This window comes from Camellia sinensis, unplaced genomic scaffold (genome assembly GCF_055761805.1).
Source record: "Camellia sinensis isolate YWXY unplaced genomic scaffold, ASM5576180v1 Unanchor1, whole genome shotgun sequence".
Classification (NCBI taxonomy): Eukaryota; Viridiplantae; Streptophyta; class Magnoliopsida; order Ericales; family Theaceae; genus Camellia; species Camellia sinensis.
In genome coordinates this window covers 5,773,102-5,845,190 of record NW_028128987.1, presented here as the reverse complement: position 1 = coordinate 5,845,190, position 72,089 = coordinate 5,773,102, and the positions used below count along the sequence as shown (strand labels likewise).

The 72,089-nt window shown below is 38.9% G+C and overlaps 1 protein-coding gene across 3 annotated transcripts; it reads left to right on the top strand.

Moving 5' to 3' along the window:
• The first annotated feature begins 32,859 nt into the window (after nt 1-32,859).
• LOC145814336 (uncharacterized) lies at nt 32,860-58,650 on the top strand. 3 transcript variants are annotated; one of them, XM_082911008.1, is made up of 7 exons: nt 32,860-33,195; nt 38,002-38,109; nt 38,212-38,868; nt 43,867-43,946; nt 56,823-57,305; nt 57,840-57,934; nt 58,265-58,650. In XM_082911008.1, exons 1-7 carry the CDS (start codon nt 33,189-33,191, stop codon nt 58,332-58,334), a joined length of 1,500 nt encoding a protein of 499 aa, XP_082767134.1. In that variant the 5' UTR covers nt 32,860-33,188; the 3' UTR covers nt 58,335-58,650. The 3 variants fall into 3 exon arrangements, with proteins under 3 accessions (XP_082767134.1, XP_082767135.1, XP_082767136.1); XM_082911009.1 differs by having other exon boundaries at nt 32,881-33,195; nt 56,832-57,305; XM_082911010.1 differs by having other exon boundaries at nt 32,947-34,808.
• The last annotated feature ends 13,439 nt before the right edge of the window (nt 58,651-72,089 follow it).

Genomic DNA, 72,089 nt, shown 5'->3' with positions numbered 1-72,089 from the left:
TAAAAAGACTAAGATAAGTCCTAAAACCGTTGATTGCATTTTTATTGGTTATGCCATGAATAGTAGTGCATATCGATTTATGATTCATAGGTTAGAATATTTCGAAATGCATGTAAATACTATTATTAAATATCGGAATGCGTCTTTCTTTGAACATGTGTTTCCAAACAAGACTGGACAAGAGACTAGTACTAGTCAGGATCAAGAACATGATCAAGAACAACAGTAAGAGATAGATCAAAATGAGGAAGAGGAACTTAGGCATAGTAAATGTGCTAGAACCTCAAAATCTTTTGGTCCGGATTTTCTAACATATTTGTTAGAAAATGAGCCTTTAACTTTTAAAGAGGCTATGTCCAGTCCTGAAGCTCCTTTATGGAAAGAAACTGTCAATAATGAAGTTGAATCAATCTTACAAAATCACACTTGGGAATTAGTGGACTTACCACCAGATTGTAAACCTCTTGGGTACAAGTGGATTTTTAAAAGAAAATTGAAAGCGGATGGATCAATTGAAAAATACAAGGCAAGACTTACGGTCAAAGGTTTTAGACAAAAAGAAGGTCTTGATTACTTTGACACATACTCACCGGTTAATAAAATAACATCCATTAGAATGCTAATTGCTATTGCATCATTGTACAATCTAGAAATTCATCAAATGGATGTGAAAACTGTTTTCTTAAATGGCAAGTTAGATGAAGAAATTTACATGGAACAACCAAAAGGTTTTTCTATTCCAGGAAAAGAAAAGAAAGTATGTAAATTGGTTAAATCATTATATGGTTTAAAACAAGCGCCAAAGCAATGGCATGAGAAATTTGACGGCAATGATGTCAAATGGATTTAAAATTAATGAGTGTGGCAAATGTGTTTATATTAAAAACACAGGCAAGTGTTATGTTATAGTATGTCTTTATGTGGATGATATGCTCATCATAGGTAGTAATAATGACATGATTAAAACTACCAAGAAATGTTGAATAAATATTTTGACATGAAGGACATGGGTATTGCTGATGTAATTCTTGGTATGAAAATTACCAAAACATCATAAGGATATGCTTTGTCACAATCTCATTACATTGAGAAAATACTTGACAAATTTAGCAAAGATGATGATCATCTTGCTAGAACACCTGTAGATGTTAATTTGTTTCTTTCTAAGAATGTACAGGAAAGTATTTCTCAATTCAAGTATGCCCAAATTATTGAAAGCTTAAGGTACTTGATGAACTGCACTTGCCCAGATATAGCTTATGCAGTAAGTAAATTAAGTAGATATATGAGTAATCTAGGAGTAAAACACTGGAAAGCAATTATAAGGGTTCTAAGATACCTCAGATTTACTCGTAACATTGGGCTTAATTATACTAGATATCCAGTAATACTTGAAGGATACTATGATGCAAATTGGATATCGGATACTAGAGACTCAAAGTCCACCAGTGGGTATGTCTTTACTTTTGGTGGTGCGGTTGTATCTTGGAAATCTTCCAAATAGACTTGCATTGCTAGGTCTACTATGGAATTAGAATTCATAGCGTTAGATCAAGCTGGGGAAGAAGCAAAATGGCTTCGCCACTTCCTTGAAGATATTCCAATATGGCCAAAATCGGTGCCTGCTATATGCATACATTGCAATAGTCAATCAGCAATAGGTAGAGCACATAGTCATATGTATAACGGTAAGTCACGACACATTCGTCGTTAACATTAGGGGTGAGCAGCGGATATACCGATCCGCCAAAACTGACCGAACCAAACCGATCCACCGTATTTTGAATGGATACGTGAAGACGAGCGGACGGTTGTAGATTGATTTTCTCCAATCCGCCAATCTGGCAAACGGATTGTGGATTTGAGATTCCTTTGGCCGCAACCGAACCACCAAACCGCAAGCACCCCTTGTAATTTATAAGACTTTGTGTTTTCAGTTTGTTTAAATATTCTGTTTGTGTTTTCAATTAAAAAAGTGTTTAAATATTCTGTTGAAAAAAAGTTTTCAACTTGAATATCTTTTTTGAATTGAAAAAAATAAACGTATTATTTATCTATATTTTTTGGTTTTTAAATCTATCTCTAAAAATAATAAATAGAAAATATGATATATGCTGGTTGGTTTTTATTTTCAAAAACAGATATAAATGTAACAATACAGAGACATACAATCTCTACTACTGCTCTGTTCATGGTTTTGGTGGTTTAAATTATTTTTATATTTTAAGAATCACAGATTGCAATACTTTATGTGGATGAGGCATGCTGTGATTGTAGTATGTGCATGAGACATGCAGTGATTGTAATATTTTTTTAAGTCATTGACTGTAATACTTTCTTTTTCTTTTCTTTTTGAGGAAGTGCACAAGTTGAATTATGTTGAAAATTTATAAAATTTTAAACCTCCAAACTGATTCGCATCCATCCGCTAAACCACTAACCCGCTCAATCCACATCCGCCGGATTGGCGGACGAATGCGGATTGATTTTCTCCAATCCGTCAATCTGGCGGACGGATGGCAAATTGGAGGTTCCGTGGCCATAACCAACCCGCGCCTACCCCTAGTTGACATAATACTGTGAGACAACTACTCTCTAATGGAATTATTTCCATTGAATATGTGAACTCTAAAGGCAACATAGCGGATCCACTAACCAAAGGGTTAGCAAGAGAGCTAGTTGAGAATTCATCGACGGAAATGGGACTTAAGCCTATAAAATAAGAGTTATCACAACAACAACCCAACTTAGTTGACTGGAGATCCCAAGATCTAGGTGCAAAGGGACAACCGAGTTGCGTATGACTCAGAATGATCACTGGGGAGTCAAACTCCTACCTATTTCTATGATGAAATAGTTATGATTGCAACGTTTTAGGTTAAGTAAAATTTTAATGATTCTTATATCTAGGTAAACTTAGTAGAGTATAGCAATTTACTTTTTATAAGAATCACCTATATGAGTGTGAATTGGGTCGGTTCTATGAGATTTGTGAAAGGCTACAATTCTCTAGAGCACTAATGAAAGACTAGGTTGTTCAGGGTCAAAATAAACACAATAGTGAGAACTAAACTGTGTTTGGGGATATACTGTGTGAGTTCTATTGTCTTGGTTTACACAAACGCCTGAACAGTTCAAGACATCGTGTTCACTGGTTAGCTAGTAAATCCGATAGTGTCTCACAAGGGAAGGTTCAAAGCCAAAAGCTACCGATCCTTTGCTGAATATTTCCAATTTCTATACTCTCTGTAATTAGATCATGTTGTTACATTTTCTTTCTGTCAAATTTCATTCATGTGAGGGATTGTTGGAAAATTGGTTTTTATAGGCTTATTTTGGGCCAACTTTGAGCCCAAAATTGAGTGGGTTCCAAACGTCTTTTGGGGTGGGTCCGAAGAGGTGACGTGTTCCTTGCCACATGACAAGTCATACGGTGAAGACGGTTCGTCAAAACCATTTATGAGTGAATAGAAAGTTAACGTCGTTTTCGGGTTCGTGGAATGGACATTTAAAGAATAAAATGAGGGTTTCCTTGAAATGGGTTGTCCCACATTGAAACTTTAATAGAGCTTTTGTAAGTATATAAGCTCTTGGTGTACTAACTTGGGTTGGGCCCTGTGGACGCGCCCTCGGGGCCTATGCTTTTCCACAGATCGGACTCACTTGTCATGGTTCTTAATTAGATCCCACAATGTGTGATGCGAGATTGATAAATCACCAAAGAGTCCAAATCCGGCAAATCGTTTTGGAAAACAGATTTTTGAGAAAGAAGTGCCAAATATGGACTGCTTTGACAGATACAGAGTCGCCACCTAAATATTTTATTTTGGAAAATTTAGGAAACCTTGACTCGTTGCCGAAGGCCACATGTCCGTCATCACCAAAGTTGCCTCGGCTCAGGAACTTGGGTACGATTAGGGAAGGTCATCTATGAGCACGCCCGCTCGCTCGATCCGAAGATCAGCCTGTACTAAGCATGATATCGAGTTTTAAAAACATATGTGTTCTTATTCCGGTTAATTAGCTAGAATTTACTATGTGATGCGCACAACACACAAGTATAGACTAGATCGCTTAATTTGGAACAAAGCATCGCATATCCGTTTTGTTTGGAAAATGGTTTGAGGTTTGCTACTCTCGAGTAGGCTAAAACACGGATTTCAATGAATTGATCTAATTCAAGTAATCCAACCTTCACCCACAGGCATTTAGACAGTTATATCACATAAGCAAATGGCCTCATGGTAAGCATGCTGTCATGTTAGCACTTACACACATGCAAGTTGCTAAAGCATAAATACTTACAGTATACTCCGAGCCAAAACAAGGAACATGTTAGTAATTAAATGTATGATCCAAGTCCATGTTAAGATGGCTAATGCATCGCATACAAAATGCAACTAGAATAGGCTCGGCTAATTTAAGAATGGCATGTGAAATGCTATAACTTGATACACGTATTCAACTTGGAATTTGAAATACTATGTAGTTAGTATGATGCATCGAGCCCAGTGCATGCAATACAGATGAATGATGCAAACATGCATAGCATAAGGATGCTAATTGAAACGTGTCCTAGAACTAACCATCATAAGCGGTTAAGTAAAAGGGAGAAAGAAATGGTGGTTGGAAGACATGCATCACACACACGCACGCTTATTACAAAATTGCCCTCTCTCGGAGGGTCCGAATGAATAATACAAATTAATTAACTAATAGCTAATTAAATATTACAGACCTTTAATTAATTAAACAAATTAATTAAATTACTGAAAGTAGTAAAATAGCCTCGGGAAGAGGGACGAATGCATGCACGCTCGGCTCTGCTCGGAAATCCACCGCCATGCTCATGCTGCCTCTGTTTGCACTGTTTTCCTCTTCTGAGGACTGCACAAGTTTCCAAATTGCTTCTGAAATACTCCCTGAGGGTTGTGGGAAGCCACCGACCAAGAGGGAGCACCACCGGCCATGGAATTATGGTCATCGACCAAAAATTATATCACCGACTGGGTGTTGATAGTCGGCTGGCACTGAAAGTTACCGACCGGCCATTTCTTCCTGCAGAATACTAGTTTGATGCAACAAAGGACAGACAAGACATGGCAATGCATTTTCAAAGCAATTTATGCACCACCACCCTCCTCAGCATGCTTGAGACTTAGAGGAGCATGGTTCTCGACCCTCGGGCCATCAATCACGCATTTCAATGCATGATGGTCCAAGAAGTCAAGTGTGCAACTTCAATATCAAATGAAATGCACACAAACACATAAAGGTCCTCAACCTCTATCATGGTTGATCAAGAGACAAGGAATGCATGCTTAATGCAATGCAACCTAAGCAAGCAAGCAAGCAAGCAAACATGCAAATAACTCAAGTGTGCAACACATCTAATGCAATATGAGTATGTTAACATGCAAGATGCAACATGGACATTCAAGTATACAAACAAACATGTGACTTCATTCAATCATATAGCAACATATGAGGCAAACATGTAACAACATGTTAAACAACGTAAAACCAAAAGAATGCATGCCAAATGCACTACCACTTAGACATGCAACAACATGTTAATAGGCCGAGCATGTAACAACATGCAAGGTAAACATGCAACAACATGCGAGAATGGTCTTAAACTAATATGGACAACTCTCAAACAAGTCCAAATTAGTGGCCAATATGATGCCACAAAAGCATGGAATAGATATGCAAACATGCATGCACAAGGGCCTATCATCTAAGGCATAAAAGAGGCAACTCTTAAACACATTTAAAAGAGACTAATATGGGCAAATGACAAGCATGCTAATGCTCTGAAAACATGCAAAGGATGATGCCAAATCAATCTAATAATACAAACAAGTCATGCACAAAAAGCTTGAAACTAGCCCAAAGGCTCAAACCATGATTATGTGACACATGAAGCAAATAACCAAATTGGACCAAAACAGTTCCAAATCATGTCAAAGTAAGCCTAAAACATGCAATGGCCAAAGCTAAAACAAGCTAAAACAAAAGGAGCAAGGCATGAGGCATACAAGGCCACCAAAGAGGTGTTACACTACACCTAAGACAACCAAACATTGCATGATTTAGGCGACCAAAATCAGAGATATGACATGCTAAAATGAGCCCAAAAACCCACTTAGATGGCATCCCAAATGCCTAGACATGATGGCATACACAATGACACATCCATGAGACATACAACCCTAACTCTTTAAAGCATTAAAGGAGTTATAAATGCAAGTATACGAGCATAACATATGGACTGAAATGACATGGTAAACGACTCCAAATCACTTAAATAAGCCAAGTAATGCATGCTAGGGGGTTCAAAATTCAAAGCCTTCAAGCTAGATTGCATGGTAGCTATACAAAGCAAGTCAAGCATGGCCAAAACAACCAAAATCAGAGCTTTAGCATGGCAAGACAAGGCCAAAAGCTTCATGGAGTTAGGCCAAAACAAGTAAGCATAGTGGTCTAAATGCTAGGTGTATGTTAAGGCAAAATCAAGGGATTACAAGACAAGTATACATAGCATGTATGACACATCTAAACCAACTTTGGACAGAGGTAAATCATAGCAAAATAACACCAAATATCAACTAAGACATGACCAACATGAACTTAAACAAGGTGCTCACACATGAGGCAAATATGACAAGTATTGAAGACAACAAGGAGAGGGGATGGCCCTCTCCTTCTTAGGACCTCAAAATACCATCTCCAGGGATTTTAGTGGTGAGAAGGCCAATACAAGGTGGTCCCAGAGCTCACAAAAAAGGCACAAAAATGAGGCCAAACAAGGCCTAAGAGGGGGTAAACAACCCCAAACACCAAAGTGATATTAAACAACTATTTTAAGCACTTAAAAACAGAACTTTTATCAGTTATAACTTAAGCTTAAAAACAGATGCAAGATAGGTTAAAACCTTGTGCAAAAATGGGAAAACTAAAGCAAGAACACTCATCCTTGTAGACCTTCTTCAAGAACAATGGTCCAGCAGGTTTTTTGAGTCCAAAGCAACCCAAGAACACCAAAATCAACCTTCAAGGACCTCAGCTCCAAGAGAATGGTGTAATGCTAGGTGTTTGTGTGCAAAAGTATGAACAAAACAACCTTATACACACACAAATATGTAAAGAGAGGGAGATATAGAGATAGATAGATATAACTATTTCTAACCCTAATTTCAGACCTCTAGAACCCCTGAGGAGGGAGGAGGGCCTCTCCTCTTATAGAGGTTCAATTCCTAAGCTTCTAAGAGAAGCTAACCCAAGAGTCAAATCCCTCCATACACGTGTATGGAGGGGGTGAATTGTGCGTGCCAGCTGGCACTAAATATCTGCATAAAGCAGATGAAAAGGGGTCGGCTGGAAAATATGGCCAATTGACCAACAAAAATGGCCGGCCGACCAAAAACAATGCCGACTGGCCAATACCTTTGGCCGGTAGCAAGAAAACAGGGCCGGTGGCCTCAAGCCATGGCCGGTGAGGTGTGGGGATGGCCAACAACCCATTCCCTGCCCTCAGAAGCAAAAACACAAGTGTTTGGTCCATGACAAAGCACAAAACAAACAAGTCGAGAGGTCTTGAGGCAAGGTGCGCGACCGAAACCTCTGAGAACTCAAGACGAACACGAACATAGATGATTACCTAGTGTTCAAACGGTGACGTCCAAGTCTTAAGGACGGTCAAAAATGGGGTGTCTACAGTTGCCCCTCTTTAACAGAACTCGAAAGTCATAACAATGACGGGAGTGAATGTCAAAGCCCAGAGACGACCCATTTTTGACATGGCCGAAGACTTAGACAAGCATGCAAGATAGCAAGATATGTGCCCGAAGGCAGGGGCAAAATGTAAGAACAATGCACAAAGTCGAACATAACTTATGATCATGCAAAGAAAGCTGTAACGAAGCAAATACATACAATAAATGCAACAGTTTTAAGCAAGCCAAAAACCAAACTACATTACAATGCAGAAAGGATGTAAGAGAATTATGTAATTCTCGCTACGTTTGACACGGAGAATACAATACTTGTGCGGTTCGTCTGGTCGTGCCAGCTTCAAATGAACCGTACATACAATATCGTTCCTGTCCGGTTCGTATGGTCATGCCAGCCTCAAATGAACCGTACATACAATATCGTGCCTGAAAAGAAAGAGAACTTAGCAGGTACAATATCGTTAGATACATGCATTGCAACGCAAGTGAAAAGTGCGTGACAACGCGAGTGAGAGGGTGCATGACAATGCGGGTGGAAGGGGTGCATAACAACGCAACCCGGGTATGTGCATAACAATGTGATTTGAAACAAGCATAACAATGCTATGAAGGCACAACACATATAAGTAAAGTACACGAGACAACGTGTACAATGTGTGAAGATGTAGAAAAGTATACACATGTAAGTAAAGTACATGAGACAACATGTACAATGTGTAAAGCGAAGAATAAAATGTACACATGTAAGTAAAGCACATGCGACAACATGTACAATGTGTGAGGCAATTGTGAAGATAAGTATGAACACATGTAAGTAAAGCATGCGCGACAACGCATGCAATGTGTAAAGTAAGGAATAAAATGTACACATGTAAGCAAAGCACATGCGACAACATGTACAATGTGTGAAAATAAAGGAACTTGAACACATATAAGTAAAGCACATGCGACGGCATGTACAATGTGTATGGCAGGAATGAAATGTACACATGTAAGTAAAGCACATGCGACAACATGTACAATGTGTAAAAATGAAGGAATTTGAACACATATAAGTAAACCACACGCGACAATGTGAGCAATGTATATGGCAGGAATGAACACATGTAAGTAAAGCATGCGCACTAAGGCAAGCAATACGTAACCTCCTGAAAATATGCATGAACACATGTTAGTAAAGCACCCGCGGAAACGTGTACAATGTGTGAGGCAAGTAAGGTATGAACACATGTAAGTAAAGTACACATGAAAACGTGTATAATGTGTAACCACCTGGGGAGATGCATGAACACATATAAGTAAAGCACACGCGAAAACGCATGCAATGTGTAAAGCAAGCAAGGTATGAACACATGTAAGTAAAGTACACGCGAAAACGTGTACAATGCGTAACCACCTGGGGGGATGCATAAACACATATAAGTAAAGCACACGGGGAAACGCATGCAATGTGTAAAGCAAGCAAGGTATGAACACATGTAAGTAAAGTACACGCGAAACCATGTACAATGTGTAACCACCTGAGGGGATGCATAAACACATATAAGTAAAGCACACGCGGAAACGCATGCAATGTGTAAAGCAAGCAAAATATACACATGTAAGTAAAGCACGCGCGGAAACGCATGCAATGTGTATAGCAGGAACAATGCAAATGAAATGTGTATGACAATGCGAGGTAGGAAAATGCATGACAATGCATATATTGAAATGCATGACAATGCATGTAATTGAAATGTACGACAATGCGTGTAATGCATAACAATGCGTGATAAGGAAATGCATGATAATGCATGTACTGAAATGCATCACAATGCGCGATATGGAGATGCATGACAATGCGAAATGAGACACACATAACAATGCATGTAATTCAAATGCATGACAAGGCGTGTAATTGAACTGCATGACAATGCAAATGAGGTGCACATGACAATGCGTGGTAGGAAACATGCATGACAATGCGTGTAATTTGAGATGCATGACAATGCGAAATGAGACACGCATGACAATGCATGAATTGAAATGCATGACAATGCATGTAATTGAAATGCATAACAATGCATGTAATTGAAATGCATGACAATGCGTGAGAGGAAATGCATGACAATGTATGTACTAAAACGCATGACAATGCGCGATATGGAGATGCATGACAATGCGAAATGAGACACGCATGACAATGCATGAACGAGAATGCATGACAATGCATGAACTGAAATGTAGATGAAAGATGCATGACAATGCGTGTAATTGAAGTGTATGACAATGCATGACTTATTGAAATGCATGACAATGCATACTATTGGGATGCACGACAATGCAAATGAATTCAAAATGCGTGACAACGCACGTCTCTTGAAATGCATGATAATGCAAATGACCTTAAATGCGTGACAACGCACATTTGTTTTTTTCTTGAAATGCATGACAATGCAAATGAACAGTGCATAACAATGCAAGTTGTGCGTGTTACAACGCGTGTAGTTGTACATAACGATACAACCCATGTATGCTTATCGTAATCAAGGCAAAACATTGTAGTGCAACGCATTTAAAGCAGTTATTGAATCTCGCAAAATACTAAAGGATACGGAAAGGATACACCTTGCGCATATTGAGCATCGCATACGGGAAACACGGCTTGAGGTCAACACGAAGGCCGATCAAGGTTCAAAAGTGCATTTCCTTGTACTACCTTGATAAATGAAGGTTTCAAACCATATCAATGACCCAAACAAGGGTGTAGGGGGTTCACCGGCCACCGGGGAAGACCACCGGACATCCATCGGCCACGAAATAAGGTCACCGGCCAAATATTTGGCCGACCGGCTAACAATGTGGCTGACCGGCCAAAAATTGCTGTATTGAGGCAGTTTTGTCAATTGGCCATGGGTCTTTAAATATAGGGCTTCCAGCCCTATATTTCCACTTCCTCCTTGGTCGAAAATCTCTCCCTCTCTCTCTAGGTGAGTTTCCATCATTCGATCCGAGTTTTTGCCGTATTTTAGGGCCCTTTTCGTTGTTCGATTCGCGAAAACCTCCTCGTTTCGCACGTTTTGAACTGAACAAATCTTAGTTTCGGTGTACTTTTCTCGATTTCCACCACTTGGGGTTTGTTTCCCTCGAGTTTACCTCAGTCTTTGTGCCTTTTTCGGACTCTGACCTTTCTACCCATTTTTCATCCTCTCGGGGTTGAGTTTTGGGTTGACTTTTCACATTCTTGCCCGGTTTTCACACTTTCGGCCATTTTCACACTATTCTTGAGATGGCAGACAACATTCCAGGTGGCGGGGCTCCTCCAGAGTTGGACATGGACCCTAAGGCTGAGCTCCTGCCTTTTCATAGTCGGCCGTTCGATCCGGCGGCCTACAGGCCGGCGATACACGTGCTTCCTCCTGACAGCCTCCGTCACTTCAGGAGCTATGAGCGACGCGTACCACTGGAGCTTCTACTGCGCGAGCCAGAGTCACATCTGTCCTATGGCGCCTCTGAGGTACACTCTTTCCTGTTTTATTTTCTACAAAGTAGAATACATAACTGCAATAGTTGATTCTGTTCTTTAAATGTTTGGCCCAAATACACTGATACATCGCATGCTGTAGTTCACTGCGAGCACACCCGCACCTGATATCTGTTTGAATCTGAACACGTGTACACATGTTGTATTTTCCACTGAACCACTCAAACACACTGATACATCACATGCTGTAGTTCACTGCGAGCACACCTGCACCCAATATCTGTTTGAATCTGAACACACGCACACACGTTGTATTTTCTATTGAACCACTCAAACACACTGATACATCACATGCTGTAGTTCACTGCGAGCACACCCGCACCTGATATCTGTTTGAATCTGAACACGTGTACACACGCTGTATTTTCATCAATTCTGAGTGCTTTCAACACTGTATTTGTAACACTGCTTCGCAAATGTTTGTTTTGACCACAGGGGGATTCTCATGCCTTCCGGGGGTATGGGAATGTTGTCGCCAGAGGTTGGTACATGGAGCTACCTGACGCGGTTCGTCGCATTGTTGACCGAGCCGGATTTGGGACCTTTTGTATGGGACTCTCGCGCCTCACTGCGAGTAGGCCCCTTCTTGCTGCTCTGGTGGAGAGGTGGTGGGACATCACCAACTCCCTCCACCTTTCTGCCACCGGGGAGATGATGATGACTCCCTTCGACTTCTCCATGCTCACAGGCATCAGAGTGGGGGGTGATCCGATCCTTTTTGATATAGACATGGACGAGTGGGGCGCCGCTCAAATGTACCTGCTCGGCGCTCAACCACCTCTCGCTCGGGCAGGGTTCGTGCGATACTCATGGTTCGAGGATCACTTCCGGATCCAGGTGCCTACTACCCGGGAGGAGGAGGAGCAATATGCCCGGGGTTTTATCATGTTCCTGCTAGGGACCACACTTTTCGCTGACCGGGCGAACACCGTCGCCCTCTACTTGTTGAGCGCGCTTGTGGATGTGACATAGATCCGCCGCTATGACTGGGGTGGTGCTGGCTTGGCCACTCTCTACGAGTACATGAGCTCATCTTCCCGCCTCAGTGGGCAGTTACTCGGAGGCTACTGGCGAGCCTGGAAGGTACATGTTCCCTTTTCTGTCTTCTCAGTTCTGTTTTACATTATCTGCACTCTATACATGCTGCACACACGCAATATGTTCTATATTGACTGTACATTGCACACACTGCACAACACACCGCACACATTGCACAATACACTGCACACTGTTTTCTAATTTATCTGTGTACTGCTTCATCTGTATGTTGCTTTATCTGATAAGCATGCTCATATCCGTTCTGTCACACTATACAGTTGTGGGTGTATGCCTACTTCCTAAGACTTGCCCCAGTGCCAGACGAGGAGATGCCCCATGGTGTTCCATTCTCTCATTGTTTCGACGTGAGGTGCGAGCGGAGACCACGTGAGTTCCTCATTTTCTTCTGCCGCTACTTTGATACCATCACCGCAGCCGAGGTATGTCAAACATTACAGTTCATTTAAGCTTCACTTCGCATTGTTCTTTCAATATCAGTAGGTAACAAATTGCGTTTTATCTACAGATTACCTGGCAGCCTTAGGCTCCATTACCTGATGCAGTTCGGGACCTGGTGCCCGAGAGACGGCCTGATTTAGAGTTCTATTAGAGGGCCCCGTCTGCCACGCTTGGTACTTGGGCGAGCACTTCTTGCGGCAGACCCTTGGCTTACCGGGGCAGGTAGTTCCAGCACCTTCTCCTACGACTATGAGGTAGACCGAGAGGTACACCCCACAGGAGATGGCCGATTATATGATTAGTTGGGACTCGGAAGGCTTTAGAGACGAGGGCGTCTACACCGAGTTTATCCAGGCCTATCTAATGCCGCCTCTGAGTAGTGCTCGTCGAGCTGAGAGGGAGAGGCCTGCGGCGCCAGCGGCTAGAGCAAGAGTACCGGGGGCACCGAGGGCACCGAGGGTACTTCCGGCTCGAGGTAGGAATGGATCCCGGAGAGGGCAGGGAGCTAGGTGGCCTGAGATTCCTACTATGATGACATGCCGAGGGCAGGGTGGAGAGACTTACCAGATCTCCATCGCTCCCCCTCCGCCTGATCACGAGCTAGTCGGATTCTACGACTTGCCTCCAGTATGTACTACTGCATTTTACATTTTGTACAGTCATTTCATTTCATTTTTCTTGGTATTCTGCAGAATACTGATGTTTCTACCACTCTTGCAGACTTCCGCCGAGTACACTCGCCAGTCTTTGGAGTTGACTGCTTCCGTGATGGGGATGTTACAGTGGAGCCTCGACTTGCTGGCTATTTACAGTATCCCGGTAAGCTCTTTCAACTACAATCTCAAACTGTGCATAATCTGTTTCACAAATAATCTGATGCATCGCACTGCCAACATGGCACTTGATACACGGCCCTCGCGGCTTTGATACACTGTAGCCCACAGACTGCTCATAGCATTGCTCATGGCATTCATACACTGCACTCAGTCACTGTACTCTGTACTGACACACTGCTCATAGCATTCATACACGGCATTCTGCACTGATATACTGTTCATAACATTCATACACGGCATTCTGCATTGATATACTGCTCGTAGCAAAACTGATGTATCTACTATTTGTCCTTTTCAGCCCCCATTCCAGGTATCGGCTGCAGGGGGTGCTCCAGCAGGACCATCTGTGTCTGCCCGAGGAGGAAGGAAAGCAGGACGAGGGACTACAGTACTCCCCTACACCAAAGCGGGGCGCACTCATGTTGGGAGCAGCTCGCGGGCACCGATTCCAGATGATGATGAGTCCGAGACAGAGGCAGAGTCGTCTGAGGACGAGACTGGAGATGACTCGGGCACGGGTTCAGATGGTGGGGACAGCGATGACGCTCTTGGACCTTCGTCCAGGAAGAGGACAAGGACAGACTCTCGTGCCTGAGACCAGTTGACATTGATCTAGACTTTTGCTGCTTTTCTTTCTCTTTGCTTTATTTTCCTTTTAGCTAGTAGTTTGAGCACTTTGTACTGCTTGAGGCAGGTTTTACTTTCCCAAAACTATGTATTTGAAAGGATGATGGAATGAAACAAGCTTTTTGCTGAAAAAGTGTTGCATTTGTACATCGCATCGCATCGTATCATACCATATCACATAACAATGTAATCAGATGAAATTTGAACATGCATGTATTGCCGGGTCAGGTAGACCAACGTAACAAATAAAACAAATTAACTCAATAAGCAAAAATAAGACCTTAACAAGTTTACAACTCGATAAGCAGAGAGCAACAACTCGATAAGCAAAATTGCGACAACTTGGTAATCAAATGAGTAACAACTCAATAAGCAAATGAGTAACAACTTGATAAGCAAATGAGCGACAACTCGATAAGCAAAATGAGTAACAACCCGATAAGCAAATGAGTGACAACTCGATAAGCAAAAATGAGTAACAACTCGATAAGCAAATGAGCAACAACTCGATAAGCAAATTGAAGTAATACAGGTGTGACTTTGCAAAATCAACACCGGAAGGCACTGGAAATGGAACTAATCACAAGTTCTCAATATGTTCAACATATAGAGTGTTCGTTTTGAACACACAGCTCACAACACAGTACTCTGTTCATTTTGGTCATACGGCTCATGCAGGACACTGCTGATTCTGAATACACAGCCCATTCTGAACATTGCTCATTCTGAATTCACAGCCCATAACACAGCATTCGGTTTATTCGGCATACAGCTAATTCTGAACAAACAGTTCGATTCGAACAAACGGGATGCAAAGATGGGATTGGCAGAAGTTGAAACATACTCAGATGCTCCAAATGTAGAGAATGGCACAGCACTCTAAGCACAAAATAATTCATTTTGAAAATCGAGAAATGGATTCTCAATCGGGTATTGAGCCTACGACTGAACATAGCGAAAAAAAAGGACTCAACAATAGAAAACAAAAGGGATACAACCTAAAGACAAACACAAACACCTGAAATGACTCAAGACAAGAATCGAGACAAACAAAAGACACGACATTCGGACGTGTTACAAAAGAGAGAGGCCAATTTCTCCGGGTATTGTTTCCCACCCTTTCTCATTTGTGATTCTCACATCACTCTGGCACTCAATCTCTGTTTTTTTTTCTGAAAAATCCATTTTCTCACTTTTTCTATCATCGTACATCTCTCTATTCTTCAATCTCTCGCTTTTTTTTATCCCTGGGTGGTTCGATGGATAAACAAAAAGTTGTGGGTTCATGCCCAACATTATTAGCTCGCGGCTATCTCCTCTGGTGTCATTTAGTCAAGGCCCCGGATGAGGGAGTGGAGTAACTTGATCCACTCGAATTCGTGTTTCGCACTTGGCTTGATACCTCGTTGCTCGGAGGATATTGAGAGCTTTTGGCCCTTTGTTGTTAGCTTCAACTGTGCGCTTTTCTGGCAGGTAGAGTGCCCTTTCTGGCAAACGCATGGATAACGGGGAAAAGACAAGAAGCCTGACTCAACTGTGCCCCTAGTTCATCATTTTGACCCTTTTTTGTTTTTGCTTAAAACAATTTTGATCAATATAAAAGTTTGATTAACATGCTCATTCAACTTTCTGACTTAAAATCAAGCAAGTTAGGTTGTGAGCACTGAAAATTTTCCTTTTTGAGTCCAAGAAAATGGTCCCATTTTGGAAAAAATGGAATAATTTTCGAGAAAATTAGTCAACCTCAGTAAAAATTCTCAAAAACTATTTTTGTAAACGGCCACTGCTCTACGAGCATAGAACCTACTCTTGAGATGTACAACCTCAGATCCAAAACAATGGAAAATTGCCCATTGTCTGAACGGCATCGCAGCACACTGAATGGCAACGGAAAGTTGCCCCTTGTTTGAATGGTATTGCGGCGCATTGTATGGCAACGGAAAGTTGCCCCTTGCTTGGATAGCACCGTTGCGCATTGTAATCAACCTTCAGAGTGACGATCACAACCAAACTCTCAGATACAGAGAAAACAAAGATAAGCAAAACCAATACATGGAGACAATCCATTTAGGAGTGTTTGTGGCTGGACTTCAGGATGAAGTTGCCTACGTATCCCAAACATGGGAATCAAGCCTTACGTAGTTCCGGTTAAGGGACACGCAGGTATTAACCTCTCCTTTTACGCTCTAACTTTTGCCAAGGCCGCCCTTTTGGGTTTTCAACCTTGCGAGCTTTGTTCTTCTTCTCTTTTCATTTCTTTTCATCTTTTTATTTTCTTTTTTTCATTCTTTGCATTTTTCTCTTTTTTTCTTGCTCTAACTTTTGCCTGGGTCGCCCTTCCAGGTTTTCGGCCCAGCGAGCCTCTCAAGGGTAAAAGTGTAGCTTTGTCCATGTCAAATGATTTTGAGATCCTGAAGCCATCTGAATCCAGGAGAGTGGCTGTTATTTGTTGATGATGTCGGAGTCCATCCAATGGGGGCTAAATTTGCCCCTCATGTTGCGGATAGGAACTCAGTTGTTCTCCGGTAGTACTTTCTTCTTTCCTTCCTTCTGGGATTTGGCATTCTTGTCAATCTTCGTCTTGGACTCTTCGAGTGCATTATCTGACGTCTTTTGCCCCTTGTTCGAGAGGTGCTTCTAATCTGGCCATACAAGTCTCACATTGTGGTTGACCGTTTGAACATTCTGAACGCAAGTTCAACTGTTTGAAAGCATAAGGGGGTCGAGTCTCGAGGCTGAGAGAGATCCTAAGCTGCACGATCTCAAGAGCGATTCCACACAGGTCTTCGCAGGACCGCGCAAAACATTTTTTGAAAAATTTTAAGAAAGCGACTAATCGCTCGCGCTGAAGACAGTGCAGAACCAATCGGGATCAAGCCAGGGTCCTTCTCAGTACTCATACCAACAAGCATGATTCCATTCATTAAGGGCTTAGCATGCCTCTCTTTCTCTCAATTTGATCAAATTTTGCAAAACCCGAGGAATTCCTTCCTCTTCGTTTTCATCACAATGTTCAAAAAGTTTTGAAAAACTTAGGTCAATACAATGATTTGAAGGCACAGAAGAGCAGGTGAAATGCACTGCCATTTTATTCAAGATTCTGGCACAACCGGCGCAAGGCAGAAGCAAACACGAGAGTGTGAAAATTACTACTGTTTCATTCAGATCTTCTAGTGTAACTGGCTCTAAGTCAGAAACAGACTCAAAAGAAAGAGAAAAGATGAACACAAACAAAATAGTGATATCCGAAGCAACAACCCCGGAATCACCCAACTTCTGCACAACAAGACTGACTTGATATAACAAGGCAGACCCTTAATCAAAAAGACTGACTCAAAACAAAGAGACAGACTCAAAACAAAACCACAGAACTAATTCAACACCCAAGTCAGAAACTACAAAAGTTAGCATTCACAGATGCTCAAAACAGTGCGTGCCACATGCCACATCTGAAGTAAACCGAGCACTGCCTGCAGGTGGGCCAACCCTGATCACATGCTTATATTATCTTCGAAGTCCACAAACTCAGTGGTGACAGACTTTACTGAGTTGGACGGGAGGATGACCTCGTCATCGATCAAGTCTTGCACTTCATGGCGAAGACGAAAGTAATTGTCGGTGGTGTGACCAGTCTGTTGATGGTACGCACAATATTGGGTGGCATCATGTGAGAGAGGGAGATTACTCGGGAGAGGCCGAGGCTCAAGAGGTTTGAGATGACCTTTTTCCGTGAGGATTCGAAGAGCCTAGGACAAAGGCACGTAGAGGGCATGAAAAGCCCTGCGCCCTCGGGGCAGATACTTTGAAGTCTGTGGACCTTTGCTAGACGCACTAGCAAAAGGATCAGCAGGTGCTGCCTTGGCTCTCTGATCTTTTCTAGTTGCAGGGTTAGGATTGGGACGAACGGTCTTGGTGCAGCGGTCCTTATCACGATTTTTCCTTTGACTTGTACTGCTCTCAGTCTGAGTAGGGAAATGTCATCCACAGCCTTAACTACAACCGCGAGTACTTGCTATTTATTCATCCCTCCAGCTTTCAGAGCCTCAACAGATTGCTGAAGTTGTGCATAGGGATCTGTGTCCACTTTTATCTTGTTCTTTCCACTAGGCTCAGCTTGGTGGGTAGTTTGGGTTGCTACTTCAATACGAAGCCCCATTGTCGTCGACATGTCATTGCCGGAGTTTGAGACAGCTTCAGGTTGGCTGACTTCAATTACAATTCGCCCCAGTAGTGGGGGCTCCTCTGGCATAAAGTTCCCAGCATACGATGCAGTTGATGGTGGGGCCGATATCCCGTAGGCTAGGTCAGCCACAGATTTCTGGAGGTCGCCAATCATTCCCATTAACTCAAACGTGGTTGGTTCACGAGCGTGAAACAATTGGGGTTCCTAGATCGGGCGCGCAGCAGGTGACTTGGGTGGGTGTGGTACCTCAACATCGGTCTCACCCTGTAAGATGATCCCTTGGTTTAATGCGGCTGCCATAACCACAATCTCCTCTGAATTTTGTGCCATCATAAATCCGCTGAACTGAACGGGGGTGATGTGACTGGTGACTTGACTAATCAAATATCTGCCTTGCTTCAGCGAAGAAGAACACTGGCTATTCTGAACTCAGATCTCTGAAACTCCCCCCTTCTCCTGAAAGATAAAACAGGCAGCAGCTCAGCCCAATTTTACCCAAACAATCGTAAGCACAACTGAACAACTGTATTTGATCACTGATCACTGTTCCCTAAAACTATTGCCCCAAAACTGAATCTGATACCCGCAGATACTACTGATTCTCAAAACCCTGACACTGATGCCGCAGACCTGATGCCCAGACTTGCAAACGAATATGTGCGTTCCCTGTAGAGGTCAACTCTAAAAGCACATATAACAAGCAAATGAAAGCCAATACACCCCTATGTTGGGGTAGGGTTTCCCTGTCCTAGTTTCGTCAAGAACTAGGGTTTCACTACGCACACAGCGGTTTCAAACAACCTATAATCGGGTAAGCAACCTGTCCTAGCTTTGGAATGGTCACTATGGATTCCGAATATGCACTAGGTCGAATGGTCAAAAAGGGTGCCCCGGCAACAACCGGGGTTTGTGTTCCCATCGTGGCAGAGCCCGTAACCGGTCAGCCTTATGGCACGCAGCCTCCGGCAAACCGTTCAGGAATAGCAGACGGTAAACACTGTGTCCTAGGCGCACCAATGCACATGCAATGCAAAGAAACACATAAGTGTAGTCAAAACGAGACATCATGAGTTCGAGTCAAGTTCTCTAGATCCCCAGCAGAGTCGCCAGAAACTGTGGACGCGCCCTCGGGGCCTATGCTTTTCCACAGTTCGGACTCATTTGTCACGGTTCTTAATCTGATCCCACAATGTGCGATGTGAGATTGATAAATCACCAAAGAGTCCAAATCCGGCAAATCGTTTTGGAAAACAGATTTTTGAGAAAGAAGTGCCAAACATGGACTATTTTGCCAGATACAGAGTCGCCACCTAAATATTTTATTTCGGGGAATTTAGGAAACCCTGACTCGTTGACTAAGGCCACGTGTCCGTCATCACCAAAGTTGCCTCGGCTCGGGAACTTGGATACGATTGGGGAAGGTTATCTATGAGCACCCCCGCTCGCCCGATCCGAAGATCGGCCTGTACTAAGCATAATATCGAGTTTTGAAAACATAAGTGTTCTTATTCCGGTTAATTAGCTAGAATTTACTATGTGATGCGCACAACACACAAGTATAAACTAGATTGCCTAATTTGGAACAAAGCATCGCATATCCGTTTTGTTTGGAAAATGGTTTGAGGTTTGCTACTCTCGAGTAGGCTAAAACACGGATTTCAATGAATTGATCCAATTTATGTAATCCAAACTTCATCCGCAGGCATTCAGGCAGTTATATCACATAAGCAAATGGCCTTATGGTAAGCATGCTGTCATGTTAGCACTTACACATATGCAAGATGCTAAAGCATAAATACTCACAGTGTACTCTGAGCCAAAACAAGGAACATGTTAGTAATCAAATGTATGATCCAAGTCCATGTTAAGATGGCTAATGCATCACATACAAAATGCAACTAGAATAGGCTCGGCTAATCTAAGGATGGCATGTGAAATGCTACAACTCGATACACGTATTCAACTTGGAATTTGAAATACTATGTAGTTAGTATGATGCGCCGAGCCCGGTGCATGCAATACAAATGAATGATGCAAACATGCATAGCATAAGGATGCTAATTGAAACGTGCCCTAGAACTAACCATCATAAGCAGTTAAGTAAAAGGGAGAAAGAAATGGTGGTTGGAAGACATGCATCACACACACGTACGCTTATTACAAAATTGCCCTCTCTCGGAGGGTCCGAATGAATAATACAAATTAATTAACTAACAAGCTAATTAAATATTACAGACCCTTAATTAATTAAACAAATTAATTAAATTACTGAAAGCAGTAAAACAGCCTCGAGAAGAGGGACGAATGCATGCACGCTCGGAAATCCACCGCCATGCTCATGCTGCCTCTGTTTGCACTGTTTTCCTCTTCTGAGGACTGCACAAGTTTCCAAATTGCTTCCGAAATACTCCCTGAGCGTTGTGGGAAGCCACCGACCAAGAGGGAGCACCACCGGCCATGGAATTATGGTCATCGACCAAAAATTATATCACCGGCTGGGTATTGATAGTCGGCTGGCACTGAAAGTTACCGACCGACCATTTCTTCCTGTAGAATACTAGTTTGCTGCAACAGAGGACAGACAAGACATGGCAATGCATTTTCAAAGCAATTTATGCACCACCACCCTCCTCAGCATGTTTAAGACTTAGAGGAGCATGGTTCTCGACCCTCGGGCCACCAATCACGCATTTCAATGCATGATGGCCCAAGAAGTCAAGTGTGCAACTTCAATATCAAATGAAATGCACACAAACACATAAAGGTCCTCAACCTCTATCATGGTTGATCAAGAGGCAAGGAATGTATGCTTAATGCAATGCAACCTAGGCAAGCAAGCAAACATGCAAATAACTCAAGTGTGCAACACATCTAATGCAATATGAGTATGTTAACATGCAATATGCAACATGGACATTCAAGTATACAAACAAACATGTGACTTCATTCAATCATGTTGCAACATGTGAGGAAAACATGTAACAACATGTTAAACAATGTAAAACCAAAAGAATGCATGCCAAATGCACTACCACTTAGACATGCAACAACATGTTAATAGGCCGAGTATGTAACAACATGCAAGGCAAACATGCAACAACATGCGAGAATGGTCTTAAACTAATATGGACAACTCTCAAACAAGTCCAAATTAGTGGTCAATATGATGCCACAAAAGCATGGAATAAATATGCAAACATGCATGCATAAGGGCCTATCATCTAAGGCATAAAAGAGGCAACTCTTAAACACATTTAAAAGAGACTAATATGGGCAAATGACAAGCATGCTAATGCTCTGAAAACATGCAAAGGATGATGCCAAATCAACCTAATAATGCAAACAAGTCATGCACAAAAAGCTTGAAACTAGCCCAAAGGCTCAAACCATGATCATGTGACACATGAAGCAAATGACCAAAGTGGACCAAAACAGTTCCAAATCATGCCAAAGTAAGCCTAAAACATGCAATGGCCAAAGCTAAAACAAGCTAAAACAAAAGGGGCAAGGCATGAGGCATACAAGGCCACCAAAGAGGTGTTACACTACACCTAAGACAACCAAATACGGCATGATTTAGGCGACCAAAATCAGAGATATGACATGCTAAAATGAGCCCAAAAACCCACTTAGATGGCATCCCAAATGCCTAGACATGATGGCATACACAATGACACATCCATGAGGCATACAACCCTAACTCTTTAAAGCATTAAAGGAGTTATAAATGCAAGTATACGAGCATAACATATGGACTGAAATGACATGGTAAGAGACTCCAAATCACTGAAATAAGCCAAGTAATACATGTTAGGGTGTTCAAAATTCAAAGCCTTCAAGCTAGATTGCATGGTAGCTATACAAAGCAAGTCAAGCATGGCCAAAACAACCAAAATCAGAGCTTTAGCATGGCAAGACAAGGCCAAAAGCTTCATAGAGTTAGGCCAAAACAAGTAAGCATAGTGGTCTAAATGCTAGGTGCATGTTAAGGCAAAATCAAGGGATTACAAGACAAGTGTACATAGCATGTATGGCACGTCTAAACCAAATTTGGACAGAGGTAAATTATGGCAAAATAACACCAAATATCAACTAAGACATGACCAACATGAACTTAAATAAGGTGGTCACACATGAGGCAAATATGACAAGTATTGAAGACAACAAGGAGAGGGGATGGCCCTCTCCTTCTTAGGACCTCAAAATACCATCCCACCACTGAAATCCCTCTAGATTTCAGTGGTGAGAAGGCCAATACAAGGTGGTCCCGGAGCTCACAAAAAAGGCACAAAAATGAGGCCAAATAAGGCCTAAGAGGGGGTAAACAACCCCAAACACCAAAGTGATATTAAACAACTATTTTAAGCACTTAAAAATAGAACTTTTATCAGTTATAACTTAAGCTTAAAAATAGATGCAAGATAGGTTAAAACCTTGTGCAAAAATGGAAAAACTAAAGCAAGAACACTCACCCTTGTAGACCTTCTTCAAGAACAATGGTCCAGCAGGTTTTTTGAGTCCAAAGCAACCCAAGAACACCAAAATCAACCTCCAAGGACCTCAGCTCCAAGAGGATGGTGTAATGCTAGGTGTTTGTGTGCAAAAGTATGAACAAAACAACCTTATACACACACAAATATGTAAAGAGAGGGAGATATAGAGATAGATAGATACAACTATTTCTAACCCTAATTTTAGACCTCTGGAATCCCTGAGGGGGGAGGAGGGCCTCTCTTCTTATAGAGGTTCAATTCCTAAGCTTCTAAGAGAAGCTAATCCAAGAGGCAAATCCCTCCATACACGTGTATGGAGGGGGTGAATTGTGCGTGCCAGCTGTGCCAGCTGACACTAAATATCTGCATAAAGCAGATGGAAAGGGGTCGGCTGAAAAATATGACTGGCCGACCAAAAACAATGTTGACCGGCCAATACCTTTGGCCGGTAGTAAGAAAATAGGGCCGGTGGCCTCAAGCCATGGTCGGTGAGGTGTGGGGATGGCTAACAACCCATTCCCTGCCCTCAGAAGCAAAAACACAAGTGTTTGGTCCATGACAAAGCACAAAACAAACAAGTCGAGAGGTTTTAAGGCAAGGTGCGCGACCGAAACCTCCGAGAACTCAAGACGAACACGAACATGGATGATCCCCTAGTGTTCAAACGGTGACGTCCAAGTCTTGAGAACGGTCAAAAATGGGGTGTTTACAGGCCCCAAGGGGCATCCCAAGTTTGTAGAAGGGAAGAGTTATGGACAAATGGAATCTTGGCTCAAACCACCACATCCATGCGCAGGCGCGCCGCCGCTGCCATCGTCCAACTGACCGACCGACTGGCAGAGCCGAGCCATGTCGTGCCGGGCGCGGGTGTGGGTTGTGGGTCGGGTCGGTTCTTATATTAATTTTTTGGACAAAATTCATTTGAATTTTTTCACAATACTTGCGAAAAAATTTAATTTAATTCAAATTTGAATTTAATTTTTGTCCTAATTTCTTTCCTCCTTCGGTCCAAGTCCAGCAGGTTCAAAAAGACCAAAACAGATTCGGTTGTTAGGCAATTCTGAACAGATATGTAACTGCAGCAGTTACCAGCTGTTATCTGTTTAAAACAGTGCTATATCTGTTCAGTTTAATTTTGCATCTGTGAATTCAAAAATAGCACTTGTTCGGACAACCTTGGTTTGTCTATAAATATAGCATTTCCAGCAGTCATTCTGATAAAAAAAAAAAAGGTCTAAAAATTACTTTTTTGCTGTCCAATTTTCTACTCTGTTGCATATATTTTCTATATTAGTTTTTTTAGGAAAATTAAAGAGAGTATAGAACACAGGTACTAGTTCGCTGAACAAATTGTTTGGAGTGCTACTACAATTTGTGAAGATCATTGTATCTTGGGAGATAGACGCCATAAGTCTGTAAATACCGAAGCGGGGTGAATCTGTCTTAAGGCAGAGTGTCACACACTCGACTTGATCTTTTAAATTTTTTATTCGGTTCGGTAAAATAAATCCTGTAAGTTATATATTTTATTTGTTTGATTTGGTTTCAATTTATTTATTGTACACAAAAGATTGTTTCAACAATTGTAACATGGGCCAGCTTGATTCTTGTGATGTTGCTGTTTTTTCCATCCTTTCTAGAACCCATTCTTCTATTTTTTTCTTGAAAGAAGTAGTCTTTCTCTTGTTGAATGGTGTGTGGGAATTATTCTGTGGTTGTGGCAACGATTGTGCCATCAACAAGTTAAAAGATAAAACTTCTTTACGCTTTCGTTTCATTATTTCTTTTTCCAAAACCAAGAGTACAGACAATGTTACTATTGAAATCTCTCTTCCACTATGAGTTAAAGATGTGACAACATGATCCCAAAACAAGCGAAGACTATTAAGTATGGTAGTTACTTGCATCTTGTCCAACAAAGGATGATCAGCGTTGGATAATTCTTTAGCAAGTAATTCCATTTGATTAACATGATCACCAACACTATCATTAACACTCATACGAGTGTTATTATATTTGTCCAAGAGCAATTGAATTTGAGTGTCCGATCGAACTCCATATTTACTTTCTACTACTTCCATTAATTGTTTAGCAGTTTCATGTTCTTCGAATAACGGAATAATATTGTCTTTCATGTTATGTAACATTTTTACCTTTGCCATTGCATCATCTTCTATCCATTTGTTTTGAAACCAATTAGAATCATCATCTGGTTTGTAAGTAGATAAAGTGTGCAATGTTTTTTCATCTGTAAGAAGATAAGAAATGTGGCGTTTCCATGCTCGGAAATTATTTTCATTAAGCATCTCAATTCTTGAAGAATCAATAGCACTTTTAATAGCCATACTGAAAACAATTGTGTTATAATAAAAATTCAAATGTGGATATTACAAAACAAATAAGCAAATTAAATACAACAAGAAGTCTTAATAAGGGTAAGGCTTGTAGTTGTTGAGTCGGCCCCAGTGATAAACAAAATATCAATGTGGAGGAGTCGAACGGTCTTCTTGCCTTGGGTAAGAAGAATGATGAAAACCCAATGGTCAATTAAACCCAATAGTTTGCTTATGGGTCTTATGAAAATAATTACGAGCCCAAGGAACACCACGGTGCTTATTAAAAAAAAATTCTTTGGATATTTCCCTTGGATAGCCTCATTCTCTAATTATTTCTTTTGGAAATTTAGTACAAAGATCCATGAAAAATTTCTTAGAAGAATTGTGGAGATTTTGGCTTTTGAATGACTGAAAATGGCTTTGAAATGAGCGAGAACGGGGCTGAAAAACCCCTTGAACCAAGCTGCTACCAGTTCAAGGGCTGGCCTGAACCGGCGACTTGAATTGTAGGTCAACACGCGGGTCAGAACATAGGTCAAGGCGCGGAGCAGAAGGACGCGGGTCTTGGCACGGATCCGGGCGCGGAGCACTAGGCGTTGGGTCGAAGCACGGGTCTGGGCGCGGGGAGATGGGCCGCAGCTTTGGGCTGCTTGGCTGTGTCGCTAGGCTGGGCTGTCCTTGTGGCTTTGGGCTGCTGGGCTCCGCCTGCGGCGTAGAGCTGCTAGGCTGCGCCTAGCTGACTTGGGTCGACTGCTGGGTTGGCCAAAAAAATTTCTTTTTAATTTTTAAGCCCAAAGGAATAAACTTTCTAGCTATAACTCTAATTTTTGGGCATTTTCTCTTTATTTTTGAATTTGGCCCAATGGATGGATTATTCAAAATAGAAATCGCAACGATATTTTTGCATAGGTTGTCTTCTCCGATGACGGGAGTCGGCAACCAAACACTGAAATTCAAACTTTGTAGGTCAACCTTTTGCTATTTTTCACAATGAATTTCACCGTTATGATCAAAATTTGAGACCAACAAGATGGTGCTAAAGTGGTGACACCAATAGAACCAAAAATTATTTTATAAAATTTCTTCCACTAGTACAATTCGACCACACTTTCGACAATGTTTAGTGCAATGTCACCACCAACGATTATTTTCTTTGGATACTTCTCAGGGAATATAACTTGTTGATAATGATTAAATAAGCAAACGGAGTTTACTAAAGCCGAAGCTTGTTGATCAATAACACTTTGAATTTTTGGTAACAAGAGTTCGGAAAATTTTCGTACTTCCGGACTGTATTTCGACATCTGCGATAATGTGTAACCTGGCTCTGATACCATTGAAAGATTAACTAACAATGGCCAAGTGATCGGTGATCCCGTGAGAGTATTTATCACACAAGAAAATACAATCCGGAAACTAGAATAAAAGGAGAAATATTTCAGATGGCTAAACCACTGTGATGGCCATGTATTTATAGTGTTTACGTGGTGTCTCTTAAGCAATTGTTACAACCATTCCTTATCAAAGAGTCACAATACCTCAAAGTATTGCGTCTTTGCATTTTAAATTCAAACCAAACTAATTCCCAGATTGTTTTTTTTCCTGCGGGAAGGTTTTATATTACCACCAATTGGGTTATGATTTGGTGTGACACAATCCACCATATTATGATGTGAACACCTCTTATACCTTCAGAATTTGATATAGTAGATTAAATAGATTAAGTATATGTTAAATAGTCTATTAGTTATAGTCTATAAATAGGCTAATTGTGACATTTGTGTTCTCTCACTCAACTTGATTTGCATTTGGATTGCATTAGAATTCTTGTACCTTTTTTTTTGAAAAATTACAAAATAAATCTCAAGATCTTACTCATCTAATAAAATAAATTCTAAATTTTTATTTTGTCAATTTCAATCATAATTTTTAATTTGTTTTCAATTTAAATAATTCGTTTATTTTCGTCAAGTAAAATCGATAAAAAAGAGTATTTTAGTCATTAAACTCAATGTAAGTATTTATAAAATATTTAAATATCAATTTTCATTTAATTTAATAATTAAAATACATTTTTTTCGTTGATTTACTTATAACAAAAATAAGCAAACAGTTTAGGATAAAAAAATAAATTAAAAGATTAGTGTTTAAATTGATAAAATTAAAATTCAAGTTTTATTTTGTTACAAAAATCAAATCCTAGAGTTTATTTATTTTTCTTTTTTTAGGAAAAATTTTCCCTACTTTTTTTTAATTACATCAATACATTTTCTTTCCTGATAAAAAAAATAAAAAATGCTAGAGCCCCATTATTTTTTGAGAACATAAAACCATACGTATATATATATATTTCAAGGACAAACAACAGTAGCATTACAAAAGGATATATCACAAAGAAAAAAAGAAATAAACAGACACCCGACAAACAACCAAGCCAACAAAAGACAACAAAAGGTTCAGCCATCTAATACACTTGTAGCAAAAGTATGAGCTGAATGAACAACCTGACGAGGAACCTTAACAACCTTGACGGTTTGAAACTGTGCAGAGTTGGTTTGGGATGTGAGTTGATTTTTTGACTATTTTAGTTTGAGGTTAAAAAATCTCGTTTATGATAGATTTTTTGATTTTTTTGACTTTTGTAAGAAAAAAAAATAAAATGATAATGATTTGAATGTGATATTTTATTTTATTGAATTAAAAAGTCTATTTTGTCTTTTTATTGTTAAAATAATCAAAAAGTCAAAAAATTTTGACATGCTATAAAGCAACATTATATTATACGGAAGTGATTGAGACCCCTTCTTCCCACCACCCCACACATGTGGGGATTGGTGATTTGAAGAGGAGAAAAATAAATAAATAAATAATCTGGCCAATCACAGGCCAGAGGGAGTTGTGGGAGTGCCTCCCAATGGGTCCAAATCATTGTTCTTTCTATCATTTACATAAAGAAATCCCATCCCACCCACCAATTGCTCCTTTAACAGCACAAACAAAGCTTGCACCAGGGCCAAATAGTCCGTCGCAATTTGAATCCACCCATTTGGGACGCCCATCGAATAGCTTCAAAGCAAGTCCACAGTTTAAAAAACAGATACAAAGGATAAGGGTGAAGCCATAATTTAAACCCACAATTCATGATTCAGTTTGTCATAAATCAAAAGTTAACACATAACATGTTATGAAAATATATATATAAAATCTGAATAAAATATAATTATATTTCACATATTTTTTATTTTTCATTGTCATTTCCAAATTTCTACCTAATATATGATCTAAATACTCCCTAAGTTCAATTTCAAAAATTTTGGGGTAAACAACCCAAGACATATTCTTCTGGCGCAAAAGGATATATTACATTCATTTATCCGTCTATTTATCCACTGTCTACCTATCAGTCTATGTATCTATTTGTCCAAGCATTATCTATCTGTCTGCGTATCATTCTTTATTTGTCCATGCATCACCTATATATCCACTTACTTTATCTATCTATCCATATAACACTACTAGTCATGACTATTGGCCACCACTGAAAACTTTGCCAACTATTTTTTCGACGACTTTTTGGCACTGACAATGATAAATTAAAATTAAAGATAAAATTCCTTCACAACAATAGTTTATCTTTTAACTAGGTAATTTCATTAAGAGTCATGATAGAGACCCCCTCTAATCACCACCCCCACAACCCCCCACAGACACATGGCGGGTGGTGATTGGAGGAGCAGGAAAAAAAGAAAAAAGAAAAAGAAAATGTAACCAATGAGAGAGAGAGGAGGTTAAAGGGGGTGGGGGGAAAAGGAGGCATGAAACATTTTTGTTTCATTAATCATATCATTATCTCTATAAAAGATTAATCATTGAATTAAATGTCATATCCCTCTGGACTTATTACCAATCAATCCACTTGTAAAACCTTAAATTCACGATGAAGATTATTACGGAGGAAAAAATTACTAACACACACCTTTAAAAAGTTGCATATATATATATATATATATTTGTAATTAAACTATAACAATTAGTAATTAACACTATAAAAATCATAACAATAAACACCACAAAATAACATAATTTTATTCAAAAAAAACGTTTCTAACAAAAAAAATCACAATATTTATAATAAAATCACAAAATCCAATATGTTTTCTTAACTATACTTTTAGGCCTCGTTTGGGAACAGACTAATTTAGTAATTTTTTGACTGTTTGGCTAAAATATGAGCTAGAAAAAACTAATATGTTTGGGATGATTTTTTTGATTTTTTATGAAAAGATGTGCAAAAAGTAGAGAGAAAAGAGAATCTTTGACTTTTTAGTATGGGTTGTTGACTTTTTAGGTTTTTTAGTAATTTTTTGACTTTTTGACTAAATCTGTCGCTTTCCAAACGAGGCCTTAATAGAAACTCCAAGGCTAATTTATGTTTTTATTAGTTTTATCTATCTTTTGAATGCGTTTTATTTTCCTTGACTTTTATTTATTTTATATTTTTTTTATGTGCTTCATCGTTACTCTTTATTTGACCTATTTATTTATACAAATTATTTAAAGGGCCTCTCCAAGCTCTCCAAATATGACTAATTTTGAAATTTTTTGTTAAAAAACTAATGTAGTAACAAACCTATTCAAAAATATAAAACAGCAAATCTCTTTTAAAAATACCATTATAGGTGCTCTAATATAGTTGATAATTATCAATACAAAATCTAATAACATCTCATATCGTATGATTACGTGTACCATGGAGTTCTCTATTATATAATGAGTGATTCTGCTTACACCATTACTTTATCTTTTGACACCCTCATATAATTTTTTTTTTTTTCTTCAATTTTATCCATGTGTGAAATTACTTTTAAGGACAAAACACTAAAATTAAATATATTTTGTTATGGGGGATGCACCAATAAATCCCAAATTAATAACTTATACACTGTTTAGTCCTAAAAGTTTTCTTATAGACTGAAAGGTCCCATTACAATGTTTCAAACATTAGATTAATGTTTCAATATTATATTTCGAACATCAGATTAATGTTTCAAACATTAGATTTCGAACATCAGATTAATATTTCAAACATTAGATTGATGTGCAAATGGGACTAAATGGAGCATAAGAAAACTTTTAGGACTAAATGGTTCAACTTTTCAGAAACTAGGACTTATGGGTAAATTTTCCTTTTGTTATCTCCTTACACCCCTTAATCTTCAATCCCTTCTCTTCTTTTTCCTTTCTTAAATTTTCTTTTCTCTTACACATTTCTTTTCAAAAAGTGAGAATCATAATATTTTGATCATTAAAGAAAGCAATAGATGAAGAAACGGTGGTAAAGAACCATTAAAAAAGTGAAATTGTGAGTTTTTTTATTTTTTATTTGGTAGGTTTTTGTTTTGTTTTTTCTGAACTAGTGTTCGACTTTCATTCGGTGGTTTGAAATCGAACAAAATAAAATAGTTCGGCATTACATTGCTGATGAAAAATATAAGTTTGGTAACTAACTACCGAATAAAAGATACATTTTCGGTAACCACAAACTGAATTTTTTAAATTTGTTCAGTTTCTCATTATCATGTATTTTCAAATTTTTTTTATATATATTTTTTATTTTTTTGCCTGGAAGGATTATACTTATACTCATACTCATTACAACAACGTAAGTACTGTAATATTAGTGGACTCTAGTCATGCATTTATTACAAACGAAGTTTGTTAAGTTTTTTTTTATGAATACGATTTTTTCTTATTTTTAATTTGTATTGAGTTTTATTTATAATTTGACATATAAATGTACTTATTATTTTTATATTTTTCGTAGTAGTGAAACATTAATTAAATGGGCTTCTGACGTTGGGCTTCCAGGGGGTGTGTTCTAGAAATTACCCCTGTAGTTCTAGAAATTACATTATACCCTCTCAGGTTTCTAATTTTATAACAAATAGGCCATTTTATTAATAAATCATCAAGTTAATTAACAGTTTTTAATAATGTTAAAATTTTATTTCAATTAATAATTTATATAATTTTATTATTATAATAGTTAGAAATTTCACTTTTTCAATTAAATCTGTTAAATAAATTTTTTTTGATGTGGAGATATTTATAATTTTCCACTTCACTCTTTTTCAAACTCTTTTTCACACTCTCCATTAATAATTCAGATAACACTTCACTTCAAACTTTTTCACACTCTCCATTGCTACCTTCTTCCTCCACTCTTTTTCACATTTTATTTCCTACCTTCTTCATTTATTCTTTCTTACACACTTCATTGCCTACCTTCTTCCTTTATTATTTATCACACATTAGACTCTGGCCTCGTTTGGGAACAGGCTAATTTAGTAACTTTTTAGCTATTTGGCTAAAAAGGTAGGTAAAAAAAACTTGTATGTTTGGGATGACTTTTTGGCTAATTACGAAAAGATGTGCAAAAAGTAGAGAGAAAAGAGAATCTTTGACTTTTTGGTATGGGTTGTTGGCTTTTTGGCTAATTTAGTAACTTTTTGGCTAATTGGCTAAAATAGCCTCTTGCCAAACGAGGCCTCTATTGCTAACATTTTTCCATTGTTCACTCATTAGGTTACCATTATTTGTCAAATAAAACTTGATGAAAGATTTGCCAAACAATTCAGAAAATCAAGAGGATATGCAAAACAACTAATGTAGTGACGTAAATGTAACTTTTTTTGCTAAGAAATTGTTTTACGTAATTTCTGTTTGCGATCGTCATTCAGCAAACTAGAGCCGAATACATAGACAATATATGAAAAACAACAATCGAACAAAATTAATTTCTTCGGAACTCAACTTTCGAAATATAATTTGGAACTCAACTCCTGAAATATATTAAACCATTTGGAACTTAACTTTCGAAATAAATTAAATCATTCGAATTCTATCTTCCGAAATATGTTAAAATATTTGGCTTTGAAGTTCCGAACTTTTTTTTTTTTTTGGTTGCAGAAAGTATCCACTCAAGCAAGTGAGGTTCAATCTGATTGTGTATTGGACTACACTAGTCAATTTACAACAAATCAGGTACAGGGTCATCAATCATGGCAGGTCCTGCAACACGATGACCATGCATATTTGTGTGGGTTAATATGAGAGTGTGCACACATTTTTTTTATTAAATGGGTATATTTGGAATGTGGGGTGTATGGGCTGAGATAAATGTCTAAGAATCAAATTACTAAGTGAATGGAGTAAGAAATGATGTGCACAGAGACAACGTGATGTGTGGAAATATAATTTCTCGAAAACAATTTGCCTTACAAAAACAAAAACCAAAAAAAAAAAGAAGATAAATTACACTTACACCCCCTGAGTTTTAAATTTAATACATATCATTCATTGATGTTTAAAAAATTATACTAACCCTTCTATCATTATAATTATTTAGATAGAATGAAAACATTAAATTCATACACTATCTCTTTTCATACTTTACTTTATTTCCTTCATTTTTTTTTCAATGTAATCTTATCTATTTTTTTATTAGAAATTATTGTATTTATATAAATAGAAATTTATAAAATGAGACTATTAACAAAAAAAAAAAAAAAAAAAAAAAAAAAAAATATAGAAATGTAATTTTAAAAACATTAAGATAAAATATAATTGGATTAAATTCCAAGAGTGTCAGTGTAATTTCACACCCCCCCCCCCCCCAACAAAAAAAAAAAAGAGAAAATTTATCTACCCTTCCTATTCTCTACCTTCACCCCAAAACTCTCTCTCTCTCTCTCCTCTGTCGATGATGGTAAGCCAATTCAGAGATTTACATGAACACAAAACTCATGCATCTACAGACCAGACTCTTCTCTTTTCTTCCTCTTAACAGGCGTGGCCATTCTTGCATTCTCCGCCTATTGGGGTTGGCTTGTTGAGTCAATTGAGAAAACCCATAATTAAAAAGAAAGGGAAAAACCCTAGAAATCTTTGAATTATTATGGAAGGTATTGTTGACGTTTTCCCTCTTGTAAAGGCAAATCCTTTGGATGGTTGTCTTTGAATTTGGGTTTTTTTTTTTATTTATTATTTGTTATTTGCTTATAATTTTCATGGGTTGATGATGCATTTGTCAATTGTTACCCATTACGATGTCTATGTTGGATGGAATTAACCGATCTGTTTTCTAATCCCATTTTATTTAGCCTTCAATTTATTACATCTGTGTTTTTTTATACTGAAATGTTAATCTAAAAAAAAAAAAAAAAGAATATTTGTTGCTGATGATGCATGATTGATGTGTGATAAGATTGTTTTTATGATTTTTTTTTTTTGATTTTCTCGCAGAGTTGAGTTACCTGCAATGGGATTGTTTGTTGCCCTCTATATGGTTAAGCACAATGCTTAAATGAACTTTATGATTTTTGTAGGGTTTTTTAATTTATATTTCATTAAATGAAGCAATAGATTCTATTGAATGTGAAGTTGTGAGAATGTTACCTTGTTTGTGTCGCTGTCGAAATTCTAAAAATTGGATTATTAGGGTATGGTATGATTGGTTTGAAAGAGGCAAAACCTAACCTTAAAGGAGTTAAATGCTCTAAACAGAAGTAGTTAACATGGTTAACTAAACGAAAAAAATAAATAAAAAAATAAAAAAATGGAAAGCCTATTCCCATGTATACCTTAAATACATATATGGAAGATAGCCTATTCCCGGGCTTATGAGTATGAGATGGTGGTTGAGTATGTGGACATTACTTTTGAACCACGTAATCTGATAGATATATTATGGGAATAGGGAAAGTTTTTATTTGGTTAACTAAAATGTGAAATAACGGAATGAACTTGATAGTGTCTATGACTAGGTATTCAATTGTGAACTAACAGGTAATTAATATTTCAACAAGTCTTCCCGTTTACTACATGTGATCTTCCTCTAATCTTCAAGTGTTCTATCATGAGGATACCATCTAGTATTTTCCTATATTAGTGAAGGGGTACTTTGTTGGATTAGATTTCTATAGTTTGGCCCGGGAGGGTGTGTCCCCCATATCATTATTCTGTGCAAGTGTGTGCAAACAAAAGTACTATTTATCTTCTTGTTCATGAGATTTTTATTACTAAACAAGTGGATGGAACAGAAGGGACTTCAAGGAGATGGGTTGGGTGATGAGTTGCATTGGTAAATTGGTTAATTTTTCTCCATTGAACTGGATTTCCCTCACAAAACCTTCTTTATTGCAGAAACTGTTACATTATTTGTTATCCTTCAAAGATGTTTATATATTAATGGACATGATTTGGTTTTTATAACATTAATGTTGAAAATCGTTGATCGTATTCTTTCCTTTCTTTTGGTATCCTTACCATTAAAATTTTGATAATTTTGTTGTTCCCGTGATTTCTCGAGTTATTGAAGGGGAAGAAGGAGCTTTACTTCTTTCGAGGCTTGGTTTTATATTGCAGTTACATATGTAACTATATTTCTACAAATTTCTTGGATTGGCCCATTTCTAACTCAAACGTGAAGGAGACAATGCTTAAAAAGTAAGGATTCAAGGTTGGTTTATCTCTCACGTGGATAAAAGAGCTAGAAGTCATGGGTGTCAAACAATCGGTACAAGTTGTGCTTTCAATTTATTTTAGGAAAAGTTTAAAATGAAAGAGTATCAGCGGGTTCTCTCCCTCTAGAAGTTTTTTATATGATTTTGGGCCCAAAATTATTATTTGTGGCAATTTAGTTCTTCTTGGAACTACTTTTATATGGTTACAGTTACAGTTAACTGCTGAATTATTCCGACGTATTTGAGTAAAGCCCATAGTTGACCTTCTATGTATTATCTGTTAATGGTGATTTTTCAGAGAAGTAGAGGGCATCTGTTGTCTCTTACACTTACATTTACATTTGGTAATAATTGGTCAACATTCTTTCAATTGATGACATTTGAGAACATTCTACGTACAAATTTATCTAATTATGGACATATCAGCATTGATGCTCTATTACTCTGCTTTATTAATGACCTAAAAGTTATCAATTAACGAGTTTTACTAGTAGTTTTGGTTTTATTACCAATATTTTAGCTACAAATCCAATAAATATGAGTGCAGTACTTGCTGTATTGATCTTATTTGGAAAGAGATTGTGTGTGAGTTGTTTTTCGTCAAGAGTAGGTTTGGATCAACAAGCTCCACAATAGCTCATGTGCGCTTGACAAGATTTCCGTCTTTAATAGTGGTAGCACCTAAATGACAACAATCCCTATGTTCTCTTTCTCAAGATTCACATGATACATTTGACATCATTGGCATATTTAGTCAATTCCTCGGTTGTAAATGACACCGTGTTGTTGATGTTCTGGAGTCGTAAAGTTTGAATTTTTCTTGCTTTCCACATTCTGCAACAGGACCCTATCAAATATTTCACTTTTTCTTTGATCATTTATAGGTATTTAGGGGAATCCCATGCACTATATGTGTTTTTTTTGCTATTTGAGTCAGTTGTTTCTCTCTCTCTCTCTCTCTATATATATATATATATATGTATATATATATTGCCAAGTCAGTTCGACAAAGTCATCAAGCTGTTTTTTATTTTACATATAATGGATTTATCTAAGACTCATGCAGAAGTTCCTTTCCGAGAACAAAGTATGAGGCTTAGTTACTTTAAGCTTCCTTAGGGGACGCACATGTAGGGGATACATTGAAATAATTTTTTGTATATATATATTTATATATTATAAATCCATATAAAAACTAAGATTATTTAATTCGAATAGGGATAAAAGGCAAACAAATAACACTAATATTATCAAGATATCAAAACAACAAAATAACTAAATAAAATTCAAGAACTAAGTATTCGTGACATTATTCATTTAAATTTAATCATCATTCAAAATTCCATATTTGTTTATCGGCATATTTCATAATTCCATCATTTTTACATATTTAATCAAAAGAAAGATTGTCTGTCTTAAAATTAGTCTACAATTACACAAAACGTTATGGACAAGCGAGATAACATTTCTAGTTTCCTCTCTTTCGCCTTCCTAGTTCTCAATATTTTACTTTTTTGGATATAATAATAATGGTTGTTAGGTGGTATCTTCTTTAGTTTATTCTTCTTATATTCTTTTCTTTTTAAGTGTTTATTTAGTTTTCTTCAATTTTTTTCTTCATAGTGTCCTGAAAGTTCAGTGTGTCCTTAAAGTGTCCCTCATCATATCCAGAACGTGTCCCCTAGTGTCTCAGCCTGCCCCAACGTGTCCGTAATTCAAAAATAATTTTGGGCAACTTTTCACTTGTCCAGAACGTGCCCAGCACTGATACGTTGGTTTGGGAGAGGTGTCTGTGCTCCCTCGTAGAGAATTACTGGTTTACATACATTAGACAAAGGATCTGAAATTCCTAATTTTCCCCCCAGTTTGGTGCATCAAGCTGGTTCCAGTGCATTTTCTTCTAAAACCATGAAGTGTGTCTGCAGAGAATATGTAGTTGAGGGATGAGGGAGTCCAAGTTTTTGTCGATTGTTGTTAATCTTCATGAGGAATGAGATTGGTGTAGGGAATGTAGATAGGAGAGTAAGAAGCATGGACACCTTGAAGAATGAGCTACTTCCGTTTCTTTTTTTTTTTTTGATTCAAGAGCTGCTTCCATTTCGGACATATATCTAAGCACCGGCACACCTTGGAAGACAATCTTGTCGATTCTACCTAAATATGTGTAGACCTTGAATATGCATTGGATTTATTTATTTAAATGAATATAAAATAATCAAATTAAAGGTTTATAAATTATATGGAATTTGTTAAGAATTTAAACCTGTTTAGCAAAGACAAGATACATGAAAGTTTTATCAGGGGAACTTGAGTTGTAGGAGAAGAACAACCAGCATCCTTACGTCTATAAATGTATATATCCATGGATTTTTTATTTTATAATTCTTGTCACATTTTATGTATATATTCACACATACATACATACATACATACATACATACATATGCATGGCATGCCCATGTCATAGTTAGGAATTTACCATGTTGTGTCTTGTTTTGTCTCAACCATGACAGTGCAAAATAGGTGGGAGATTGTGGAATATATAGAAATGAGGTGACCTTTTTTGGTTGTATATCCCTGTTAATTTCCACTGTTTTTATTTCTTGAACACACTGGTATTGTTCCTAAAATTTTTAAGAACATATATATAACAAACCAGCAGGGCTAACCTGAAAATAAACATAGGATGGGAATTGGGTGCAACTGAGAATTAAATTAAAACTAACGAGGTTCCAGCATGCGATAGATTAAATCTTCTAATTCTGATTTTTTCGCGCGGCTTTGAATTTACTTTTTCAAAGCTTTTTCACTTCACATATTTATAATTCCTTAGTTTCAATTGAGTGCAAGGTTGTATACTAGAGATGAATTCAGTACCTCAACACACACCCACACTTAATGTGGACACCTAGTTCGTCAAGCATGTGGCTGATGGAATTAGAAATATTTCTAGTTATACTACCATAGCTGCTGTTTCTGGAAGTAACTGTTACATACATATATCCTTTTATTAAAGTTTTGAGTCATGTGAAGTACATTGTAAATCCTGAAGACAATAAAGCTCTTCCCATGAAAAAAATAAATGATGTCTGGAATATATTTATATTTATTTGTAATATAATACAGCTTCAATTAGTTAACTTTGAAGCTACTGAGATTAGAAACATTTCTCAATAGATTTATATTTATGGCAGCCAGTGGCATTTTTTTTAATACTAACTACTACATATGTTCTTAATATTTTAGAGTCATGTGACATGCATTCTGAAGATGACAAAGCTCTTCCAGACAAAAGCAAGAAAAGAAGGTTCAAGACACCATCCCAGGTTGAGGCTTTAGAGAAGTTTTATAATGGTATGGAGGCTTTTCTTGTCATATCTTATCTTGCATTATACAGGCTAATTACTTGTGTTCTTACCAGAAATGACTATAGAAACAATTCTTACTTTTTCCCAGAACACAAATATCCCTCTGAGGAAATGAAAGCAGATATCGCTGGATCAATAGGATTGACAGAAAAGCAAGTTTCTGGGTGGTTTTGCCACAGAAGGTTAAAGGACAAGAAATCATGGTATGGTGAAGCGGCTGTAAATGGAAGACAAGATCGTTCAAGTGGTATTGTACAGGACCGTGGTAGTGGACATAGGCAGGATTCATGTGGCAGCACAAAACCGGGGAATAACAGACATTTTGATCCTAAGGAGGTAGAAAGTAGAAGGTTAAGTGGTCAAGATTTCTCAGCTGCTGACCTTGCATATGAGCACGGACATCATCCTAATGAAAATTCGAGTGAAATGGATGATACATCTTCAGAAAGTAGCTTGCCTTTACAGCATATGATTCATCCTCAAAATGTGGATCCTTTGGATAGGGCAACTTCCAGATACGTATCGCAGAATGAAAACATTACACCAATAAATTCAATGGGCATAAGAACCAGAACTGGGCCATCCGGATATTTGAAAGTGAAGGGTCCGGTTGAAAACACTGCGATTACTGCTGTTAAGAGGCAACTGGGGATGCATTATCGGGAGGATGGCCCACTGCTTGGTGTTGAATTTGACTTGCTTCCCCCAGGTGCATTTGAGTCTTCAATTAAGGATCCAGTTGATGGTAAGTTGGTATTCTGTCTCTCCTTATATTAAAAATATATCTTTTAGTGAATTATGACAACAGTTATAGGCAGTTTCATACCCCAGACCCTTTCAGTAATGAGTTATGGTGCTTAATTACAATTTTGAATCTTGCACCAGTTTATCTGTTGCTTTCATGTAGTTTTTGTGAGGTGTTTTTTTTTTTTCCTTGCAATTTTTTCTGGTAAACCTTGTTGTTTGGTCTGCTAGCTACACCCAATTCTAGGAGATGGCTTTTAGATTTACATACTCTTTACATTGCTTGGTTTGCCACATAACGTGGATGTTAGAATTTCCCATCTTTTCCTTCACCTACTCCACTACACACTCCACTTCACCTACCTCCACTTCACCACACACTCCACTTCACCTAACCCACTATCACCTCCACTACACCTATTACCACATTTTCTTCTATATATAGATTGTATAGGAATTGTAATAACCATCTTGTAATCAAAATATCAATCAATAACAATCAATATTACATAAATTTCAACTTGGTATCAGAGCAATAGGTTAGCTCTTGGTGAGCTTCACCTTCCGGCGGGCGGCAACCTTGCCTTCACCGCCCGCCGGACCCTAACCTGTTACATAATCAAATCTCAAACAGACCTGATTCACCACCTCGTCCGTATCCCTACTTGCGATCATCCAGCTCTCCCACCCCAGCGGTGCACCCAGCCGATGTTGCGTTGCTTTTGTTTATGTAGCACCAGACTGTTCTCTTCCAGTCCGCCACCCCCCGCCGCCCCTCGGCTTCTCCATCCTCGTCACAGGCGCCGCTGGCTTCGTCGGCACCCACTCCTTCCTCGCGTTGCCAGAACGCGGCGACGGTGTCCTTGGCTTCGACAACTTCAGTTCCTACTGCGACCCATCTCTCAAACGAGCTCGCCACGAGCTCTTGTCTCCGCACGACGCCCAGTATACCCAGCAACCGAGCACCCTCTGGCCTTTTGTGTGCGTCTTTCAAGCTTATCAAGCTTCTTTTGTACATCGATTGAAGACCCAGTTTGTTTTTTTTTTGGAGCAATGTTTACAAATGGATCCTCTTTCTTCTCCTCCTCCGGCTGAGAGTTCCTCCAGCAGTGAGGAGTCCTCGAACAGGCAACAAGATCGACAAGCCTGGTGTTGGTGCCATTGAAAGAAAACCCAATCGGGTTCGGATCCTGATCCGTTACAGTCCTGATGCTACCACTGCGACAAACGGGTCTCCATCGAAACCCTTCCCGACCTCCCCGCCGTGGTCTGTCACAAGTGCGAGAACGGCTTTGTCGAGTGTTCTATGCTCCTTCTCCCTCCGATCCTTCTCTTTCTTTGAAATCACCGAAAATACCAAACAGTCTTTGCTGCTTTGGTTTCAGCTGCAAATGCTCTCTCTCTCTCTCTCGGGTTGGAGGTGAGAAACAGAGTTAAGTTAAAAATAAAAAAAAAAAATAAAAAATAAAAATAAAAAAAACAAGAGCACCCGGCACCTCCCATTATCTCACCTTTATTTTTATAAAGCACACTCATGACTCATTATTATTCCCACTCTCTCCAATTTTTTTTTTTATTATATATATATATATCTCTATTATATTCCCATACATTACACAGGTACACGGCATCAACACATGCACTTTATGATAACAAAAAACAAAAAAATAAATAAATAAATAAATAATAAATACAAATACAGATTTGCCCAATAACTTAGTTTTATTTCTCTTTTATTTATCTTAGGGATCAACCCTGATCACAGTTCTCCACAAAAAAAAATAAAAATAAAAAAAAATAAAATAAAATAAAATAAAATTAAATTAAAAAAAAAAAAAAAAAAAAAAAAAATACAAACCAACAACCACATCCACAGGTGAGATTTTTCTTCTCTACTCTGCCGCCGGTCTCTTCTTTTTGCCTCCGTCCTGAGCGGGCCTTGACGGTGTTGCCTCCATGCTTCCTAGACTACCAAGCAAGTTGCCTCCCCCCTGCTCCTCCACTGCAGCATATGGCGGACCTCCAAATCGCCACATCACGGTGGCCTTCCGCTTCAGCTCCTTATTTTCTGCTTTCAGCACACTTATCTCTGCTCGCGCATCCTTATACATGCGTTGGAGCAGAGCCAGCTGGGAGGTTAACTGCTGCACCTCATTTGTCCTACTCTGCAGCCGGTTCGACAAGTTTGTGACCGCCGTCATGCTTTCCACACATGCCTTCAAAGTATACTGATTGGCCTCCACATCCGACAGCACTGCCATTCTTTGCTCCACAGACCGCATCGGAAAGTTCAACGGAGTATACCCAGCGGTGTTTGGTTGAGGTTCACTGGCCACCGCACCAGTTCTCTCTCCTGTTGACTCGTTGAGGTCGGGAAAGAGGGTGAGCAGCCCGCGGGAAGACGATGAAGCCATTTTCTGGGCAACAGAGTGTTTCAGAATATTACAGACTATCTCTCTCAGCAAAACGAAGAAGAGTTTTTGTTTTTTCAGAGGTTTTTAGCAGCTTTTCTCTGCCTCAGCCTCAGCCTCTGTCTTATAGCCGAGGCAGCCACGCGCATCGCGCGCCTCTTGCCACCAGCCGACAAACGGGCACGCAAGCCAAGGCGCCCACGTGCCTCGCCATCATGTCCGGCACACCTTTTGATGAAGTGGGCACGCCTTTTGATGGCACGCCTTTTGAAAAATTGGGCACACCTTTTGAGGGTGCATTTTTTATGGGTCCGACAAGACTCTGTAAACTGTCCCGACATTTGATTCCGGTTAGCTTTTCCAAGGGTCCGACAAGACTCTGTAAACTGTCCCGACATTGATTCCGGTTAGCTCCTTTATGGGTCCGACAAGACTCTGTAAACTGTCCCGACATTGATTCCGGTTAGCTCCTTTATGGGTCCGACAAGACTCTGTAAACTGTCCCGACATAGATTCCGGTTAGTTTCTACAAGGGTCCGACAAGACTCTGTAAACTGTCCCGACATTGATTCCGGTTAGTTTCTACAAGGGTCCAGCAAGACTCCGTAAACTGTCACAACATTGTCTTCTACAACGGTCCGACATGACCCCATAAACTGTCTTCTACAAACGGTCCGACATGACCCCATAAACTGTCTTCTACAAACGGTCCGACATGACCCCATAAACTGTTTTTCTACAACGGTCCGACATGACCCCATAAACTGTCTTCTACAACGGTCCGACATGACCCCATAAACTGTCTTCTACAGCGGTCTGACACCGCCATCCAGTGTCCTCTACACCATTATGACACCCCCATACAGTGTCCTCTACAACGTTATGACACCCCCATACAGTGTCCTCTACAACGTTATGACACCACCATTCAGTGTCTTCACCAACGGTCTGACACGACCATACAGTGTCTCCTATCCTTTTTTATTTTTATGTATTTTCTTGTTTTGTTACTCTCTCCAAACTCAAGTTGGTTAGTTTCTCTCCTCCTTGAGTTTGCGGGGGGCTGTTAGAATTTCCCATCTTTTCCTTCACCTACTCCACTACACACTCCACTTCACCTACCTCCACTTCACCACACACTCCACTTCACCTAACCCACTATCACCTCCACTACACCTATTACCACATTTTCTTCTATATATAGATTGTATAGGAATTGTAATAACCATCTTGTAATCAAAATATCAATCAATAACAATCAATATTACATAAATTTCAACTGTGGATATGAGTAGTAAACAAGCCAGAATGAATAAAATGTGTCAGATGGTGGGTTTGCCATTGGGAATATGAACTGTGAGTGGTTCCTGAAAATCTCTGTTTGAACCTTTATTTTTTTATTTTGTTTCCCCACTATTTTGTAGAGAATGGTAGTGTTTGTATTTTGTGATGTGGTTATTGCAGGGTTTGATTAGGTGCAGTTGTGTGCAAAACCAAGGGGGAAAAAAAAAATTTTTTTTTGTTGTGATTTGACTATTGGTTGAAGACAATGGAATAATTATTCAGGTCTACTACAACAATTATAGATATTTTTTTCTGTAAAAAGTAAAGACTGATCTCTCATGATTATGAAGTTTCACCTGGATTTGTTAATGATTCCTCCAATTATATGTCATCATGTTTAATGTTTTAAAATGGTATCCCGCAAACTCAATTCCTTTGGAATTATTGGGAGCAAGTGAGGAAATAATGATAATATAGGTGATGTTTAATGGTTTGACAGGCTTATGGGAATTTTTTAGTGTAAGAAATATTGGAGGGAGTTTATGGAGCAGGAGAACATAGAAATGAACTGCCTGCTATGAAATCATGGTGAATTAGTTGTTTTCTTTGATTATCTCTTCTTATAGTGACCCATTTCTGTTTATAGCTACAACAACTTTCATGTGGATGTAAGGTACCTGCTTGAACACAGATGTACTTGTAATTATCCAATCTTATTTTTAGGTACAACTTTTGTGTGGATGTATTGGGTTCCTGCTTGAGCACTGAAACATCAATGACATTTAAAATCTGGAATCAATTCTTCTTATTTTTATGATGACCAGTTCACGAAAAAACACGTTCCAGTCTTCATTCAATTTCGTTAACTTTCCATGTAGTTTATCTGATTCTGGGAGATTGATGAGTTGTGATTTGATTTCTAAAACTAAAATGTGTGTCAATTCCATTGAACTCCTCACAGAATTATGGGTTCTTGTTTTTTAGTTAGGATGAACTATTGTATTTGATTTTACAAACTATTCTATATGTTTGATTTCCTTCTGTCCATTCTTATTGGTGAACCATTGTTTGGCATCTATTCTGGTTTTCAATTTGTTATGAGCTTACTAATTACCACAATTTTGTATGAGGCCACACTTCCTTTGGTTGAATTGTGGAAAATTGTTTCTTTCTTTTCTTGACCATGATGTAACCTTCTCTGAATATACATATGTCCTCATTCTAATCGTAAAAGGTTGATGGTTTCTAGGATTCAGATAGTTGTGTTGGTAGTCTTACCTGTTTCCTTGTGAACTCCTTGGCAGAACCTTACTACGTCGGTGATCCTGATCTGCGCCACTCACCGGATGTTCCCAGAATCTGCAACCAACCTAATTCTGGCATGGTAAGTGAAGATTGTAATAGTGTCTTCTTCTGTTTTGGGCTAATATAGTGATATGATTGTCCTAAAACATGTTTACTACACATCTTATGTTATCAATGAGGTTGTAAAAAGAGAGATTGCTTGTCCATTTATTTCTCTTCTTGAAGATTACAAAAATTCGGACTTGAGTAGTTGGGTTGTTCAATACTCTTTTTTTTTTGTTGATAAATAACCACACTTTACAGAAAAAGCATCAAGATGATGCAAAGAATAAAAAAATGGAAGCCACAAAGGCTTAACGTATTAACAAATCAAATCCTCTACAAAATCTATAAAAGCCAAAACATCAGGATCAACCAAACTTGAAACGCAACTATACAAAACTATCAGCAGCTCTCGTTCTAACCAAGGAACCGAATGAGACACTCCCTGGAAAACATGGCTATTACGCTCCAACCAAACCAACCATACAAGACAATGAGAAGCAAGCATCCACGCCTTCTGACACCTCCTCCCAACTCGACCCCCAACCCAACTTTGCAAAGCTGCCTTAACTGAATCTGGCTGTACCCAAGCCAAGCCAAAAGTTGCAACAAGAAGTATCCAAAGTCGAGAAGTAACCAGACAATGAACCAACAAATGATCTACCGATTCCGCATCTCCACAACACAAGCAACACCAATTGACCAACATGTGGCCACGACGAATTAAATTATCCAAAGTCAAGATACGTCCCAACGTGGCCGTCCACACAAAAAAAGCCACCTTGGATGGTGTACCCGACACCCAAACACATTTCCAAGGGAAAACAACAGTCTCCCTATAAACAAGCACACCATAATACAAAGATACATAAAATTTTCCCTCAGTCGCAGGACAATCCCACACCAAAGAATCCTGCCCAACCTCCTTAACTTGCAACTCATATAAAAAGTCCAACAGCTCCACCAACTGATCTTGTTCCTAATTTTGTATATCGTGGTGTAAACACACATTTCAAACAGTCGAGTCCCCATGCCTAGACCTCACAGCGCTCACCAACACCTCACTATCAACGGCAATACCAAAAATTAAAGGGAACCGCACTTCTAAAGGAAGGTCACCACACCACCTATCCCGTCAAAACCTAACTGTATCCCCCACTCCTACCTTCAGCTTTACCCTCCTCCAAAACTCCTTCCAACCCAACCAAATCCCCTTCCAAAGACCATGGCCATGCAACTGCCCTACCCGATCTGAACACCACCCTTCCATCCCTTCCCCAAACTTCGCAACCACCACTGTCCTCCAAAGTCGATCCCCCTCCTCTACAAAATGCCACAACCACTTCCCCAGCAAAGTCACATTAAATAAGACTAACCTCCGAATCCCCAAACCCCCATTGACATTGGGACTATAAATTTGATCCCAAGTGTCACGACCCGAACCCGCCCCCGTGGGTTAAGGACGTAACCGGCCAGTAATCATGAGATTACCTACGGCCTCAAACTGTTCTAAACGTATTCTAACAGAGTTAATGGGGGCCAAACGGAAGCAAAATTAAAAACTTTGTCCATAGAGCCGTGCTTATATGCACATCAAACAAACCATACTCAGGTACGTTAATAACTCACATCAAAAGTACAGCTTCACAAAATTCATTACAGACAGGATCGTCCAAAACGAGTCAACCTATAGCAGACTATGTACAGACATGCACTGGGTCCTTGCCAACAAGACAAAACATAGGTACATAGTAAAAGGGCAAGGATGGTCTCATGCGCGAGGCACAAGGCTGACTCTCCCAAAACTCCTGTTGTTCCTAGCAGACTTCACTGGGGCTGGGTTTGGACTTCCCTTGGCTCACCTACAAATACATGAATGAGCGTGAGCGATAGCCCAGTGAATAATATCAAATATAACAGTTACATAACAATATGTAGAACAACATGCTCCAAACGGCCTTGGGCCCAATTCATACTTCTGTTTAACAGCAAAATATATATAACTATACGAAATGCTAGTCAAGTAACTGTAGTTCCAAACATTCTGGCCTTTGGCCCATCCGGGTTTCCATTCATGGCAAAACGGCCTTCGGCCCATTCATTCATGTCAAACGGCCTTTGGCCCATTCATTCATGTCAAACGGCCTTTGGCCCATTCATTCATGTCAAACGGCCTTTGGCCCATTCATTCATGTCAAACGGCCTTTGGCCCATTCATTCATGTCAAACGGCCTTTGGCCCATTCATTCATGTCAAACGGCCTTTGGCCCATTCATTCATGTCAAACTTTTGTCCACAATCCCAATTAACAACTCATAATATTTATAGGGGAATAACAATTGGACATTGACAAGTTTTCAAATATTGATATTACTCACAGTGATCGGCTTGTGGATGCGCCCTGGAGCTTGACCCTACACATTTCATGAATACAAAAGGGTCACTAACAGTTCAATTCGTTCTTTAATTCACATATTCCTCTTTAGGCTTTGCTCTTATCTCATTAACTCATTTACAATGCTTAACACATGCCTAAGAGTGCTTACAAGTGAAAGAGAACGGAAAACGAATCACAGAATGTATGAACAAAATTCCAGAAAACAGGGTCCCCGCTCGAGCGTAAGCTTCTCCGCTCGAGCGGACCCTTAAGGCCTGCAAGGTACTGGTTGCACAAAAGATGCGCTCGAGCTGAAGGTCCGTCTACAAAGATCCACGCTCGAGCGTGAAATGTCCCGCTCGAGCGGGCATCCAACTCTGCAAAAATGCTGGGAGCACGATTTTCCCGCTCGAGCGGCCATTACCCCGCTCGAGCGGACCTCAAAAATCTGGGTTTCCCAGATCGTGTTCTTGAGCTCCAAATCAGTTTTCCATCTACATTTCTTGCATGCAATGGTTCAAATTACACATTTACACATGTTAACATGCTACTAATGCAGATTACAACATTAGGAAGCTCAATTACATGAATTATCTACATGCATGTCCCAAATTGTCTCAAACCCATCATCAACATGCTCAAATTCAAACATTCAAGACTTATACTCCCATGATTTGTACATGCATGTGGGAGATGCTCATCATTCTCAACTTAGATGGTACAAATGGTGACTACAACATGAGCTTTACCCAAAACTCCACATGAATCATGTGTTTCAAGCTCAAACATGCAAATTCAAAGTAATTTCTTACATGCATGAGTTCTAAGACTTCAATCTCAACAAAATCGACTCATTACATGTTCTTGATCACAAACAACCCTTGAACTTACAAATTACAAGTAAGAGTTCAAGAAATCACTTACCTAAGAGCTTCAACACTCAAGCTCTAGCCAAATCTTGAGCTAGATCTTCAAATTCCCAAGTCTTGAGCCCAGATTACACAAATCTCTCCCTTTTTCTCTCCATGGCCGGCCTCTCTCTCACTCTCAATTGTCTAACTCAGATTTTGAGTTTTAAGAGGGCTAAAGGAGAGTGCAATACAAATATACAACAAGCCCCACTAACAAATATTTTAATATAAGATAATGGGGTACTTAATTTATCAATTTAATCAGTTTAAATTGACCCGAATCAATTTTCAATTAAATTTCACCGTAGGCTCTAAAAATTATGCCAATCACCATGGCGTAATCCATTTAGGGTTCTGTGGCCGATAAGGCCCTCAATTTAATTCCAAAGCAGATTATTCAAACAGATATTCCTACGGTGAACAGATAGAATTTCAAACCACATATTTTCACATAGTGGAACACAAAATCATATCAAAATACATAATCACATCATGTTAAGGACCAATTAACATATTACGGAACAGGGGTATTACAGTCTTCCCCCCTTTAGGAAGTTTGGTCCTCCAAACTTAATTTACCTGTAGCCGAAAATAATTCAGAATACTTTCTTATTCAACGGTTCCATTTCTTTTTGATAGCCACTTCCTTAGCCCCAAAGTCAAACAAAACTCAGTTCTTACTCAGTCAGAGACTTACCTTTTCTTCCATACAAGGCCTGTATGGTGCCATACCGAAACTAGAGTGTAAGCCGTCGTCGTGAGTAAGGTCTGCCAACGATGAATAGATCTTTCCAATTCCTCGAAAATCTGAGGTACACATTTGGAGCATTTCTCCCAGAGTCTAACAAGTTCTTTCTGATCATACATCAATTTGCGGATGGAAAAACAGCGCCGAATCATAACTCAGTTTCGCATCAAATTCGTAATTTGTCCAGATCATATACAGAAATCATAAGTCATGATTAAGTTTACGTGACACATCCATTAGCATTAACAGAACAGAACAGAATGGAACAGTATAGAACATATACACGTGAGGTTACGAATAACCAGTTTCATAAGGGAACCTTCGGGTCCGGGTAAAATAACAGAACAGAAGCTGAGCCCCCATTGCCTTTTGAAGGCTTTTCAGGATTCAAACACATTTTAGAATTTCTGTCTAAACAATAGGTACTGGGACTCCATGTAAATGAGCGATCTCATCGATGTAAACAGTGGTTAGTCTACAAGCATCATACAAAATTTTATAGGGAGAAATGGGCAACTTCAATAATTTTACCTACAATAGCCCAAATGGGACTTATACCTTGGGTGCTCAAGGTAGCCCCACAACGAAATTCGTAGCCACATATTCCCATTTCCATTCCAAAATGGAGAGAGGTTGAAGTAGTCCCGCCACTATCTGAAATTCAACTTCAACCTGTTGGCACCGAAAAATATCTAGACATATTCACCAACTGCCCTCTTCAAGGTAGGTCACCAACATCTTTATTTCAAATGTCAGCTAACTTGTCACAGAGGTTCGGTCTATTCCCTTGTCACAAAAGTTCAATTCCTTCTTCAATAATTCCACAATTCGCAATCCGATTCGACATTTAGTCCAGTGACTCATCACAGTTATCCAAGGTCAATCAAAAGTCTTCGGAATTTCAAAGTGGATCCAGACACCGATTCCCTAACCAACAAGGTAGTATCGAGGCAATTACCCATACAACGCATATAGTCCGTATATCCCTATAGTACCAATTGTAAAATACAACAACACTGTGGCAATCGACTTCTAATAGAACACACGTATTCTCAGTTCATTCAACAGTTTACAGTTTGCAATTCACGATTCAGTTCAGTATTCAATTCTCTGTTCCATCAAGTCTTCCTACTTTATCTGATAGTCGTTAAAAGCATAAGGCAATTCGTATACGTAAATCCCCATGATGTCAAAGGCATTATCAAAGGAGTCAATCGCATGTCAAACACAATTCACACCTTCTCAAGGTTCCAATCACAGAATATAATGACACTGGGTAGTTATTCACAAGACGTACTGAATTCGCACATTTCCAAACAATCAGGGTTTTTCAAAGCTTTTTAGATGTTAAAACATCTACATAATACGAAAGGATGACATTCCGAACAAAACAAAGGAATAATCGTCTTGGAATCTAAGCACACCCGTTCGCGACCGTCGGTGGCCGATTCCAGATCGATTAGTCAAACCCACCCGTACGAAACCGTCGGTGGCAAAAGGTATCTCAATCAAAGGTGCTACATAGGCTTAACGTCCCCTAGCACGAAAGGACACTCTAAGAATGTCATCAAAGCAACACAACACCATTCACTATAACCTGATTTCCCCAAAATCTGATAACACTGAAACAACCACTCTCCCTTACAAAACATGTTCTGATCAGTCAAAGACAAATGTTCAGTATTGCTCAAAATCAAAACAATCTACCGTCATCGGTTCCCATAGCGTCAAACAAACAAAATGGAACAACACTCCTTAAGACACCCAATCACGGGATTTGTACAATTCAGTTCATCTATAACACATATGTCCTCAATAGTTGAAGATTGGTTCTCAATGGTGTTCATAGGTAGATCAATCTATTGATAACCCACAAAAGGTCTTTCACATAAGTCAAGCACTCCAAACGGATTCAAGTTTTGGGTCCATCAGTTTTCCTGCCCATAATAATCTGGTCATTTATTTATAGACAATTCTTAACCCCCTTTTTCAAAATCAACTTAGATAGAGGTTCTTATCAATCAATCCAAGCAAAGGTCTTGTCAGATTAAATCAAACAAAGGTCCCGTCAAATTATATCCAATGAGGGTTCTATCGGGTCAATTCTGACAAAGGTTCTATTGGATTACGTCAGGTAGAAGTTTTCTCAAATAGGGTACATTTGATTCTGTAAAGCTCACTTCGTTTGTTTAGGCACATGGCTGATAGTTTTACAACTGCCCTAAATTTATCAGTTCTCAAGGTCGTATCAGAATCATCCATCACAACTGTTCATATCAAAGTGTTTCAAATTACGTACAATACGGTATTGTCCACATAAGTTCAGGTATAGTTACATAAGCATGCAAGTGTTCATATCAGGAGGCACGTATCATAATTAGTATAGCAGTTCCCAAATAAGCCTCATATGCAAGAACATAGTGCACAGTAATACATTATACAAAGTTCCTCGGGTACACATAGTATGGGATTGTTACGCAAAAGTTCCAAATTAGTCACATTACCCAGTCAACTTTCTACCAATCAAAATATATGGTCTCACAATTATAGAGTTCATCGTTTAGGGTGCTCAGCTTGGTCACACGATTACAGAATCATAATTCCAGTGGTTTAGTCATTGAAGACGGTAACATAATAAATCACCCTGAGCATAGATGTAGATATATATGTGCATGTGCATAATCAATCAATATCCCAAAACGTATTTCCCAAATTTCCCAACGGGCATATACCTCCAATGAATACAGTCTCGATCATGTGGGTCTAACCAATCTAGATACACATGCAGCAGATATGAAATATATGCCGATCCGAATCAAATAATATCCCAAGCGAAGATGTACAAACGTACTAATTCAGAATCAATCGACACATAAGCATTCATTTGTAAACAGTATAGATACCTGGGATAATGGTTACAACATTCTGAGTGCTTTCTGGGATGAGTGTGATTACTCCATCCTGAGTAGCAATTCGTACCACTGGTACGGATTTAGCCAAGGCAGAGGATTCATTCACATTTCGTTCAATCCGGGGACAATTCCTTGCCGTATGGTCCATTTTACCATATCTATAACGAGCCCCAGAAGTCTGATAACAACTCCTCGGTGTTTCTCACACTGGTGGTGGCAAAGGTTCTTGCCGTAGCGGCAACTGACGCTGTTGTCTCAAGATCTCTGCCAATTTTTGTACTACTCTTTCCGGACTGTCAAGTCGGGCTGTGGAAGGACCTTCCAATCCGTATGCCCTTAATTTAACCATCCTCTACACAATTCTCACTAAACCTTGCCAAATACTGGGATGCCCAATACAAAAATAAACACAGATACACATAGTCATATTCGTAGATAGGCACGCCTTTATATTCTCATTTCACATATCGTACGCGATTAATCACATACGTAACAGATAATTGCATACTAATCAAATATCACATGCTGAACATTTACTAAGTAATTATATGCTCAAATCATGTTCATATTCCACATAGACACCCATTGGCAGAATCGGATGCACATAATCAACTCTTCGTGATTCATATATTCATGTATGTGCATTATATTAAAACAAACTTGTTGTACACATTAGTGTAACAATTCATATCTCATATTCCAATCATGTGTGATACTTCCTTTAGCGTAACATAACATGTTGGTCAAGCATATTAACATACCTCATACATAGGCCACGGTATTGTTTCCCCCGGGCGAGGGCCTGTGCCACGGTATTACTTCCCCCGGGTTAGGGCCTCATGACCATAAGCCACAGTATTATGTCCCCTGGGCGAGGGCCTCCGCTAAGGATACCACAATTACGTTCCAGAAAAATTTGGACAATCATTCATACAAAACATAGCATTCTAGGGTACTTGTCATACATATCATCAACAATTATTTAAAGTTAAACATAACTTTACGGAGTTCTTACTCACCATCTGATTAAACTTGCATTATACTTTATACAAAAGATTCACAAGTATGCATATACAAAGGAGTACATATATTTAGATAATTGCAATGCAAGTAGTTCACAAACTTATATCACATAATTACTCAAATCGAAACACTTAAGCATATTCTTGATGCTTTCAAGGTTTATATCAAAATAGTTAAGCATAGTATCAATGCTTCCAATTTCATGTTAATGCATCCTAGATCTCATCTAGACGCTTATTGCTCTTTTTGGACAAGTGTGTGAGTTATTAACTCGTGCTCTGATACCACTCTGTCACGACCCGAACCCGCCCCCGTGGGTTAAGGACGTAACCGGCCAGTAATCATGAGATTACCTACGGCCTCAAACTGTTCTAAACGTATTCTAACAGAGTTAATGGGGGCCAAACGGAAGCAAAATTAAAAACTTTGTCCATAGAGCCGTGCTTATATGCACATCAAACAAACCATACTCAGGTACGTTAATAACTCACATCAAAAGTACAGCTTCACAAAATTCATTACAGACAGGATCGTCCAAAACGAGTCAACCTATAGCAGACTATGTACAGACATGCACTGGGTCCTTGCCAACAAGACAAAACATAGGTACATAGTAAAAGGGCAAGGATGGTCTCATGCGCGAGGCACAAGGCTGACTCTCCCAAAACTCCTGTTGTTCCTAGCAGACTTCACTGGGGCTGGGTTTGGACTTCCCTTGGCTCACCTACAAATACATGAATGAGCGTGAGCGATAGCCCAGTGAATAATATCAAATATAACAGTTACATAACAATATGTAGAACAACATGCTCCAAACGGCCTTGGGCCCAATTCATACTTCTGTTTAACAGCAAAATATATATAACTATACGAAATGCTAGTCAAGTAACTGTAGTTCCAAACATTCTGGCCTTTGGCCCATCCGGGTTTCCATTCATGGCAAAACGGCCTTCGGCCCATTCATTCATGTCAAACGGCCTTTGGCCCATTCATTCATGTCAAACGGCCTTTGGCCCATTCATTCATGTCAAACGGCCTTTGGCCCATTCATTCATGTCAAACGGCCTTTGGCCCATTCATTCATGTCAAACGGCCTTTGGCCCATTCATTCATGTCAAACGGCCTTTGGCCCATTCATTCATGTCAAACTTTTGTCCACAATCCCAATTAACAACTCATAATATTTATAGGGGAATAACAATTGGACATTGACAAGTTTTCAAATATTGATATTACTCACAGTGATCGGCTTGTGGATGCGCCCTGGAGCTTGACCCTACACATTTCATGAATACAAAAGGGTCACTAACAGTTCAATTCGTTCTTTAATTCACATATTCCTCTTTAGGCTTTGCTCTTATCTCATTAACTCATTTACAATGCTTAACACATGCCTAAGAGTGCTTACAAGTGAAAGAGAACGGAAAACGAATCACAGAATGTATGAACAAAATTCCAGAAAACAGGGTCCCCGCTCGAGCGTAAGCTTCTCCGCTCGAGCGGACCCTTAAGGCCTGCAAGGTACTGGTTGCACAAAAGATGCGCTCGAGCTGAAGGTCCGTCTACAAAGATCCACGCTCGAGCGTGAAATGTCCCGCTCGAGCGGGCATCCAACTCTGCAAAAATGCTGGGAGCACGATTTTCCCGCTCGAGCGGCCATTACCCCGCTCGAGCGGACCTCAAAAATCTGGGTTTCCCAGATCGTGTTCTTGAGCTCCAAATCAGTTTTCCATCTACATTTCTTGCATGCAATGGTTCAAATTACACATTTACACATGCTAACATGCTACTAATGCAGATTACAACATTAGGAAGCTCAATTACATGAATTATCTACATGCATGTCCCAAATTGTCTCAAACCCATCATCAACATGCTCAAATTCAAACATTCAAGACTTATACTCCCATGATTTGTACATGCATGTGGGAGATGCTCATCATTCTCAACTTAGATGGTACAAATGGTGACTACAACATGAGCTTTACCCAAAACTCCACATGAATCATGTGTTTCAAGCTCAAACATGCAAATTCAAAGTAATTTCTTACATGCATGAGTTCTAAGACTTCAATCTCAACAAAATCGACTCATTACATGTTCTTGATCACAAACAACCCTTGAACTTACAAATTACAAGTAAGAGTTCAAGAAATCACTTACCTAAGAGCTTCAACACTCAAGCTCTAGCCAAATCTTGAGCTAGATCTTCAAATTCCCAAGTCTTGAGCCCAAATTACACAAATCTCTCCCTTTTTCTCTCCATGGCCGGCCTCTCTCTCACTCTCAATTGTCTAACTCAGATTTTGAGTTTTAAGAGGGCTAAAGGAGAGTGCAATACAAATATACAACAAGCCCCACTAACAAATATTTTAATATAAGATAATGGGGTACTTAATTTATCAATTTAATCAGTTTAAATTGACCCGAATCAATTTTCAATTAAATTTCACCGTAGGCTCTAAAAATTATGCCAATCACCATGGCGTAATCCATTTAGGGTTCTGTGGCCGATAAGGCCCTCAATTTAATTCCAAAGCAGATTATTCAAACAGATATTCCTACGGTGAACAGATAGAATTTCAAACCACATATTTTCACATAGTGGAACACAAAATCATATCAAAATACATAATCACATCATGTTAAGGACCAATTAACATATTACGGAACAGGGGTATTACACCAAGCCACCAAATGATAAGAACCTACCCCCTCATTACCCCACAGGAAATCCCTTTGCAACTTCTCAATCCGCTTTGCCACTGACACAGAGATCACATGAGTGGACATAAAGTAAGTCGGAATGTTGGATAAGACAATTTTAATCAACGTGATTCTGCCCTCTTTTGATAAATGTTGCCGCTTCCATCCAGCCAACCGCCGCTGCACATGTTCATCACCCCAACTCATACACCCTTCGCCTTGAAAGATGCCCCCAGAGGTAAACCGAAATATGAAACTAGCAGAGATGCCACCTTACATCCCAAAAAAGCAGCCAACACTGGAGTCCTCTCCAACTGACCCACTGGGATCAGTTTCGACTTTGTTAGGTTCACCCGAAGGCCGGAAACTACCTCAAAACACAACAATACGCATCTTAAGTGCCCAATCTGATCAACATCTGCATCACAAAAAATAAGCGCATCATTCGTATAAAACAAATGGGAAACCATTAGGCCTGTTGGATCCACCACCACCTCGAAACCCTGCAACAGGCCTTCTTGCACCGCTCTAGATAACAAACGCCCCAAACCCTCCATCACCAGAATGAACAACAAAGGAGACGAAGGATCACCTTGCCATAAACCTCTGTAAGTAAGAAAGAATCCCGCTGGAGACCCATTAACAAGGACCGATGTCTGCACCGTAGATATACCGAATTGAATTCACCTCCTCCATTAATCCCCAAAACCTAATCTGTTCAACATATACAATAAAAACCTCCAACTGATATTATCATATGCCTTCTCTATGTCAAGTTTGCAAATGAGCTCCTCTTTCTCCTGCTAGATCCTGGAATCCGCACATTCATTCGCCACTAGGACCGCATCCAGGATTTGCCACCCACCTACAAAAGCATTCTGAGATTCGGAAACCACCCCTTACAACACACCCCATAACCGATTCGCCAACACTTTTGCCAATAGCTTATACACACTACCTAAAAGAATGATAGGTCGAAAATCCCGAATATCCTTTGCCCCACCCTTCTTTGGGTCGAAAATACACACTACCTAAAAGCATTGAGGCTCCACTCAAACTCCCTTGCCTGATGAAACTGCTCAAACAAGGCCATCACATTTGCCTTCACCACCCCCCAGCACTGCTGGAAAAAGGCTATTGAGAAGCCGTCTGGTCGCGGCACCTTATCACCAGGCATACTCCGCAAAGCCTCAAGCACCTCGTCTTCTACAAAAGACCGTTCCAGCAGACAACTGTCTGCCTCTGAAATAACATCAAACACAACTCCATTCAGGCCTGGTCTCCACACCTCCCCCTCATCCTGAAATAAATGCTCATAGAAGCCTACAATACCTGCCTTAATCTCCTTAGGAGATGACAGCTTCACACCACTCGCATTCTACCTATCTGATTCACCGTTCGATGGGCATTTGCGATACGATAGAAGAACTTTGTATTGCTATCCCCATCCTTCTGCCACAAGCATTTGGATTTCTGCCGAAAGCTGATTTCCTTCATACGGGCAACCTGGCCAAACTCCTTTCGAACCCCATCTCGACGACCCAAATCCTCTGCAGACAAGCCCCCCGCAGTCTCCATCTCATCCAACTCTTGCAACATAGCTAGCACAGTGGCCTTCTGGACCTCCAGGTGCCCAAACACTTCCCTATTCCACCACTTCAAATTGGCCTTGAGAAGTTTCAGTTTTTGTGCTAGACGACAACTCGGCAAGCCTGAGACAGTATAACTATCCCACCAGCCCTTCACCCATTCTTTAAGACCCTCAGATAGTAGCCACATATTCTTAAAATGAAACGGCATACTCTTTTGATGCTTGACATCACATGTCGTGTTGCATTGGATTTTCTATATCATTAAATAAATGAAGGTAGAGAAAGATGACACCATGCATGGGCTTAATTCTGACACGGTGAAACAGATAGAAACTTTGGAAGAATATATTAGATATTTTTTTGCATTTACGGAACATGTGGTTTTGCAAGATTGCTACAATTTTGAACTTCAAATTTTTTGACATCAATTGAAAATAAATTTCTTTAGATTGACATTTTGCTTAATTTGAAGTGAAATTATGGATACGATGCAAATTCAATTTCTTGTTGAATTTTCTATTAGTTGTCAATCACTTTCAAATTTACCTTTGTTCTGACGCTCGTATTGTCATTTTATCTATCTCCCTTTTTTATTTGCTTCCAATCTAAATTTGATTAGTTATATATTCTTGTTCCTTTTTAAGCCTAAGCAGAGGCACGAAGCATACAATTCCAAGATGAGCTCACATGACTCAGATTTGGATGGAACTAGCTTCAAAATAATGGGTGGCTCAGATCATCGTGAAAATTGTTTTGGCCACCAATCCAAACCAAAGCAGCCTCTTTTACCCAATCACAGTAATCTTTTTCCCGGCCGGAAATCAATAGAAATGGATGAAGGTTCTGCTGGTGGAATGCCAGTTTATGAAAGTAACAAGCTTTGTAAGATGAGGGCCAAGTATGATGTTGAAGGGAGGAGAATCGATTCTGGTTCTAGCCATCGTGGGCATCCCTATGGCCGAAAAGTTACTGGTGGACAAACGGAGCCTTGGTTGTACAACTCTGATGATGTCAACCTTGAGGATTCCCAGAGAGAACACTTGGAATCTAAATATTCAAATGTAACACTCAAGCACAGCGAATCTCTTGATATGGAGGATAGAGGGCTTTCGAGAAGGATGACCAAGGTCTAATCTAAACTTTTTTGTTTTTCTGATAATCTGTTTTATGATCTTGAAGTTCCAATTGCAAAATTCTCTCTTTTGTAACCTAAGAAGTATAGACACAGACACATTGCATGACACGGATACACGGACACTCATATTTTTCAAAAAAATGCAGGACACGTGCAAAACGTATAATAATTTTATATATTTATCATATATCATATTTTTAATATTATATATTTATTCTCATCAAATTCATTAACTTTGGGCATGCTATTTTGGTTTTAAAAAAAATAATAAATTAAAAAAATGGGACATTGCATGTCCACAATGTGTCCCAACATGTCCGCAGCGTGTCCAACTCTTTCCAGCATGTCAGACACCGGTACGTGACCTCCAGAGAGGCGTATGTGCTTCATAGTTTGTAACTAAGGAGAGTGATAACTGAGTATTGCAATTCGGCAAGAGTCATTCATCCAAAATATGAAATGACACTGTTTTTAACTTATTAAGAGAGTGTTTGATTTTGGACCACATGTTCCTTAATATTTGAAGGTTGCCAAGAGGGACCGGAATGAGTTTCCACAGCAACAGTCTGCAAGGAAAGCTTCAATGGCAGAGACACCACTGTGGACAAATCAGATGAAAAGGTTAGTTTATATATATCCCGAATTTAAATGCTGCTTTGGACTTTTCATAGAAATTCTCTTTTCTCTAGATCTTTTTGCTACTGCTTATGTGACTATTTGTTCTCTCGTGACTTTCACAAAACTAAGCCCATTTTTTTAGTAAAACTTTGGCAGACCATTTGTACTAACAGGTTTTTTTAGTATGAACACAATATCAGTTTCCATGTGGTGCAAGAATGCTGAGTTTTTCTATGATCATTTTTGTGGTTTTGTTTTCTCTCTGTATTATATATATATATATAAACTGACTATACATAACTACTTGCCAACACTGTATGGTACATTCTTTAGATCTGCAGTGGAGATCCCATCTAGTTTCAGTGAGGATGAAACTGCAGAAACTGGTTCTTCTGTGGATTGAGAATCAGCAGCGGATGGGGAAAAGTTGAAACGGGTTTCAGAAGATCGTCTATGACGGAGAGAGTGAAGATCCTGAAACATGTCATGTTCTTAGGTTGTACAGTTCAAAACAATATGCTTTACATTCCAGAAGCAGGAAGCACTGTTAGGAAGATTTTAAGTGGCAGCATAGATGCTTCAGTTAATTGTTTGCAACCAGTTTGTTTGCCCTCTTCAGTGCTTACCTGTATCAATTTTGTACATAGCTGTTTTTATTTTTATTTTTTTGAATCTTGCCGAGGATGATAAAAGAAAAATGAATTGATAATGTTTTTGAAGTTTGGTTGTAAAATCTCAACTGCATGTGCTGCATGTGATTGTTAGACATAAATTGACATGTGCATTTCTTCTTCATGTGAGCTGTTGTCTTGCAAGAAAACGGCAAAACAGAGGGAACTTATTGGAGCTTCTATTTGCAGACTTCACTTTTTTCGCTCCAAGCCGGTTTTCTGATTTTTTTATTATTTAAAATTATGATTTTCTCTCCTCAAACAAATTGCAATGTAGGACATATGCACACCCCTTGCTCCAAACCCTAGCTTTTGCTAGTTGCTGCTAGTGTCACCTCCACCTCCCACCAAACCCCCACCACTGTGACCAGAACTCCCCAACCCACCAGCCAGTGACCCATACTCTTATACCACCTTCCCCCACCTAGGGCTGAGTGAAAATATTGCAAATCGATCTGATCCAAACTAAATTACACTGTTTCGTTTGATTTTCTCATTGCATGGTTCAATCCTAATTCGTGAAATAGGTGAATCGTATTTCATGGTTTGATCCATGATTTTATAGTTACGGTTTTGGTTTAAATCTGGATTAGACCGTGTAATTTATACGGATATATAATTTGTTATTTGTGGTAGACACTCAATTATTTTATATTTATTCATAAGTTATTAGCCATTTGCCAATGAATGTGTTCTTGAATAATCATATAACTAGTTCTAAATAGTTATTTAAATAATTTTATTTGTGAAATAATGATATACATTAATCTTTGAGCAAGCTGTGATTATATTGTGAATAATAATAAAGTTGATAAAAACTATGATTTCAATTCGAACTAAACTGTGTTTTTCTAGTTTAGTTTGATTTGGTTCTAAGATTTTTATACTTCAGTTTAGTTTCAAATTTTATGAAATGGTAGATATTGGTTTGGTTTTGATTTACTTCAAAGCCGAATCAAGAGTTAAAACGGTTGGAAGTTGAAAATGAAAATATTATAAAAATTAGGTAGTGTGAATTGAGGGGTGAAAAAATAATTTATGTTTGCGAATTGAGTAATGATGTGAAGGGAGAGAATATGAGGTGCGCAAATAGAAACCCTGAAACTGGTAGGATTGTCATATTGTAAAATTCCCCATGCCATAAAAATACAACAATGATTATTAATGCTTGCCATAAAAATATAAAATAAAAAAACCAGTGATCTTTGAGGTCAAAAAATGGCGGCTGAGTAGTCTGTGGATTCGTATGCATGTATCATGTAAATCCAGTGAACTGTGATGAACATGGTTACAATGGGCCTCTCTCTGTTGTCATAAGATGGGCACACCTGATTAGCACCCACATGCTCAATCAATGTCCATAGAACCAAGTCAATAAAAGTAGGCTTATAATAACCACCTTTTTTATTTTTTTATTATATATATATATATATATATTCAATATTATTTAACCCTGCTCTCTTATACAACCTTCCTTATATAAGACCTTTGCCCAAACCCATAACTTAAAAGAAATATTTGAAGAAAATTATTAGATAATTTTGAAGTAATGTGTTTTCCACAATTAAAAAATTGTAGCATATCCATTATTCGTTTAAATTATCTAACAAAGCTGGGCTATTTTTATTTTTATTTTTGAACAGCCATAAAAAAAAAATCAAAAAAAAAAAAAATTTTGGTAGATTATTTATACACCAATCCAAAATGACAGTAAGTTTTTTGAACAAGCACATCAAAATCAGGGGAAAACAATGAATAAATAAATCAATATCTATTAATACTTATTTAATTACATGAAGAAAAAAAAAAGAAGAATTAGAATGATATACAAAAACAAATCTCTAAAGAATGATATGAAGGAAAACAAGTCTAGTATCTTTGACAAAACTAGAAACACTAGTATTCTATGTCTCTATGAACTCACTCTCAATTCTTGAAATCCTCTCAACTTTGTTAGTGCATGCCCTCTTTTTCACATATTAGGATGTCTACATAGAGGACAAACATTCTTGTGCTTAAGCCACTTGAAAATACAATGACCATGAAACTTATGCATACAACCCATTGCTCTAGCCTCATCATCACCCACTTCCATATCATCTTGACACACTCCACAAACTTCTCCTTCTTCCTCCACCTTCACCTTCCTCAACCCTTGAAGCACCGGATCAATCGTCGACGCTAAAATCCTCGCCAATTCAATCGAAACCCTGAACTCCGTCTCCGCCATCACCGTCTTGAAGTCCCGGTTCGCCTCTCTAGCCCTCGACATAGCTAACTCCGCTGTCATCCCGGTTAGCCTTGCCAAGTCTAGTTCTTCACTGCTAAGTTTTGTTGAGACCCGTCTTCTTCTTCTATACTGATCATAATCACATTCATCATCATCATAATGATCATAGTTGGAGGAGTGTTGTAGTTTGTAGAGAACCTCTGCCATTGATTTGGCTATTTGAAACTCAGCCATTAGAGAGATAGAGAGAGAGAGAGAGAGAGAGAGAGGGTTTTGTGTTGGACTAGAATGATATAGAAGATATTGGGGATGTGGGTTGATATATATTTTTGGAGAAGAGGCGGTGGTGTAAGTGAATAATGTTTGTTTTGTTTTTATTAGGAGGGTACTTTGTATGTGTAGTTTGTTAAGTTAAAAGTTAATAATTAAAATTTTGTAATTGGTAGAGAGAGTATTAGAAAGTGTGTGGGGGAAGAGTGGTCAAAAAGAAACACCTGTTGAATTGGGTTTGGTTTGGGCACTACTACTGCTAGAATACAAGTACTAGTACTAGGATTTGGAAACGCGAATCCGCGTTGAAACGTGTTTGATTTGGGGGTCATCTCATCTTTATCTTAATTGATTTAAATATGTTATTACTGTAAAATGAAAGTCCAGTGGAAGCTCCCAACCTTTTTTTTTCAGTGACTTATGATAGAATTATTTTTGTCATCTAGCTCTTGCATGAAAAATCCAAGGAAAATAAGCGTGTGCTATAAAATTGTGTATATTTGTCACTTGTACTGTTCATATATTGCATATTTGCATTCAGTATTAGTGTTATTAGAGTTGCAAATGAGCAGAGTCGAGCCAGTTGAGTTTTGAGCTCAGCTCATTTATTTATTGAGCTCGAACTCGGCTAAATAAGTAATTGAATTCGAGTTTGACTTAGCTTCTTAATATTAATGAAACTCGAGCTTGGCTTAACTCGTCTTGGTTCAATAAATTTTTTTTAAATATTATATATATAATTTGAAATAAAATTAATCAAATAAAAATATTATTAATATTATTTAATATATAAATAATATATTTATTATACAATTTAAATAGAGATAAACGAGCTAAGTTTATTCAAGTTCGAATTCGGTTCGTTTACTAAACGAGCCTAATATTCGGGTTCGAATTTGGCTCGTTTACTAAATGAGCCGAGTCGAACTTGTTCATAAATAACTCAAAATCATTTGTAGTCTTAAATGTTATTATTGCACTCGAAAATAAGTTTTTTGTCATATTAAAAAAGGGGTGAGAGATCATGAGAGAGAAGGGTTAAAAATGTTTTTATGGGCTTCCCGTGACTAGAGTTTTGATTGATTTGGCTGTTGAATGGGGAGAATAAAGGAAGAGAGAAGCGCCATCACCGACGCCACCACCGGCCATCCTCGCCATCATCGGCAATCCTCTACACCCAAATCTATTGTTCTGTATCTCTCTCTCTCTCTCTCTCTCTGTTCTGTGTATCTCTCTCACTCATTTGTGGGTTTGATTTTTATTTTGATTTTTGGGTTTGATTTGTTTTGATTTGTGGGTTTGATTTGTGGGAATTTTGGGGTTGATTTGTATTGGGTTTGATTTTTTATTTTTAATTTTTTTTTTGATTTTTCCTCTCCTCTCTTTTATTGATTATGTGGAAGAAGAAAAGAAGAAGAAAAAAAAAAAAACCTGAGGAAGAATAGATACAGACAGAGGAGGAAGAAAAAAAGGTTGATTTGTATTAGTTTTGATTTGTACCCTTCTTTTCCTTTCTCTCTTTTTTTTTTTTTTTTTGATTCTGTTGAAGAAGAAAAGAAAAGAAAAAAAAAACGGAAGAAGAACAGATACAGACAGAGGAGGAAGAAAGGGGGGGAAAAAAAAAAGATGCCAAAACGACGTCGTTTTGGCACCTCGAGCCATTCGAGTCTCGAAGGATTCGGGCTACCTAGCGGAATTGGAAAAAAAAAAAAACTATTTTAAAAGCATTTTATTTAGAATTATTGTTTTGTAGCTCGAAAGGAAGGACTTGAAAATGGCCTGAAAGCCAATATTTTCTCCCTTCTCCCTATCTCTATATAAGCGAAAAGCGAAATATCTCTCTTTCTTTCTCTCTCTATCCCTCTCATCTCTGTGAAACCCACTCTCTCTTTCATCCCTCTCATCTCTGTAATAGAAGAAAACGATGGAGAATCATACGACTGATAGAGGAGAACGACGGACTGAGAACGCTAGAGGAGAACGAACCACGACGAAGGACGAACCTTTCTCTTCTTTCTTCTTTTTCTCTGCCTTAGCTTTGTTTCCCTTTGCTCTACTTCACTTTGGAGCCATTTCTTCTTCTTTTTTTTTTTCTATGAATGAGGATTCTTTGGAGGCAAATTCAAAAACCCATTTCAGATATAATTACTAATTAATAATAGTAAGATTATAGATAAATTCAGTGAATCCAATGATACTAATGATGAAGACAATGGTTTATGAAGTTAGAGAGAGAGAGAGAGAGAGAGAGAGAGAGAGAAGTATAAGCAGAGAAAAGGATGATGAGAGAATATATGAAAAGAAAGATTGAAACCAAGAAGAGCTTTTAGAGATAGAAAAGTGAAATGAAAATTTTACGAGAGGATTTTGAAGAGATACGATAAGGGTTTTGGGTTTACCCTCTTTTGGATTCATCTTGCTTGCCCTGATTGCTATCTCTCCTCTTTTCTCTCTTCTCTCTCTACTCTATTCTTTTCTTTTTCTTTTTCTTTTTTAAATTTCAAATGAAATGTGTGGGTCAAAACTGAGATGGGTTGTACAAAGAAATGAGAGTGTATAAAGAAGTCGGGCCATTCGAGCCTTATTATTTTCGAGCTAGCAATCGTAATTGTTTATTTAGCTAGTACCAAATAGAATTTTCTTAGCAAAAATGAAAGTTATAAACTTTTGTTGCAAATTTTCAAATGTCTATTGTTAAACATTCTATTCTATTTGCTTGTTTGTTTGCTTACTTGTTTTGGGAGTTTTGATTTTTGATCTTTGCTCCACATTCATCGTATTATTTTATTTATTTTTCTTCTTTTTGCTTGATTTTCGCATGATACTTCTTTCATAATGCATCTCCAAGTGTGTTAGTGAAAACAACATACACTTAAAATATACAAAATTACAATATATAAAAAAGAGTAAGTAATTACCCAAAACAAAAACTATTTTAAGAAAAAAAAAATGAAATTGTTTGAAATAGAAAATGATTTACTTATTTACTTATTATTTTTAAAAAATAAATTTTTAAAGAAAACAAAGAGAATTATACAAAAAAAGTACAAAAACTAAACATAAAATATAATACAAAAAATAAATAAATTATAGGATTTTTAAGAAGTGAGACTCACATATAAATTTTGTAAAGTATTGTCTATTCATATACTTTTTGTGTAAGTTTTTTGTACTTTCAATCTCGAGAATGACATTGAAATAGTCTACACTTCTTGCATTAGATCCATCTAATAGTATTAGGTTCACCTAATAGCTTTAGTAAATACAGATATAATAAATTTCGTAACACAAAACACAAATAATTGTGAGATAAAATATTTTAAAAAAAATAAAAGCAAGATTGAATGATGATGTAGAAGCACACCTGACGTTTTAATTAGAGGTATAACCAGATAAATCATAATAGAAGCGGAAGACAACCTTTATTTTTCATCACAACAATTACATAACTAAATATATAATTTTAATATCTCTCACTCTTTCACACGTCCAATTCTCTATCAGTATTAAAATGAATGCATGAACCAAAAACAAAAAACATTTGAGAAGACAAAGAAATGTGGTTTGAGACATTTCAATTGCTGAATTCTAGTAATTAATAGTTATTAGGTTTCAATGGTCGGGTTTCTAATATTTGTTAACCATTAAAGTTGAGTTATTTGATTTCATCTATATTCAGTTGATAATTTAAGAGTGGACACATGTAAAGCCTTTACACAAATACTTGGCACATTTTTTAGCAGTGTTAATGAAATGCACAATGTAAATTTTTTTTTTCCCGCAATTGCAACCTGTTATTTTTTAATAAGAATTTATATTTGATTTAGATATTTTTTTTAATATACAAACAATTTTTTTAAGAATTTTTTATAAAAATAATTTAACAATCTCATCACTAACCATAGTGTATGGAAGAAGTTGAAAATGGTACGGCAGTAGGTATGGGAGAAATAAAAAAGGCTTGGAAAATTTAGCCAAGACCCCCTTCATTGGACCATTGTTTGGTGAAAATGACAGCTCAATTTATTTTGTTTCATAAACCTTCTAAGAAGAAAAACTCATAATTGAGCAAGGACAATGTAAAATATATATATATATATATATATATATATATATATATATATATATATATTTTCCCTTAGACAATATTGTCAAAGTAACATGCTACTGTGATCCAGAGTAACATGTTACTGTCAGACAAAGTAAAATGTTACTATGAGACAAAAAAATAACTGTCAAATAGAGTAACATATTACTGTTACTGTTTATATCAATTTCAATGGTAATAATAATATATATTTTTTATTTTTTTTATTTTTAAGAATTTTATAGTCAACAGGGATCTTATTTGATAGATCTTAATGAGAGAATTCTAAAAATATTAATTTTATTAAAAATTGACATCTACATCAAAAGTTATATTATTTTGATAATAATGATATGTGTTGGACTTTTTAACAATTTTTTCTTTTTTTATGTTTATCCTTAATGCATTAAAGTTTTATTATGAGGGAGTATTGACCAAATCTCTCAAAAGGCTTGTGGGTTGAGAGAAGTTAATAAATGTTGATTTTTTTTTTAAATCAAAAAATTAAAAAATTAAAATTGAGATATTGGAACTCTCACAAGACTTGTGGGTTAGAAAACTCATTTCCTTATATAATATATAGATAAATAAATAGATTATTCCTGTACGGGAAAGAAATAAACCTTCTCGTATAATCCTATTGATCAAGTCTGCACTCCTCTGTATGTCGTTACTTTATCACCTGAAAACACAAACGTGAGCTAGCCGGCGGGTGTGTGCCGGAAACCTCTCCGACGCGTAAGTCAGTACAATAGGCAAGTAGACAAAAGCTCTGTATATTCAGGAAGCAAAATTGTGTGCAAAATTGTGTTACCTCTCCAAAGGTGATGTTGTAAGCTTTTATAGGTTTCGTGTGGCACAATCCTAGTCGGACTTCTACTCCTCCATGCAGAGTCCTTCTAGGATTCATACTCCTGAAAGATAATGCTTATCCTTCAACACCCCCCTCACTGCTTAAACCAAGTGAGATGGTTTTATCATGGCCGAACTCCAATATGACCGAAGTAAATATGTCTATGCATAACCGAAGAGTAAGCCGAACTAACTCTTCCTTTAATGCTCTTGTGTCGGCTTCTCATGCACAACCCATGGCGTGGTCAGACCGAACTAACATATCGAGACCGGTGTAACTCCAAGACCGGTCTAACTCCAAAGTACCGTTAGACCGATCTAACTTCGATCTTCTGTCAAATCGGACTAGCTTCACGGCCTTAGGACTGGACTATCTACAAAATAATCACACGACCGGAGTAACTTACATGGCCATTTTACTCGGCCTTTTGTACTGTGGCTCATAACGGCCTATTACCCAGCTCGGCCCAATTTTCACATAAATTACCCTCTCAATTGCCCCTTAATTCCATCTGCCTAGCATGATTGGGATTACCTGTTTTATTAGCCGGGCTAAGGTCTTCTAGCCGAGCCAAAATCCTTTATCTTTTCCAACCGAGCTAAAAACCCCTTAGCCTATCCAACCGAGCTAAATTCACGCCGGGCTCTAGCTGTCCGGTCAAAACGTCTTTTCAATCACAGCAACTGAATCGCTTCTTATTCCAATGACACGTGGCAGGCACTGACTGGCTCAATGCAACTGTCACGTCGCCTTCATACTCCTCATTTTTTTGAACAGTCCCGCCCAAATTTTGGACTTTCTAACAAAAACAAACCCTAAGGCCAAAATCCCTCAACTTCTACTATTCATCTTCTTCCTTTTCTTCGAGTTCTTCACTGTTCTTCGTCTTTTGAAAGAGCTCGTCGTTTGCTGCCTTTTGCTTCCATCTCCAGTCCTTGCCTCTTCATCTGGTTAGTATTGCTCATCTTACTTTGTTTTTGTATTTTATTTTCCGTGTTTTTGCAAAACATCTTTTTCCATTTCGCTTGGCGCTGTACTTTTCTAGAAAAAACTTAACAATAGAACACGAGTACACGCAATATCCTGTAGAAAACTGGTTTTTGATCCAAAATCATGATGCAACCGAACGAGGACACTGTTTAAGCTAGGTAAAAGTTTAGCCAGTTTACAACCGGATTAACACTTCATGTTTACACCAGTAGTTTTAATGAGTCAAACCACTTCTTGCTTTACCTCGGCCGAGGTAACCAACCGAACTAGGCCTTTGGGCTAAACCAGTTTTCTTAGTTTTTTAGACGGAACTTGGAGAGCTGCCCCTAGACGATCAACCAGTCAAACAGAACCGTTCCCACAACCGAGATATCGAGACGTTTGCCAAGGCCGAGCTAATAAAAACCCTGCTCAAACCGAGCTACCAATCACCTTGCAGAAACCGAGACAAAACCTGTAGCATCCCACACAGTCGAAGTAGGACTTCTTTTTATCTTGCTTTTAATTTGTAGCACAGCCCAATGATCTGTGCTTAACACCTTTGTTCTTCACTTTGCAGACTTAGGTTGCCCAGGAACTCCTCTGCGCGCTCAACCGAGCTACTGAGCACAATTTTTGGACCGAACTTATTTATTCATAATTTATACAATAAATGGGGAAGTATAGGTTTCTAGTAAATACTTCGGGCGGTCTAGCCGAATTCAGAAAAGACTACAATATACCTGACGATGCCCACCTAATTTTAGCCGAAAAAGATGTCATACCTTGGGAAAATGAAGGCTTTGTCCCCTTCACCCTCTTGTCCATAATTGAAATCGGACTACGATTTCCAGTCCAACCCTTAATTTGTGAGTTTCTTAGGCAAACCAGAATATGCCCAACCCAACTATCCACAAATTCCTACCGTATAATAATGGGTATAGCCGAACTGAACCGCCAAGCCGGTCTCAACCTCGGTCTGGCCGAAATCTTTCACCAATACTCCATTGGTTCGAAGAAAGACGGCTGGGTGTATTATCTTAGAATACGCCGTCGTCGTGAGAAAATAATAAAAAACACACCGGATAAAGACTTGAATGACGACGATTTTTTCTGGGTGTCTGGGAACTTTGAGGATCACCAAGCCCAGATTCCTGGCCGAAGCATTAATTGGAAAAAAGGAGAACCCGGTATATTTACTTCGGTTTTCTTGCGTGCTTTACTATATTTCGGTTTTTCAATCTTTCAGCCGAATTAACAGTTGTCTTCTTTTGCAGATTCTGCCCACCTCCATTCTCTATACAGCTACCCAAATCTAGCGACCTTGCGCGCCGCACTACGGTATCCAGAACGTAGTTGGGCCAAGCTGCTAAAGTTCGAGCCGACCTATAGATACAGCGGCCGCCGAAAAGCGAGAGTGACCGACTTTCTACTAGAGGAGGCCCCAGAACCGGACCCAATATTGCCAGAAATCAGACTAATCCCACTGACCGCTGAAGAAGAAAAGGCCAAGAGAAACAGAGTCAGGGCCCTCTTGACCGAGACCAACAGACCCGAAGTACCGCCACCAAGCCAAACGCAACCTACCGTTGTGGCCCTCCCTTCTCAACAGCCTTCCTCATCTCGGGTGAACAAGCGTGCCCGGACTAGCCAAACCGAGCAACGACTTGTTGACGAGGATGAGACCATTCCTCCATCCAGCCCTCAACCAAGCCCTCAACCGGAGTACTCTGACCGAGCTGACTCCTCCAAATGGGCTCCAAGTCTCACCTTTCAAAATCGAGATATTCACGAAACTGACTCGGTTGTTGCTGAGAAGGATCACTTGATGGCTTTCAATCTAGCCAAGAGTGTTTGCCTTCCAAAAGACATGGAGCACCACAATAAATAACTAAACTCCGAGTTGAAGGCCATTCAGTCATCAACAAAATCAATGATCCTGGTAAGTGGCTCTCCCTTTTCTTTGTCTAACTTTTCCCAACTGTCAGTCCGGCTAAAGAGAGTCACTACTCTTTTGCAGGCCATTCAGAAGAACAACATTGCACATAAGAAAGTGCTGGAGCTCCGCAAGACTACCAGGCAGGCCATGGCAGATGCTGAGGCAAAGACAGCCGAGCTGGAGCAAGCCAAGAAGCAAATAGCCGAGCTACAGTCCGAGAACGGTCGCTTGACCGGACTTGTTAGCTCGGCTGAAGCAAAAAAACAAAAAATTGCAGCAACAGTGAAAGACAAATACTTGCGCGAGTTGGCCAAACTTGAAGGCAAAAAGAAAGCCGAAATAGCTGAGCTTGAGAAGAAGCTGAAAGCTGAGGTTTCAAAGAAGGTGAAGCCTTGTATATCCAGCAGTGCGAAGCTGCGAAGGACTTTTTTTTCAAATGTGGCTGGAGGGATGCTGTGGAGCAGCTCGGTAGTGGTCCTGACACCGAGGTCTACAATGCTCCATAGTATTTCATACCGGACTCACTGGCGGAGTATGCTGCCGATCTCAAAAAGCAATTTCTTGAGGATTCTGATGATGAAGAAAATGAGCAAACTGAAACTCCGGCTGTCAACAAGCAAACAAATGATCAAACAGCTCGGTTGGAGCTAACAGCGGAAGACTTCACAACCGAAACCGTGCTTCCGATAGAGACCGGACTTCAAACTGAGACTGCATTAACCTCTGACACCGGTGTTCCTATTGATGTTGACACCGATCTGGAGAATCTTTTCAACTGATTCTGTAATTTTTCTTTTTCTTTTGTTTGCTTTGACTTGTAACCGGGCTAGGAGCCCCTCCCATGTAATCTTTCTGAACTAGATCAATGGAAATCATTTTTTCTTGTTCCAACTGTTATTCCGATTTTAGCTGGTCAATCTGACTACGCTTACTAGCCAACCACTGTTTAGCCGACATAATTACTTCGACTGAAGAGTACAAAGTGTTGGTTTAATTCTACCAACCGCTAAGTTGGTTTAGTCCAGCCAACCGCTTTTTAGCGGATTATACTTACTTCGGCTAAAGAGTACTAGGTTTAGTCCAGCCAACCACTCTTTAGCCGATTGTACTTACTTCGGCTAAAGAGTACTAGGTTTAGTCCAGCTAACCACCCTTCAGCCATAACCTTACTTCGGCTGAAGAGTAACAAAAGTTGGCTCAATCCAGCCAACCACTCTTTGGCCATACCCTTACTTTGGTTGAAGAGTAACAAAAGAGTTGGTTTAATCCAGCCAACCATTCTTCAGCCATACCCTTACTTCGGCTGAAGAGTACAAAGAGTTGGTTTAATCCAGCCAACCATTCTGCAGCCATACCCTTACTTTGGCTGAAGAGTACAAAGAGTTGGTTTAATCCAGCTAACCGCTAAGTTGGTTTTTCCAGCCAACTTAGAATAAAATGTTTGGTTGTTTCGACCAAACGTCCTGCAGCCTGGATCCTTATCCTGGGCTTAGGAGGGGTGTTGGTTTAATCCAGCCAACCTCTAAGTTAGCTTTTTCCAGCCAACTTAGAAAAATGTTTGGTTATTCCGACCAAACGTCCTGCAGCCTGGATCCTTATCCTGAGCTTAGGAGGGGTGTTGGTTTAATCCAGCCAACCTTTAAGTTAGTTTTTTCCAGCCAACTTAGAAAAATGTTTGGTTATTCCGACCAAACGTCCTACAGCCTGGATCCTTATCCTGGGCTTAGGAGGGGTGTTGGTTTTTTCAGCCAACCTTTTAGATTGGTTTTTCCAGCTAACCTAAAGTAAAATGTTTGCAATGTTCCTATCTTCACTAAAACTGATTTTTACAAAAAACAACTATGCTAAAAAGAATCGACTTGTTTTATTGAGGAAGGAAAAAATTACACATGTTTGAAAGAGGAAAGCTAAAAATAAAATAACTTGAGATTGGCGGTGTTCCATGGCCTAGGGATTGCTTTGCCGTCCTTGTCTTCTAGGTGGTATGCCCCTTTGCCTGCTAACCCAACCACTTTGTAAGGACCTTCCCAATTTGGCCCTAACTTGCCATCTCCTAGTATCAAGGTGTTTCCCATCACTTTTCGTAGTACCCAATCTCCGATCTTGAATTGTCTTGGATGAACCGTTTTGTTGTATTTTCTGGATAACTCTTGTTGATATGAAGCAATGTGAACTAGTGCTCTTTCTCTTCTTTTTTCGGCGAGGTCGAGCTCCAATGTTATGGCCTCTCCATTCAAGTCGGGATCAAAATTTTCGCTTCGAATTATGGGGAGGCCAACTTCTAGTGGGATTACTGCTTCCATTCCGTAGGCTAAGGAGAATGGTGTTTCTCCTGTTGATCGTCGAGGTGTGGTGCGGTAAGCCCATAAAACATGAGGAAGTTCTTCCGCCCACTTGCCTTTGGCTTTTTCTAACCGTTTCTTCAGTCCATCCAATATTACCTTGTTTGATGCTTCTGCCTGACCATTTGCTTGGGGATATGCCGGCGTAGAATTGTAGAACTCTATCTTGTATTCTTCACAAAAGCCTCTGAAGATTCTGCCGTCGAACTGAGTGCCGTTGTCTGAGATTAGGGCTTTTGGTATGCCAAACCGAGTGATGATATTCTGCCAAACGAACTTCTTCACATCTTTTTCTTTGATTGATGCCAATGCTTCTGCTTCCACCCACTTTGTGAAGTAGTCTGTTGCTGTAAGAAAGAACTTCCTGTTTCCGGGTGCTGTTGGAAGTGGTCCTACTATGTCCAAGCCCCACATTGCGAAAGGCCATGGGCTAGTCAATGGTAGGAGTTCTCTAGCTGGTTGATGTATTTGGTGTGCGAATTTCTGACATTTCTCGCACTTCTTCACATATTTCTCCGAGTCTGCCTGCATGTATGGCCACCAGTTTCCTTGCGAAATGGCCCTGTAAGCTAGCGATCTTCCACCTTGATGGCTTCCGCACACCCCTTCGTGTATTTCGAACAAGAATACTTCCACTTTGCTAGGATGAACACACTTTAGGTAAGGTCCTGAGAATGACTTTTTGTATAATGCCAAAGATGGGGAGAGCCAAAATCGCTGCAACTTCGCTCTTATTCTGTTGGCTTCTTTTTTCTCTTCTGGTAAGATGCCGTCTTTTAAGAACAGGATGATGGGAT

What these genes read in the sequence shown, in the direction of transcription:
- LOC145814336 (XM_082911008.1), top strand. An exon ending in TTTAGAGAAGTTTTATAATG is followed by an intron (nt 38,110 to 38,211) that starts GTATGGAGGCTT and finishes ACTTTTTCCCAG; the next exon opens with AACACAAATATCCCTCTGAG. An exon ending in AATTAAGGATCCAGTTGATG is followed by an intron (nt 38,869 to 43,866) that starts GTAAGTTGGTAT and finishes ACTCCTTGGCAG; the next exon opens with AACCTTACTACGTCGGTGAT.